Here is a 64,118-nt window from a genome sequence, read left to right as displayed (position 1 = left end):
ATCTGTAATTTTTGGTATTGTCTTCTCATAATAATGTATTGTTTTTGCAACCTAAAGAAAAATATTATAAACAACCTAAGCAGTGCTTTGCAACATCATTCATTGTACAAGTAGAAAAAAAAGTATACAGGCACTTAAATAGATAAATTGAACATTGGAAAAATACTACAAAACGTTTTATTTGGGCAAGTGTACATTTATGTCTGTGATTATAAGAAACAATGAAAAACAATTTATGTAAATCCAATTGTTTTTTAATTTCACGCTGTCAAAATACTTAACCACCCCCCATAACGTGCAAATATATAGCTCAAATTTTATATTTCCTATCTATTCTGTCACTTGTCTTTGTCTTGTCTCATGCTAAATACCATGTACCAAACATTCACTTGGCTCCATTTTACTTGTTGTAATGAAATAACGGAATTGAACTGCCATTGAAATGCTATACATTGAGACAAAAAGGAAGAATGCAGGAGCAAAAGTAACTGGGTTACTGCAAATTTCTTGCAAATATTCAAGAAAAAATAAGCCTCACAAGTAATGAAATTTTAAATAGCATGTACCAAATATTCACCTGACTACATTATTTATTGTAATGAAGTGACAGAATTGAACTGCCAATATTTGGCTCATAGAAATGCTATATTTAGGACAAAAGGAAAGTTTCAACAAAGGCAAGTGTCATTGTTGACTTTTTGGTAAAAGTTATTACAGTGCTTTTGTCAATCTCCTAGGAAAAAGTAGAAAATCATAAGTGCTATTTGACAAACATAACAAAGGAGTAGATCTTTATCATGATAAAGAAAACAGAACCAGTTTTTCCAACTGAAAGTAAGGAACAAATTTAAAACTCAAAACAAACAGAAATTATTCCAAATGAGAAATGGGCCTCCCCTTCCTCAACTCTTGTTCTTTTTTGCTTAATTCTTGATGTTTTTATGTTTTTTAATACTTCCCAATCAAATTCAACAGCTCTTGTGTTTGAACAGTCTTTCTCAAAGAATTGTGACAAAAGTCAAACTTTGGCATAAGGAGCAGTGGTTGAGGAAGGGGCACCCCTCAAATACAGAGTAATTTCTTTTCGATTTAAGTTTTAATGTTGCTCCTTATTTTCAGTTGATTTTTTTTTACCATTTTCCAAATCTTGCCAGGAAATCCCCTTCTACCTCCTGTTGTAAAACTTACATTGCAAATCACTTTCATTTATTTTCCACACTTTAGATTCATCAAAAAAAGATTTGGTTTAAATTTAACTGTCCACTTGAAATTTTACATTTTAAAATTTACAAAAAATATTTTGAAACTGATTCACTTCCATGACAGCAGACAAGCAAATTTAGTGACTGGCATATTCCAATTATGTCAGAAACAGCAAACGTAGCCTAAATATAGATTTTTCGAACCTTATTTCACAACTGTATCTATGCAAACAAAATATAATAGTCAGTGAGCCCATACCCCGCCTTATAATGTCAAAATGATGATAACAAACATGAAAATTTTTTTGTGTAAATCCCTTTCAAAATTTCTTTGTTACAAATGCAGAGTTGATCTATGGACTTTTTTCTTTTTTTTTTGAAATTTATGTCCAAAAATTTTTCAAAGAGTGAAAAAACAAAATTGAGTAAAATGAGTAAAACTAGTTATGCAATAAACTAAACTTAAAACAAACAGAATTTATTCAAAATTATTTAATTAAGCTTAAATAAAACAGAGAAAAAAACTACTGAAAAAAGGAAAAAAATCATCACACAGACAGTGTGACTGTTGTCTTCTTAAACCCCCCAAGCGGGGGGGGGGGTTGCAGTTGCTTTCCTAAACCATGGTAAATTGGGGTATTGGAGCCTGCCATAGGACCACTTTGATCATGGTTCAACCATTATCCTACAAAGCTGACTGTGGATGGGAGGAATTGGGGATGTTGGCAGTGGTCATGATACCACTTTGGTTGTCCAATCATACAAATGAAAAATCCAAGAAGGATTCTGGTTTAATGAGACATAAATTGTCTACCTTTGCCCTAAAAATTGGTGGTAGGGGAAAGGGGTTTGCCTCGTGAAGGTGCGTGAGACATGACCTTGTTTGGAGGCAATGGGCCTTTGCAGCATGAGCTTTGACTCAATTTGGGTGTAACAGGCACATGTGGTATTGAATAAATATCAGGTGGCCCTCCAGTGTATTCTTTTTATTAACCAGGATACTCAAACTCTATTTTGAAATAGATTGAGCCTAAGCCAAGTTTCAGCAACCTTCCCTTCTATATGACTGTGTTGAAAAAATAAAAGAACAGTAAATTGTTTCAACAACCTTCCCTTCTACACATCAGGATACATAAGTTTCCTGGAAAGTAAGATTAATATTAGGCACATAGCCCCCTCTACCAGGGAACACCCATGACATTTTTTTATTCAAGCTTGTTTTTTTTAGGGACTTAACTGTTATAGCGCCAACACTCAAGTTCTGCACCCTTTGAGGCACTGTAGGACTGGTTTCTTTTGCTAGTTTCTTTTAGCTTAGCATGAGACAAGACAAAGATAAGTGACAGAACAGATGGGAAATAAATCATTTGGACAACATATTTACACATTATGGGGAGCAGTAAAGTATTTGGACAGTGTTAAGTTAGAAACAAATTCTTACTTCATGCATAATATGCAGAATAATTGTGCCTAATACATTTTGGATGCAGACCTGCTATACTTTACCTCCATCTCCCCCCCTAACATGCAATTATATAGTCCAAATTTGTTTCTAAAGTATCATATTTTTATCATACTTAGGTATATTTCATTAGGATTAACCTAACTTCAATTCTTCAGTGTTGGCATTACAACAAATTAATATGTTTTTTTAAATGTCAAGGCTGAGCAAAAGTCCCATGTTGGAATAGTTTATTGATATTTACCTGGACATATTTGACCATGGGTTCCAATTGGGGGGAATGGAGGTCAAAATATATTATCTTGTATTTCTATTGAAAAATCCCCCCCCATAGATTATGCAAAATTTTGCCACCCAAAATTTTTCTAAATTGGCATTGTTTATAAACCCTGCATCAATTTATGCAGATTCAAAATATGTAAAATTGTTATATTCAAATGTACACATTAAAGTATTTAGTAAATTTGCATTATTTCAGAAATAATGGGGAAACTCCTAAAAGTGATTTGATTTTGATGAAAATAATGCCATCAAATTATGGATACTCAAAAATATTGCAATAAAATATCATAGTGACTAACCAGGAAAATGCCAAATTTTTTACTCTTGCACCATGGAAGCATGTTTCTAGGTTTGTTATAAGGGTTAAAATATTTAACCAGAGGCTGTAGGATTTATGGGAAAATCTCAGTCAAAATGATATTCATTATATCATGAAAAAAAATACAACAATGATCATTAATGATATAAAAAGCGAATGGAAGTCAAATATAAAGATGTAGTAAAAAGAATATTCAAGCTTAAAACAAAGGAAATATATCTAATATTTGAGTGGAGTCCCTGTTCCTGACCTACTGTTCAGTCCTTAAGCTAAAGGTTACATTTCACTTTATTAAGAGCACATATAATACTCATAGTAGGCTATATTGAAGGTATAGGATATGTACAATATTTTGAAATAAAAAAAGAAGTTATTTAGAAGGGGGTAAAAGTAGCCATCATATATTGAATAATTTAAGTTATTCTGTTGTTTTAAGTCTGAACATTGGATTTTACTTTCATTTGAATCAAATTAGGTGTTTCTACCTTAAACAAAAACATAGCCAAGCCATGTTCTTTCTAAGAGGTGTTGGGAGAAGAAAAAAAATATTTAGCTGATATTTTATTCTTTTTCTCTTTGCAAAGGTTCTACAGACCATCCTAAGGTGGGGGAGCATTTTGTGAAATTTCAGTTGCTGCAAGATTCCTATTGCCTCCTTCAACAGGGTATACCTTCTTTAGTATACTGGCACTTGCAATAAAGATCCCTAACAGGATAGATGAGGGATGCTGCAGTCAATTGCCCCCCCCCAAAAAAAAAAATTATGCTAGTGAAGCAGGGGGAATATTGTATGTCTCTTGCAAAGGATCATTGTCATGCCTTTGGCCATACAAGTAAAACTGTTGCTGCACTTAAGTTTACAAAATCCTAAGGGCAGAAAAAATTACCTCTTGTGGTGTATTATGACTGACAATACTATGTAGTACTATACCAAAATCTAGGTCACTAATTTAGTCACTTTCTATCTGTTTAAATATTCCAGAGTAGGTGAGATCATGTCTCAATTTATTCTGACCTCAAACTAGACTAATACAAATTACCGTAAACTGAGTAGACTTTGTACCACTTTTTGGGGTTTTTAGCTCACAAATTTTTTAATTTTGGACAGAAACAGCTAAAAATTTCAGGAAAGGTGCAACTAAGTCTCTAAAAAACATGAAGTAATGAAAAAAATTTTTTGATTTTTTTTCCTATTTTTTTTTCAATTGTTTATGGTCCAATCTCACCCCACCGGTTGGGGTGGCATTGCACCAGCGTATCTTGCTAATGAGAAACCAAAGACGTGTGTAAACAGGGTTTACTTTGGTCCACAAACTTTATTTTTAAAAAATTAGCTTAAATTTGGCATTGATTCAGGATCTTTGGGATTAAAGTAACTTCTCATCTTCACATATAAAAACGCAAACTAAGCTAAATAAAATTTGCCTGAAGAACAGAAACAATCTCAGAAGTCCACAAATATAAATCTGGTCAGCCTAGTTGAAGAAACACCAGGAGCTGGCTCTGGCTCTTAGAGTATTTTCAGAATGTCGGTCACCGGGTAGTCTTCAATATCGTCACGGTCAGGCCATTTCCAAATATTGGGTCTGACCATTTGCATTAACTTGATTTTTAAAGTTCTCTTCTTTTTTTTGATGATCATGCCAGGGAATTTCTCCCCTTCGTAGACAAACTGAACATAATTTCCCACTTTCAGTTGCAGATTCTGGTTCAGACTATTAGTTGTATCACTGGTGCTCTTCCTCTTTTTTGCACAACTTTCCTTGCCCTGTTTTTCTAATATTCTGATAAGCTCTTCTTCATCAGAGCTATCACCAGACTTTTCATTGGACATCCCGCCTGTACTGGTAATATCTTCAACCAAATAGCTTCTTCCAGCAGGGACGTTTACCTTTTTTCGTTTCATAGTCTTTGCTGACTCATTTCCGTGCCTTAGCTCCTTCAGATAGTCTATCATAGTATCGTTCAACACTTGAGTCGTGTTGGTTGTATCTGCATTAAAGCATGAGGGAAGGCGCTGAAGAACTTCGTTTCTGTTCAAAGGATATATTCCACACTTTTTAAAACGACTTTTAATATTTTCTGGTTCATTTCCTTCTTCGAGACACTGTAGCACTTCTTTCAGCAATTTTGGAAAATCAGCCTTTGGTATGCCAATTGACAATCCCTTCTTTTTGGTTTTATACCTCAGATTATTTGTTGCCGTTTTATTTTCATTGGTCGAAAATATGCAACATCTAAGGGTTGCGTCAAATGCGTTGAATTAGGCAGGAGTGAGATAAATGCAATGTTGTTCTCTTTGCAAGCCTTGAGAACATCAACGCTGATGTGGGATGAAAGGTTGTCAGAGATGACAACTTTTCTGCCTGGCTTTTTCTTTAAGACTGGCATGAGCAACCAAAGAAAGTAGTCTTCAAAGCAAGTCAGGTCGATCCAACTAGCCTTGGTGTGATTATATTGAGAACCAGAACTTTTGTAAATCACATAAGGTGGCAGCAATTCACCAGCAGCTGTCCCTGTTATCATGATCGTCGTTGAGGCTTTTGACGAATTTAGCACTCGCTCTGGGTACTTTGAACCTCTTTTTGTCAGAATTTTTTTTGAGCCTGGGTCATCGGTTAAGTTTGTTTCGTCAAAATTGATTATTTTACGTAGCGGAATGCCATCTAATTCCTTTTCAAGGTGGTCAAAGTAATTATTGAGCACTTCAGGTCCGATCTGCGCTCTTTTGCGCTTTATATTGCTTGCAAATCGTTCAGTTAACTCATCATGTCTGAAGATGAAACTCTTGGTCCACTCTTCTCCCGGCAGATTGTCTTTAAATCGCCTCACTTTCTTCCCAGTCCTGTCCAAATATGCCTTCACTAGATAGCAGAGGTCACTGCGGTCAAGAGGAAAGCCTGCCTCTGACAAGGTGATCACAGTATGGACAAAATAACTTTCTTCTTGGGCAGACAGCTCGGTTGGGCCACCAATTTTACCAGTATGCTGCTTATGAAGTTTGTTCATCAGGGTGCTTCGGGGTGTTTTATACTTTTTAGCTGCATCGCGTGTCGTCATACAGTTGTGCTGTATATCGCGTAATGCTTTTTCAAGTGTTTCTGTACTATAGTCAACATACCTCCGACTTACCTCCTGGCTGTCTTATGTGCTTGCGTGGCATCTTCAGCTCTTAACATACAAAGAAAAGGCAAATGTTAGCTAAAGTTTGTGTTGGTACAAAGTTACCCCATTTTGACTTCTGGAAATGACTATTTCCAGATTTTCTTGTCTCACTGGTCCTCATTCAGTGATAGGATTGATTTCTTTGAGTTTTTTTTTTTTGCTGACAGCATGTCCAGGAACACGCTGACCTGAAAAAAAATAACACCAGTCAATTGATAAGTCCAGAGCTGATGCAATTTGTAAAAGGAAGTAAAATTTGCCAAAACTTCACTTGTAACACAAATTTATTTTTAAGCCAAACAACTTAAGCAAATTCAAAGGTAACTGGTGTAAGACTTTACTGTATGAACCTTCTTGATTTAGAAAAAAAACTGGAACTCCAACTTATCAGATTTTGTAGCCCAAGCCATTCATATCTTTTTTTTTCAGCTTTGGTCCAAAGTTACCTCCTTGGTCCAAAGTCTACTCAGTTTACGGTATGTCAAATCTTGAGGAATCTAAGCTACTACTAAACATCAATTAGGACTAGTTTGCTGGTAATTTGATGAATTATAGGAGAATGAGACTTCTTAACACTTTTGCAAGTATATTACCTTTGAAATATTGGTCAACATATACCAAATCATATTATTGAGTTTCAAATAAAGTGAATACACCATTCGATGCCTTTTTTTATGCTGATTACAAATATAATAAGCATTTCTATCGGAAATTAATTTCAGCCCCCCCCCCCTATATAGGCTATACCTAACCTAACCCTGAATTGGCATATATAGGGGGGGTTGGGTCAATATATACCAAATCATATTATTGAGTTTCAAATAAAGTAAATACACCATTCGATGCTTTTTTTTATGCTGATTACGAATATAATAAGTATTTCTATCGTAAATTAATTTCAGCCCCCCCTCCCGTATGTAGGCTATACCTAAGCCTGAATTGGCATATATAGGGGGGGGGGCTGAAATTCATTTCCGATAGAAATGCTTATTATATTCGTAATAAGCATAAAAAAAGGCATCGAATGGTGTATTCACTTTAGTCCTAACTCAATAATAGGATTTGGTATATATTGACTGAAATATTTAACCTAGCCTAGGCTATTAGGCCTATGACAAGTAAAAAAGTATCTTTATGAAACAGCTTTGTTTGAGGTGAAACATTATCAATTTTTGCATTAAATTCCAAGCAAAATTGAAATAATTGTGTCACTGGTTGAACCAACTGGTTGATGCAAAAAAGGCCTTAACTTTACCTATGCTAACTTCTTCTTTCCAGGATAAGCCTAACAAAGAACTCTGCATTTAAAATGTTACAAATGAGCATCCCAAAGAATTTTATATTTACCCTCATGAATGAAATTTTGTTAGATCTGTAAAACTTTAAAGGCTGGCTAATAGGCCAATCAGAGTTTGATGGGGTAGGCTAAGAAACTAATTTCAGTGGTAGCCTATGGTTTGAACTACAATTATTCCTATAAAATATGAGTTACTTTCAAAATAAGAATTGTCACAGAAAATATATAAGAATAAATATTCTTACAAATTAATCTGAAATCTCTATGGGCCGTCCCAGCTTTGACAAAGTTACTAATAAGTAGATCAGTCTATCAATTGCAATATTCTATGCACAGAAATTTATCGACTTTCTTTTTGGCTAAGAGTAATTATGTCCCGCCCATTTGTAATTCACCTCCCGACTAGAATTAAAAATAATTAATTATTTTATGGAACGAGGAACAGAAATAAGCAGTGGGCGGGGCCTATTATTTTTAATATTGGTGATGTGGAACAGATTTCAGTGAAAAAATTAATCATCATTAATTATAATCACAACGTGGAATACACTCTACGGGTGTATTCCACGTCGTGATTATAATTAATCTGTATAATTAAAATTATCTGTAATAAGTAAAAAGAACGGCACTAATAGATGTCCCAATAGTGGCAGATATTTGAAAAGCGTTACGCAGGAAGCACCTCCTGAGGTCATCAGATCAGACCAGAGAGAACAGAGAATCAGCCATCATTATCACCGTATAATTACAAAAATAAACTAGGTAATGTTATATTTTGGAGACTGATTTTTGTTGCCTTAATTGTAAGACAGTTAGATTTTCAGAATAGCCCTAGTTCATCTAATTCCCTGATTATTGCTGAATGTACTTGGGGAGAGTTTCTATATAGCTTAGGATAAGTGGAATTCAACCTAATTTTTAATCTAAACTAATGGTAAGTTTTGATAAACCTTTTTTTTCTCATTTAGGTAACATTCTGGATAGAGAGGTACCATTTTCTCCTCACATTGTCTGCCCGGTTTGTGGTTTAGAAGGTTCACTCTAGGAAAATGCTTGCTCAGAAAAAAAAAACAGTATTAGCTGGCTAATACAATCACAACAGAATTACTGATTTCTGTGGATTTTTTTTTTCATTTGGTATAAAGAAGGAGAAACTACATTAGGCTTAATGGGAATGATGCAAAAGAGGTGAAAACTCAAAGTTGAAAGACAGGACAGGGTCTCTTTTCATGGACCTTTCTATAAATTCATAATTTAGTCATTGTTTACCAGAAGAACATTAGATTGCAGGGAAACTGAGCTAGAAAATACCATGAGTTACAAGACACTATAATTTACAGAAGGCAGGAGTGGTTTTTTGAATTGGAGACAGATTATTTCTAGCCTTTTTGTGGAAGAATAGAAATCTACATGCATTGGAATTTCCCAATGCATTCAAGAAAAGATGCTTGGGAATCATATTATCTTAATTTGCTTTTTGGAGCAAAATAAGGTGCAAAATTGGATATGTTTGGCTCTGTTGTTGAGATGGCAACTATTTAAACACTTCACACAAAATGTAAAAAAAGAGGGTTTTGACTGTATACAGTCTAGTGACAAACCTTCTGACTAGGAGTGCTAGGATTGGTGCAATTTATGCCCACTCAATTTATTGCATAAGCCTAGATGCAATTTACATGAATAGCTAACTGTTAAAAATGAGCTACATATATAAATTGGTTATTCCTTTAGGCCTAGACCCAACAAAATGGTGCTAGCATAACTAGTTTCAAAAACTGAATTGCAGGTTTCAAATTTGATCCATGAGTCTTGTGAAACATAGTCCTAGGCCTGGTTTTTCTTACTTTTTTTCTGTCTGTTCTTTCTATTTTATATCATTATTATTTCCAGTCATGTATTATCAATGCATATACATTTATTATTTCTTTCTGATTATTCTATTGGCTAGTAATTGCCTAGCAAGAAGCTCAGTTGTAATATGTAGCTTGAGCATCCACCTATCTGTAAGATAAGGTTAGGGTAGACCTAGCCTAGTTGCAATTTTTTCACATTGTGCCTGTACTTTTCCAAGTATACCACACTTATATTTTTTTCTCTAAATTCAATTTGTAGTTTAGCCTAGTTCAAATTGTGTTTTTCTATAAATTCCAGCATGTGAGAAGTAAGGGATGGATTTACTTGAAAAATTCTAAAAGATATTTAATTTAGAGCACAGGGAAGTATGCTTTTTCATAAACCATAACATAAATTTCAAAGGCATTCAAGAATTAATGGGAATGTCTAGCCTATTCATGTTTTATCATTTATGTGCTGAAACCTGAAAACTTTTGGTCACCTAGGCTAGCCTAACTTAAGCTTTGAATTGAAACATAAATTTCAAAGGCATTCAAGAATTAATGGGAATGTCTAGCCTATTCATGTTTTATCATTTATATGCTGAAACCTGAAAACTTTTGGTAGCCTAACTTAAGCTTTGAATTGAATAGCATTAACTTAAGCTTTGAATTGAATAGCATTTTTTTTCCTTCCTTATTTTCTTACGTTTTTTTGTAACTTAAGCTTTTTAATCCTAATATTAATAGTCCTAATAACTTGATGTAAATTATTCATGAGCCAGCTAGTAAAGTAAGCTTAGATTCCATGTGATATTCACAACAAGCTGAAGGTTGCCAGATTATAATCTTAATGGCAAAAAAGACGAAAATTGGCTTGACTTGGAAGGGAAATCCACAACAATAGTCCCAAGTTCAAAGTATGTTTTTTATTTAGTAGTTTTTAGTGCTAAATTCAAATTATTAGGCGCATTACTTAAATAAAAGTAAAAAAAAACTAGTCTATAGCACTGCAAAATTTAACACCCACTGAAAGGTCCTTTTCACAAATTCTGGAATAGGTTAGGCTTCCTTGGATAATTATCTTAATCATAAAGAAAAAATATCCTGTGCTGTGAAAATTGAATTTGAAATTAGAGTACATGTAATTTAATATTCAGACTGGGATTTCTGAAAAACTAGCTATACTTTCAATAAAATATAATCACAATTAGACATCATTTGGAATTTTTAAGGGACGTCCTTGCTTAATTAAGGTATTTGAACTGACTATCAGGCCATAGATTAAAAAACGCAAGGCATTGTTGCCTCAAGAATGAACAATGCTAACTAGAAATGGATGGTTTTACCCTAGTCTATGGATCATTTTAAGCAGACACTGTAGTAACAAAAGAGTAATACCATTTATTTTTCTAATTCAGTACTCTTTCCATATATAAAATTTTCTCTCATGACAATATACCTCACCCCCCTCCCCTTATGGGGCTAGATATAACCCTAGGGTATTTGCAGAACTTATATGACAACAGTGATAAAATTCTTACTTTATTTGCAAGAAGTTCTATTATCAGATTTTTGGGTTTCCTTTAATTTCCATGCATGTTTTGAAAATCCTTTTAAATAATATGCCACTCAAATTCTTTGCATTTTTTTGGCAGCTAAATGTTGCATGTCACAAAGTTTGTTCATGCTAGCAGTATCTGTTTTGTCCTTTCAATCTAATTTTCTGCTTTATTGCTGGAAATATGCTTGAGTAACAAAAGCTGTAGGCTACTGATTTTATAGTTTAGAAATCAAGGCTGCTTATTCCTTTCATGGATGGTATGTAGTGGGTTGAAAGCCTCAAACTCCTGTCCAAGAAAACTGTATAATCTAAGATAGCTGTTTAATATTTACTTGAGATAGGCAAAACTGTCTTGTTTTTTTGTTTAAAAATTAATCTTGTTTTGCTTTTCCTAGATGCTATTGAATGTGTTAAAACTTGACTTAAGTAAACTCATGCTTCTTCCTAATCAAAATTTTTAAATGTAAGATAGCTGTTTGGACTAATAATATCTGTTTTGTCCATTCAATCTTATCTTCTGCTTTACTGATGGAAATATGCTTGAGGAAGAAAAACCTGTGCTGATTTTTTCAGTTTAAAATTAATCTTATCCTATACATCATTGAACACATTAAAACTTGGCTTGAACAGCCTTATACTTTTTTCTAATCAAACTGTTTAAATACAAGATAGATGTTTGGACTAACAACATCCGTTTGTCCATTCAATCTTATCTTCTGCTTTACTGCTGGGAATATGCTTGAGGAAAAATGACCTATGCTGATTTTTCCGTTCAAAATTAATCTTGTTTTGCTTTCCCCAGATGTTATTGAATGGATTAAAGCTTGGCTTCAACATTCTTGTGCTTCTTCCTAATCAAACTTTTTAAATTTAAGATAGCTTTCTAAACTAAGAACGTCCATTTGGTCCATTCAATCTAATCTTCTGCTTTACTGCTGGGAATGTGCTTGAGGAATACAAAGCTGTGTTCTATGCTTGAGGAATACAAAGCTGTGTTGATTTTTCAGTTTAAAATTAAGTCCGTTTTTCTTTTCCTAGATGCTATTGAATGGGCTAAAACTCCACTTGAAAAGCCTCACACTTCTTCCTAAGAGAGCTATAATGTCATCAAACAATACAGTTGGTATCATTGTTGTCGGTGATGAAATCTTAAAGGGTCAAACCCAAGACACCAATTCTCACTTTTTGTGTCAAAGATTCTATAAACTTGGTGTAAAAGTTGGAAAGATATCCACGATAAGTGATGACATAGATGAGATTGCAAGTGAAGTTAAAGACTTTTCTCAACGATTTCAGTATGTAATAACTTCGGGTGGGATTGGACCAACGCATGACGATATCACTCTTGAAGGCATAGCAAAAGCTTTTAATGAGAAATTAATACTTTATCCAGAGTACTGTAAATTTTTCAAAGACTATGTTTTAGCTAACCGTAATAGTGATGGAAAATACGAATCTATTCGTAATAAAGATTTACTAACTATGAATGCAGAAGAAGTTAAGAATTTAGTGAGTGAATTCCCAGTTTTCAAAATGGCTTTACTCCCAGAAAGTACCCAGCCCCAATTTTTAAGAAACGAAAGTGGTGAGTTGATAACTAAATTCCCCATTGCTCAAGTGCATAATGTATTTGTTTTTCCGGGTATACCACAGTATTTGAAGAAAGGCTTTCTAAATATTGAGCATTTGTTTAAAAATGACAATGTTTTCCATGCTACTCAAATATTCTGCCAGTTGGATGAAGTATCTATTGCAGGAATATTGAACAGCGCAGTGGTACAGTTTTTTGGGAGAATTATTTTTGGATCATATCCTAAAATTGATCATAGTTATTACGCTACCAAAGTAACACTTGAGGCCAAAACAGAGAAAGATATGCAAGAAGGTCATGAGTATTTGATGAAGAATCTACCTGAAAATGCTGTTGTTCATTATGATACAAATCCTTTTGAAGATGCATGGGATAAGCTGCAGAAAGTCATTGAGCTACAAGATCCCGACTTTCAAAAACTTGTAAAGAATTCTATTCAAGTAAGTGACATTCTTAGATATTTACATATTTGTTTCTTGTTTCTAAATTTTGCAACTTTTCTAATTTTTATACCAAGATTGTGCAGGCTCTCTAAATATTAATTAAAAAAAAATTTCTTTAAAGAAGTTTTTCAAAGAAAAGTAAAGGCCATTTTAAACATAAGATGAGCAGATACAAATACATGTTAAAATTCAAACCCAAAACGACCAGAAATTACTATTAAAGAATAAATAAAACCCAAAACGAACAGAAATTAAATAAACAATCATAGCAAGCAAACATACAACAATTAATAATATAAGTGAATAAATTAATCTTTAAGCAAGTAATGCTTAAATTGAATATGCAAATCAAACTTTAAACAAAAAAAATTATTTTGCTATTGAAGTATAAATGAAACCCAAACAGAACAGAAATTAAATAAACAATCAGTGTAAACAAACATACAATAGATACTAATATAAATGAATAAATAAATCTTAGAACCAGTGAAACTTAAATTGAATATGAAAATCCAGCTTGAAAGGAACAAAAATAACTACAAACGAGAGTTTGGGTATCGCCTCCTTCTCTCACTGTAAAAGTCTAAAACCTACTGCATCATTGGCGCTTTACTGAAAACTACGTGTCTTGAACAGTCTTGGAATGTAAAAACAAAATCAAATTGAATATTTGATATGTAATGATATTAATTGTTGAAAGATCCATCAGTTCGAGATTTTTTTTTTTTTTTCATTTTATTTTTATTTTTATTTTCAAGCTATATAGTAGAATATTGAAGAAACCTTCGAATGGCAATCGAGGTATTTGTTAGTTATCGAAATGTTGTCAATAAGAACAAACGAGAAGCTCAGAAGAATTATTTTTTTAATGCCTTTGAACTTGCAAAGAATGATGTATCTTCAACGTGGAAAATTATTAATCGAATTTTGAGGCCAAATAAACATAAAAATAATGAGATCCCTAAGGAGATAGTAACACGAATGGGGAAAGAATAGGAAATTATCAATCTAGGCTGATATGTTTTGCAAATTTTTTTCCTGAAATTAGTCAGAATATTTCATCACTATTTGATAATGATATTGACATAGAAAACGGAAGTCAAATTTCTTCAAATTTTGATAATGATGGAAGCATTTTTGTTCTTGAACCGGTTTCCACAAATGATTTGGAGAAGATAGTGAATTCTTTGGGACCGTCAGAGGTTTCTGGAATTGATCACATACCGAAACGGGTTCTAAAACATGTTTAGCTGGTGATATCTCATATTTTGATTTTTTTAATCAATTTATCTTCTCAAAAGGGAATTGTTCCAAAAGGTCTACAGAAAAGCCGTATTATACCTTTATATAAGTATGGAAATAAGGAAGAGATAAATAATTACCGCCCTATTTCAATTTTACCAGTTATTTCGAAGATTTTTGAAAAAATGATGCATGATAAAATAAGTAAATTTGCGGAAGAAAATGAAATAATACCACCTAGCCAATATGGATTTCGGAAAGGGCATTCGACGGATCACGCGATTACCCATTTTATTTGTAAAGTGAAAGATTTTCTAGATACGGGTTTTTATGCCTCAGCTCTATTTATTGACTTGTCCAAAGCATTTGATACAGTAAACCCTAATTTTTTAGTTAGAAAGTTAAAGCATTATAAATTTCCACCGTGGATTATTAGTTGGGTTGAGTCATATCTATCAGAATGGTCTCAGGTCGTTATAGTTGGACCAAAAAGATCAAGAGAGCACCTAATAACTTGCGGAATTCCACAGGGGTCGATTTTAGGGCCGCTCCTTTACCTCATTTATACCGTAGATATAGGAAATTTGATGAAAGATTGTTTTGCAATATCATTCGCAGATGATACAGTTTTATTATTCCGAGCTTTAAGTGTTGAAACCCTTTTTAAGACCATGGAGAGCGCGTAGAATGATCTGATAAGATATACGAGGAGTAACCGCTTATTGATTAATACTAAAAAAAAAACAAATTACATGATTTTTTATACTATTAAAAAGGTAAACACTGAACTATCTTTAACAGCTGATGGGTATTTAATATGTAGTATCTCAAAATTTAAATATTTAGGTGTCATTGATGAATTATTGTCATGCAAAGAACATGTAAATTGAATATCTATAAAAATTGCAAGAGGAGCTGGGATTTTGTATAGACTTAGAAATTTCCTTCCGCAAAAACTTTTGCGAATTCTATATTGTACTCTTCTTTATCTTTATATGCATTATAGTTGTTACATTTGGGCTAATTCTTTTTGTTATAATTTAAAGAGAATTAAAATCTTACAAAATAGAGCTTTAAAGTCAATTTATTTTAATAAACTTAATACTAAAGAAATTTCTCTTAAATCTCAGTTGCTAACAGTAAGACAAATTTGCCAGCTCCAAACTGCTGTTTTCATGTATAAATACTTGAATAGTCTAGCACCCCTAGGACTAACACAACTTGTCCTCTTTCAATTATCGTCATATTATCATGCTTATACAATGTCGTCATCTACATATTTTTTTCTCTTATCTTGGATATTTGTCACACGCAAAGAGCAGTTTTTCTATCAAATACGTTGGAGTGAAATTAGGAAACAGTATTTCGCTTGAAATAAAAGATTCCGTTTCAGTTCCGTCATTTCGATAGAATTACAGGAAACATCTTCTTTCTACTAGTACAAATGAATAGTTTTTAGGAGGATTCTCTCTTTTTTATGTAGTGCATAGTGATTTTTTTCAGTTTTTTTTTTCAAAGTTTGTTTGTCAATTTGTTGTTTGTCAATAATTAGTGATAGTATTTGTATGAATATTCAAGTTCTCCAGGGACTACGTTTAGCCCCTAGGGATTATTGATCAGTCCCTGGAGTTGTGTTTTATTTGTGTGTTTATATTGAATAAAGTGAAAGTCAAAGTCACGGCACTAAGAAACCTTTCGACGACAACGTTGCAGAAAGGAAGATTAAGCACATATATCATTGCCAATTTTAGATTTTCCGTATATCTCGGTTCTGGAAGCGTTTTTTTTTTTCTCGAAAACAACAAACGCCAGTAGGTAACCGTATCCAAATTTTCAATATTTTAAACATTTATGAGATTGCTTCCTCCACTCCTGTTTGATTTTGTTTCCATTCCATGATACTTTCCAATGCTTTCGAACAAAGGGTTGGAGGGAATCATGCCGTAGTGACTGAGCTGATACAGGGTCAACTATTTCTGTATATTTGTAAATGTCATCATCGAAACAAATCGAGTTTGGATCTGCTGCACAGCTTCAATGTAAAAAGATTTTGCAGCTCTGAGGATCTTTTCAACTGCGTAATGGGGCACACCTGGATCTGATTTTAGCGTCAAGAGAGAGTTCTGCCCATTTGGACCTAAATAAATACTTTCTAGAGGAAGGTAAACGCTTGGATCATTCACATTAAGTTGAAATGCATTCGTTGACTTCACATAGTCCTTCTTCATGAAGCTCATAGACAGTTCCTTGATAAGAGATTCAGTCTCTAGTTTCAGGCGATAAAACAGTGGGTTTTCATATTGAAAAGCTACATTAAATTCAGTAAGCAATCCCAATGCAAAGGCAACAAATTCAAGCATGTACTTCATGACTGGGTTCAGATTTGCGTATACAAGCTCATTAAGCTTTGTTAGATCATCTACTAGTAGAAGTCTGTAGTAGGCATTAAGAACATCCTATTGTTCCAAAATTCGGTCCACAGCGGCTGTGACTGAAAGCCATCGATTCTGCCCAGCCTGCAGAATCTTGTGCATGTCAACTTGGTAGAACTTTTGAAAGTCAAGGAAAGCATTTTGCCTCTTGTGACTATGTGTGAAGTGACTGTATATGGAGCGACGGATGTCCTCCATGGATTTTGGCAATTTCTTGCATATATGCAAAGCAACAAGATGAGCCATGTGGCAAGAGCATTTCACTATGACTGCTACCCACGGGAACGCTCGTTTTATCATGGACGAAACGTATTGGTGAGCTCCCATCATAAAATTTGTAGTTTCAGAGCAAAACCCTATGAAATTAGCAGGGCGAAGCTTGTGGGTTTCTATTAAGCACTTCTTCAACTCCTCAAATATTTCCCTGACTGAAGGGTCAGGACACTCGATAACGTCGAGTACATCAACTTGAGCTGAGAGGTTATCATTGCAAAATATTACTTCAACTGCTGGAAGCTTTTTAGAAGATATATCAGTGGACTTATCGGTAATAACAGAGATGAGCGATTTAGTAAGACTTTAATCAAACGATCTTCATAAAAACCGCTTTATCCTGTTCGTGTAACATTGGTAGCTTTCTTTTTCTTGAGCTGCACATTCTCCACTACTTTCTTTGAAGGTAATTATTTTTAAAAAAGCTACGAAAGGCTCGACCTTAGAAATAGCCAAGTAATTTTCAACCAGAAAACTGCAGATTCTCGCCTCAAGAACCTTTGTCTGGTCAGTGAATCACCCTTGAAAAAAGTGATCAAGAGTATTCAAAAGTGGATCTTTCTGTCTCAATGTTTGACATATGCTTCTTAGGAGTTGGTGCTTTATAAGTTCTGATTTTCCTAGCTTGAGATCAGTATCACATACTTCACAATATCCAAGATATCAGTTCTTTTTTTTAACCATCCCTTCAATTTTGGGTGACTCATCCATGAGTCAACAAACTTTTAGGAGTATTGAATCTGAGTGGTAGAACTTTGTGAAGGTTCACATTTCGTCTGTTTTTCTTTGGAGGAGTTGTATGATCTAAGGAGGGTAAAACGCTAGAGTTGGATTCTTCACTATTGCTATCTCCCATGCTAACCTGAAAAATATCAGGCATCTGGGATACAATTTTTGAAAATAAATAAAACATATCTTTCATGCAGTGTTAACGTCGGTGTTAATAGCTGTGTGACCCTACTACACCTGAATACGCCAAAACTGACATATAAAGCTAATATTTTATTTATTTTTACCATCATATCCTTGATGACTAATCCCCCTTTGATTAAAAGTTGAGAAGGAATCAAAAGTCACCATAAATAGAACATATGCTGATTTTTTTTCAGCAGATCATTTGTTTGCTCATTTATGTTCATCAAGAGCGGGAGAAACATATTGAAATGTATTTTAAACATATTGGTAATCATGCAGATCATGTTATGTGAAGAAATAAATTTGTTGACACAAAATAATCGTTTTTTCTATTTATGGGGAGTTATGATTATGGGCCACCCGGAAAATACCGTCTGAAACACCCCCACCCCATCTCGTGGAAAATACCACCCCTATTTGGCTGGTAGGTCTCTAATCACTTTGGAATCATAGGCAGCGCAATCGCGCTGCCTAAGTAAAGAACGATGTTGGCACAATGTATTATATTTTTTTTTCCATACCAGGGCACTTCGTATCGAAGGAGTTGTCGTAGAAACTTGGAAAAGGGCTCATTCGATTGGAAATTGGAACGGCTAATGCCCTTTTTAATAGTCGAAAGTGATTGGAAGGTAACTAACACCCCTTCCACGTGCACCATTTCCCCAAACACATCCAATCAAAACTTTGAGATAGCCATTTTGTTCAGCATACTTGATTTCCAGATAGAAATTATATTTTTGAGGAGGACACTCCCCCACAGCCTTCAGGGCAAGGGTTGTAAGTTACGCCGTGGGGGCATATAAGAACGATGTTGGCACAATGTATTATTTTTTTTTTTTTTTCCTTTAGACCAGGGCACTTTGTATCGAAGAAGTTGTCGTAGAAACTTCGAAAAGGGCTCATTCAATTGGAAATTGGAGTGGATTTTGCCATTTTTAATAGACGAAAAGGATTGGAAGGCAATTAACACCACTTCCACAACTAGCGGTATCCCGATTACAGCCAACCAAAATTCTTAACTATGTATTTAATTCAGTGTAGTAAAATTCAAGAGATAAAGTATGCTTTTGAAAAGGACACTCCCCCACAGCCCTCAGGGCAAGGGTTGTAAGTTATGCCCTATGGGTATCTAATGTTTTAATAGAAAGCGTTGTCGTAGAAACTTCAAAAAGGCCTCATTCTATTGGAAATTCAAAGGGCTAGTCCCTTTTTGATAGTCAAAAGTAATTGGAGGGCAACTAACCCCCCTCTCACGCCCACCTTTTCCCCAAACACATCCAATGAAAATTTGTTCGATCGAGATAGCTATTTTGTTCAACGTAGTTGAAAGTTCTGGAAATTAGGTCCTTGAGGATGACAAACCCCCCCCCCCCACATTCCTCAGGGCAAGGGTCGCGAGTTATGCCGTGGTGGCATATAAGGTTTTTATAGAAAGCATTGTCGTAGAAACTTCAAAAAGGGCTCATTCGATTGGAAATTTAAATGGCTAGTGCCCTTTTTAATAGTCGAAAGTGATTGGAAGGCAACCAACCCCCCTTCCACGCCCACCATTTCCCCAAAAACATCCAATCAACATTTTGAGACAGCCATTTTATTCAACGTAGTTGAAAGTTCTGGAAATTATACCTTTGAGCAGGACACGTCCCCCACAGTCTTCAGGGCAAGGATTATAAGTTATGCCCTGGGGCATATAAGGTTTTCATTGAAAGCTTTGTCGTAGAAACTTGAAAAAGGGCTCATTCGATTGGAAATTGAAAGGGCTAGAGCCAATTTTAATAGTCGGAAGCGATTGGAGGGTAACTAACCCCCTCTCACGCCCACCACTTATCCAAACGCATCCAATCAAAATTTTGATATAGCCATTTTGTTGAATGTAGTTGAAAGTTCGTGAAATTAGGTCTATAAGGATGACAGCCCCCCCCCCTCAAAGCCCTTAGGGCAAGGGTTACAAGTTATTCCCTTGGGGCATACAAGGTTTTTATTGAAAGCTTTGTCATAGAAACTTGAAAAAGGGTGCATTTGATTGGAAATTCAAAGGGCTAGTTTCCCTTTTTAATAGTCGAAAGTAATTGGAGGACAACTAACCCCCCTCATACGCCCACATTTTCCCCAAACACATCCAATCAAAATTTTTAGATAGCCATTTTGTTCAACGTAGTTGAAAGTTTTGGAAATTAGGTCTTTAAGGATGACCATCCCACCCCCCCAGAGCCCTCAGGGCAAGGTTTGTAATCTATGCCCTTGAGGCTTATAACGTATTTGTAGAAAGCGTTGCCGTAGAAACTTCAGAAAGGCCTTACTGGATTGGATATTGAAATGGCTAATGCCCTTTTTAATAGTCGAAAGTAGTTTGAGGGCAACTAATCCCTCTCTCACGCCCACCATTTCCCCAAACACATAAAATCAAAATTTAGAGATGGCTATTTTTTTCTACGTAGTTGAAAGTTCTGGAAATTATGTCTTTGTGGATGACATCTCCCCCCCCCCCACACAGTCCTCAGGACAAGGGTAGTAAGTTATGCCCTGGGGGCATATGAGGTTCTTATAGAAAGAGTTGTCGTAGAAACTTCAAAAAGGGCTCATCCGATTTGAAATTGAAACGGGTAAAGCTCTTTTTAATAGTCGAAAGTGATTGAAGAGCAACTAACCCCCCTCTCACGCCCACCATTTTCCCAAACACATCCAATCAAAATTTTGAGATATTCATTTTGTTCAACGTTGTTGAAAGTTTTGGAAATTAGGTCTTTGAGGACAACAACCCTTCCCCCCCCCCACAATCCCCAGGTGAAAGCCTGTCCATTGTGTTCTGGGGGCAAGTATGGCTCCTATAGAACGTTCTTTCGTAGGAAATTCAAAAGGGCCCGTGTAAATGAAAACTGAAATATTAAGTACTCTTATTACTAATTAAATTTTATTTTATTCGAGGAAGATTTGAAAAAAAAACAGATAAAGATAAGACGGAGTGATCGCAGTAGATCAAGTGCAGCTTCACTAGTGCATTACGGCTATATTTACTCCTGTTAGCAACGATTTTCGAATACCCAATTGGGAGCCTAAACTTAGCACCGGAAACTGTACGCGAATGAAAAGACCGTACAAGTGACCTAGTAAATTACTTGTAATGGAGATTCCCAACCATTTAATAGATTGAACAAAAGGTATAGCAAAATTTTGACAGCTAAGTAGTGATCTAGAAGAAGCCTTAACATTAAAAGAGACTCAAGAAGCAACAAAATTAACAAAATCAGAAAGCCCCTTCTGTGTACCACTAATGAGAGTATCATCCGCGTAAGCTAGGTATGAGGCATTAGAATTTTATGAAAAGCAGGTAGTCGAAAGACTATTCAATACATTAGAAACACAGTTCAAAAAAAGAGGGAGATGAAACCCCACCTTGTCTCATGCTTTGCCTTACGTGAATTACATAATTTGAATAAAGACCATCACGGGTGGGTTTTTAGCCGGAGAAAAAAATCTCATACCAATACTTGAATAGATAAATAATAGAAAAACTTATAGCATTTGAAACCAGAGAATAAAGAGCTTAAGCGTGCACGACAGAGTCAAAAGCTTTTGACAAATCAGAAGTACATTTTTACAGACCACCACCTCTTTTCCAAGCTGGAACTAGAAGAAAATAACCCTGTGTGCTCGCTGACAAACGATTTATGGCAAGGTAAATTTTATGGCAGCAATACTAGCCTGAGAAATGAATAAAAAATGTATGTCAAACAAACCAAAATAAAAGAAAAGGTCATCCGAACTCTAGGTATCCCCCCTGCCTTTTTTTTCAGAACCCCGGATTCTCCTCTGGTTACGTGACTTCTAAACACTATCTTTTGCCCTAAATGGTCCCTAGCAGCCATACACTGAACTTTTTGATTGGTGAATGATAAGGATTAAAGGTACTAGAAGTGAACCTTCAACATTCCAAGGAGTATTGCTGAATATATACGAATATTAGCATACGTTTCCGTAGTTCTGATCCCTGGACAAGGTGATCACAGGATTTTTCTCAGATCGGAAATATGACAGCATATTTTGAGTTTTCCTGTGGGAGGGTGGCGTTTGGTCGTTCGGATCTCTCCTTCCCATGGTGTTTAAAGCCATGTGCGTGTGCGAGATGTTGTGATGAAAGTTTTCTGTTGATGAAAGTCTGTCAAAGAATCACTTCCGTAAATTTTCTAGATTTTTTCGGAACTGAGAAATTTTCTCATTTTCTGGAAATTCAGGCCTAACATGCAGTTTTGAAAAATTAGACCCCCCCCCCATTCAAAAATGATGTTAACCTTAGACATATGCCTGTCTATGTTTGCATACCGTATGTGCACATTTTTGTAGAACATGGAGGTATAGGAATAAAAGTAGTTTCAGGTAATGTCATTAAAGAGTGAAGTCAAAAGCTCTAACAAGCAGAAATGGTCCCTTATAAGATGGGACCAACGCTGTTTTTCAACTGGTGTAGATGCTATTCATATTTTGCCTGCTACTTGAAACAAAACGTGGATCCTATCCTAAATTTTAACAAAATTTCCGATCTATTTCAAGCACCTATTCAAGCTGGGGGCTAGAGGAATATCCCAGAAGATCAATCCAGAAATCCTAAGAAAATGATGGGAAAAAATACAAGTCTTTTGACTTCATCCAAAGAAACCTGTGATAATCTCTCCCCACTAAGGGGGCTCATACAGAATCGTTTGTGGGCATATGTGCCTATTGGATTTAAGTAAAAAACTTAATAAAAATGAAGTATTCGCAGTCAAAGGGTTTTTCTGTGGACTTCGACCTTAGAGTGAAAATATGCTTTTGACTCCTAATAAGCCTTGTCGATACTGCTGAAATTTTTCTATTCAGGATTTTTGGAATTTCCTTGGAACAACGGAGCTGCGAGTTTAGATCTCACAATATGTCAATATGCACGCAATCTCAGGGTAATGAGCCTAATTTTGCTTTTTGGAAGGCGGCTGGGGGCTGATTATTTTTAATTTAATCTGATTTGACTATTCCAAAATTAAATATGCATGAATCCTGTAAAACCCTTTCAAGCTAATTCATCCTTTTTCCTGTGTGTGTGTGTGGGGGGGGGGGGAGACGTAAAAATAATGTTTTTGGGCAGCTCCAGTCCTTTGAAGTTGAAGCTCAATATCAGGTTCAGATTGTTTGTATACCCTCAAAAAGTTATGTAACATTCCTTTCCGTTCCTTATAAACTTAAATCAGTGAAAGCTGAATAACTACTTTGCATTAAATCGAGCCACTTTACATTGTGGGTCATTTTAGGTGAATGCCAGCCCACTAGTGCTTCGAGAATAGTACATATATGCTTACCTATTATTGAAAAATAGTATTGCTGTAATACAATAGCAAACAATAGTATTTATAAATGATAGAAATGATGTAATAAAATTAAATAAAAAATATTAAAAAAAAATTCTTCTTGAACTATTTAAAAAACGATATATTTGTCAACACTCAAGTTTCAAGGTAAATCATATATTATTTTGATAATATATTTCTCTTTTTTTTTTAGATTATGGAAGATTGTTTTTCTCAATACAAGCCAGAGGAAGTCTGTATCAGTTTTAACGGAGGAAAAGATTGTACAGCCCTGTTGCATCTAGCATATGTTGTATACCATCACCATTATAACAATTCTCCAGAGCTGCAAGCAATATATATTAGAAATAAAGAGCCCTTCAAGGAAATGGAGAATTTTATACAAGAATCTGTTCCGAGGTAAAATTGAGAAACAATGCAGAAATACCGGCTTAATTTTTGTATTTGTTTTATTATAAGGTTAATTTGGACAAACATGACACATGCTCATTGGAAACCTTTCCAACCCCAAAACGCCGTGGTATAGTAATGTTTTAAAACATTAATATACCATATCATAGGCAGCGCAATAGCGCTGCCTAAGGAAAGAACGATGTTGGCACAATTTATTATTATTTTTTTTTTTCATACCAGGGCACTTCGTATCGAAGGAGTTGTCGTAGAAACTTCGAAAAGGGCTCATTCGATTGGAAATTGGAGTGGCTAGTGCCCTTTTTAATAGTTTAAAGTGATAGGAGGGCAACTAGCCCCCCCCCCCCCCCCACGCCCATCATTACCCCAAAGACATCCAATTAAAATTTTGAGATAGCCATTTTGTTCAGCGTAGTTGATTTCCAGATAGGAAATATGTTTTTGAGGAGGACACTTCCCCACAACCCTCAGGGCAAGGGTTTTAAGTTCTGCCCTGTGGGGATATAAGAACGATGTTGGCACAGTGTATTATTTATTATTTTTTTTTCTTTAGAGCAGGGCACTTCGTATTTAAGAAGTTGTCGTAGAAACTTCGAAAAGGGCTCATTCAATTTGAAATTGGAGTGGCTTGTGCCCTTTTTAATAGTCGAAAATGATTGGAAGGCAACTAACACCCCTTCCACAAATGAATGTGCATTGTCAGTTTAATATACATATACTGATATTTAGTGATCAAAACGTTAATATTATTTGATTTATTAAAGTTATAAAAGTAAAAGTATTTATATTTTTTTCATAAAGTGCAAATTTTTTTCTGGCCTTGGGAAGGAATAGGGGTTTTGAGCCCAACTTATGTTAATCTCTGCTCGTTTTGAGTTTGACTCGGTTATTTATTGTAATTTCTGTTCGTTTTGGGTTTCATTTATTTATCGATGCTGATTTGCGGTAGTTTCACGCTTGGTAGATTATTTGATTTTATTTTTGCTCATTTTTTGTTTAATGGAATTCTTTACTTTTCTTTGAAAGAATAATTTTGTGGAAAAAGTTTTTTCAATTAATAGGTTATAAATAAACAACCCTTCTATGATTTGGAGGGTTTCCTACAAGAATCTGTTCCTAGGTAAGCTTGTGAAGCAATAAAAGGCGTAAATGTTGGCTTAATTTTGGCAATTGTTTTACTAAAAGGGTGACTTAGAAAACATTAACAAATGAAAAATCTGAAGCGTTCTTACACTGCTCGCCCAGAAACACGAAGGTTTTACAATGTAATAATGTACTAAATTTTCAACTATACCGTTTTTTTTATGTCGATTTCATATTTCGGAGTTTCTTGAACTTCGGCCATGTGCCGCTGCTTTGACTTGCAAAATCTGTGTTTCAATATATAATATTCACATATATACTACTGCTACTACTACTGTTGGTAACTTGCTCTAGCATCAAGTCGCCTGAGGCCAACAGAGCTTCGCACGTTCCTCCTTCAACCCAATCTATTCAAAGCTTCACTTCTTACCATCTTCCAGGAAGTTCCAATTTCCTTTAAATCTTTCTCAACTCATTCGGATGCCCATGGCACCGGATTTTTTCGTTTGGCACCAGATGGATGCCCCAAAAGACCAATTTCTCATTCTTCATCGGCAAAACCTGCCCTACCTATCCCAACCTTTCTCTCATTATAGCCCTTCAAAGTAGGATAGAGCCAGATTTTTATACAGCTTTGTGTTATACGGTCGGTCATGCGGGTGCCCAAAATTATCCTTACATTTTTTCTGGAAAAAAACTTAACAAAACTTCCTCTGAAGCGCCCACGTTTCAGAACCGTACTTGACCAATGTCAAACAGTAACTTCCAATATTCTAGTCTTGGTCCGCAGATCATGTTCTTCCAAAATTTTTTTACTCTAAAAAAAAAACAAGAAACAAACAAACAAATGACCGTGGATTGGCAGTTTAATTGACATATACTTCGTTAAGGTTTCGATAATTTTTCATTTATGAAAGGAAGAAAGGTGAAAACATTTCAAAGGTATTTTGTTTTCAGTAAAGCGCAAATTGTGTTCTGGTCTTGAGAAGGCATAGGGGTTATCAGCCCTGCGTATCTTAAGTTTTGCTTGTTTTGATTTTGATTCAGTCATTTTTTGTTGTAGCTGTTCGTTTTGAGTTTCATTTTTTTTTCGATAGTGATTTGTGGTAGTTTTGCGCTTGGAAGATTATTTGACTTTATTTTTTCTCATTCTTGGCTTAATGGAGCTCTTTACTTTTCTTTGAAAAATTTGTCTTGTGGAAAAAGTCTTATAAATTAATTTCTATTCGTTTTTTATTGACATTAGTCTTTTTCATGAAACAAAACAAAATTGTTTATCTTTCCAGTTTTCTTATATATAATAATCCATTGTATGGGTTGCTATTTGTATGTTGGAGGAACTTTTTCAACAATTTTTAATCCTGACACAAACAGTATTATTTAATTTAGGTTTTATACCTTCTGAAGTTGATCTGAAAAATAGAACTTGACATTATTCACAAGTAAATCTGTCTATGCTCTTTGACAACCTGGATACACTTACACTCTTTTGATTTATTTAAATTGTAAGAGCAGAAGTAGTAATAGTAGTATCCCCAAAAGTTTCAGCTTAACACCCCCAGTCGTTCTTGATATATTGCTAAGGTGTCTTATTGGCAACCATTTAACACAATGCCTTTTGATCTATTTAAAAGGCAACATTTAGTTTTAAAGCATAATAGGCCAGTTGCATAATTGTGTGGGGTTGACTTGCCAAATATCTCTAAAGACATATTTGCTGGACCGTTCTACTATGCTTGACAAAATGGCTATCTCAAAATTTTGACTGGATGCGTTTGAAAATGAATGGACTTGAGAGAAGAGCTGATTGCCCTCCAATCTCTTGTTGCTCTTAAAAAGGGCACGAGGCACTCGCGCTGTAACTGGAGTGCAAAGAGGAGGACTTGCCCCTTCATATATTTAGTAAAAACGTTTAAAACAATTAAAAACAAAGTGAAAATATTTTAAATATATTTTGTTTTCAGTAAAGTGCAAATTATGTTCTGGTCTTGAGAAGGCATGGGGGTTATCAGCCCTACTCATGCTAATTTTGGTCGTTTTGTGTTTGACTCGGTTATTTATGCTATGATTTAAATAAACAAATTACGTTTAAAATGTTTTAACGTTTTTAACTTTGATAAATTAAAATTATTAAAACTTTGAGGAATATATATCAGTATATGCATGCTAAACTGAAAATTCACAGCCATTTCTTTTCAGTAAAGTGCAAATTATGTTCTGGTCTTGGGAAAATATGGGGGTTGTTCAAGACATAATTACCAGACCTTTCAGCTACACTGAACAAAATGGCTATCTTAAAATTTTGGTTAGATGTGTTTTGGGAATTGATGGGCATGGGGGGGTCTTGCTGCCCTCCAATCACTTTGGACTAATAAAAGGGGCACTGGCTCTATCAATTTCCAATCGAATAAGTCTTTTTCGAAGTTTCTACGACAACAAATGGCCATCTCAAAATTTCCTTCAGATGGATTTTGGGTAAATACAAGGTTAAGGGAGGCGAATATACACCCTCCGATCACTTTGAATCTTAAAAATGGAATAGAACTTCTGATTACCAATCCAACGACCCACCTCCGAAGTTTATGCGACCACACTTTCTAAATAAACCTTCTATGGCCCCAGGGCATAACTTACAACTATTGTCCTGAGGGCTGTGGGGGGGGGGGGGGTGCCATCCTCAATTACATGATTTCTGGTGCCATCCAAATGTTCCCTATATGTAGATCACCCTTTCTATATATACCTTATATGCCCCCAGGGCATAACCCTTGCCCTGAGGGCTTTGGGGGATTGTCATTCTCAAAGACATAATTTCCAGACCTTTCAATTACGTTGAACCAAATGGCTATCTCAAAATTTTTAAAGGATGTTTTTGGGGAAATGGTGGGCAGGCGAGGGGGTTAGTTATCCTCCAATCACTTTTGACTATTAAAAAGGACACTGGTTCTTTCAATTTCCAATCAAATGAGCTGTTTTCAAAGTTTTTTTCGACAACAATAATGGCCAACTCAAAATTTCTGTCAGATACATTTTGGGAAAATACGAGGTGTGGGGGGATATCCACCCTCTGATCACTTTGAATCTTAAAAAGGGCACTAGAACTTCTGATTACCAATCGAATTAGCCCCCTCCAAAGTTTATACGATCGTCCTTTCTGTATATACCTTATATGCCCAGGGCATAACTTACAACCTTTACCATGAGGGCTCTTGGGGGGGGGGGTGTCATCCTCGAAGACATAATCTCCGGACCTTTCAATTACGTTGAACAAAATAGCTATCTACAAATTTGGATTGGGTGGTTTTGGGGAAATGGTGGGCGTGGGAGGGAGGTTAGTTGCCCTCCAATCGCTTTTGACTATTAAAAAGGGCACCAGCCCTTTCGATTTCCAATCGAATGAGCTCTCTTCGAGGTTTCTACGACAACAAATGGCCATCTCAAAATGTCTATCAGACGCATTTCGGGAAAATATGAGGCATAGGGGGGGGGGTATCCACCCTCCGATCACTCTGAATCTTAAAAAGGGATCTAGAACTTTTGATTACCAATCCAATGAGCTCCCTCCGAAGTTTATGCGAGTCACCCATTCTATATATACCTTATATACCCTCAGGGCATAATTTATAATCCTTGCCCTGAGGGCTGTAGGAGGGTTGTCAACATCAAAGGCATAATTTCCGGACCATTCAACTACGCTGAACAAAATGGCCTTCTCAAAATTTTGATTGGATGAGTTTGAGGAAATGGTGGGCATGCGAAGGGGGTTAGTTCCCGTCCGATCACTTTCCACTATTAAAAAGAGCACTAGCACTTTCAATTTCCAATCGAATGAGCTCTTTTCGAAGTTTTTAAGACAGCAAATGGCCATCTCAAAATTTCTATCAGATGTATTTAGGGAAAAAACGAGTTGGGGGGGGGTATCCACCTTCTGATCACTCTGGATCTTAAAAAGGACATTAGAACATCTGATTTCCAATCAAATGAGCCCATTCTTGAGTTTTCACGATCACTCTTTCTATATATACCCTATAAGCCCCAGCGCGTAACTTATAACCCTTGCCCTGAGGGCATTGGGGAGTGGTCATCCTCAAAGACATAATTTCTGGACCTTTCAATTACGTTGAACAAAATGGCTATTGAAAAATTTTAATTGGATGTGTTTGGGGTAAAAGGTGGGCGTGGGAGGGGGCTAGTTGCCCTCTAATTACTTTTGACTATTAAAAAGGGCACTAGCCCTTTCAGTTTTTAATCGAATGAGCTCTTTTTGAAGTTTTTACGACAAAAATGGCCATCTCAAAATTTCTGTCAGATGTATTTTGGGAAAATACGAGGTTTATGTGGGGAGGGGAGGGGATCCTCCCTCCGATCACTCTGAACCTAAAAAAGAGCACTAAAACTTCTGATTACCAATCCAATGAGCCCCCACCGAAGTTTATACGATCACCCTTTCTATATAAAACTTAAATGCCCCCAGAGTATAACTTATATCCCTTGCTCTGAGAGCTGTGGGGAAGTTGTCATCTTCAACGACACAATTTCCGGATCATTCGCATACGTTGAACAAAATGGCTCTCTCTAAACTTTGGTTGATTGTGTTTGGGGAAATGTTGGGCGTGGGAGGGGGGTTAGCTGCCCTCCAATCACTTTCTACTATTAAAAAGGGCACTAGCCCTTTCAATTTCCAATCAAATGAATTTCAAATTTGCAATTTCCCTTTTCGAAGTTTCCATAGGCACCCGTTCATCATAGGCAGCGCGCCAGCGCTGCCTAAGTAAAGAACGATGTGGGCACAATGTGTTTTTTTTCTCTCCATACCCGGGCACTTTGTATCGAAGTTGTCGTAGAAACTTCAAAAAGGGCTCATTCGATTGGAAATTGGGAGTGGCTAGTGCCCTTTTTAAGTTATGCCCTAGGGGCAAGTAAGGTTTTTATAGAAGGCGTTGTCGTAGAAACTTCTAAAAAGATTCATTCGATTGGAAATTCAAAGGTCTAGTGCCCTTTTTAATAGTCGAAAATGATAGGAGGACAACTCGCCCCGCCCCCCTCCATGCCCATCATTCCCCCAAACACATCAAATCAAACTTTTGAGATAGTCTTTTGGTTCAGCGTAGTGGATTTCCAGATAGAAAATATGTTTTTGAGGAGGACACTCCCCCATAACCCTCGGGGAAAGGGTTTTAAGATATGCCTTGAGGGCATATAAGAACGCTGTTCGCACAATTTACTATGTATTATTTTTTTTTTCTTTAGAGACGGGTACTTCACATGGAAGGGATCGTCGTAGAAACTTCAAAAGGGGCTCATTCGATTGGAAATGGAGAGTTGTAGTGCCCTTTTTAATTTTCGAAAGTGATTGGAGGGTACCTAGCCCCCCCCCCCACGCCTATTAGTCCCCCAAACACATTCAATGAAAATTTTGAGATAGCCATTTTGTTCAGTGTACTTTATTTCCCGATAGAAAATATGTTTCTTAGGAGGACACTCCCCCAAATTCCTTAGGGCAAGGGTTTTAAGTTATGCCCTTGGGGCATATAAGGTTTTTATAGAAGGCATAGTCGTAGAAACTTCAAAACAGGCTCATTCGATTGGAAATTCGAAGGGCTAGTACCCTTTTTAATAGTCAAAAGTGACTGGAGGCCAACTAGCCCCCCCCCCACGCCCATTATTCCCCCAAACACATCCAATCAAAACTTTGAGAAAGCCATTTTGTTCAGCTTAGTATATTTTTGAGGAGGACACTCCTTCACTACCCTATGGACAAGGGTTTTAAGTTATGGCCTGGGGGCATATAAGGTTTTTATATAAGGCGTTGTGGTAGAAACTTCAAAAAGGCTCATTCCATTGGAAATTAAAAGGGCTAGTGCCCTTTTTAATAGTCGAAAGTGATTGGAGGGCAACTTGCCCCCCTCCCCACGCCCATCATTCCCCCAAACACATCCAATCAAAATTTTGAGACAGAACAAAATTTTCAATTGACGGAAAAAATACAAATGAATGCGTATTGACTTGCTAACAGATGTATACCTATATTCTTCAGTCGAAAGACTTATGTTATTTGATTTGTGAAAATTATAAAAGTGAGAACATTATATTTTTTCAGCAAGGTATAAATTTAGTTCTGGCTTTGGAAGGCCTAGGGGATTTACAATCAGCTTATGTTAATTTCTGCTCGTTTTGAGTTTGATTCGGTTAATTATTGTAATTTCTGTTCGTTTTGGGATTCATTTATTTATCGATGCTGATTTGTGGTAGTTTCACGCTTGGTAGATTATTTGATTTGATTTTTGGTAATTTTTTGTTTAATGGAGTTCTTTGCTTTTCTTTGAAAAACATATTTTGTGGAAAAAGTTTTTTAAATTAATATTCTGTAAAAACTGAGTACTAAAGGGGTCTAGTTGTTCAGACAGCTTCTCAATTATTGATCTAAGAGAGAAAATTTGGTCGACGCATCCTTCCTAAAACCACGCTGTTCTTTTCTTAAAACTCTATATATAGCATCTCTAAGTCTTAAAAGCATCGTCATACTAAGCAATTTGATTCATAGAGAAACAACCAAGCTAGTTGTTATATAATTACCGCACTCTCTCTTATCATCTTTCTTAGAAATGGGTTTCAGTTAAAGTTTCTCTAAAATCGTTAGCTACTTCCCCTTTACAAGAATCATATTCAGTAATTTATATCTAACCTCGCTACCACCATGTGTCTAAATCGCTTTTGCCACGCTATCAGCACCTGAAGTATTATTATTTGTTTATTTATTTATAAATAATAAATGTCTCTAACTCCTCGTTGTAAATAAATCTTCAAATTGTCACAAAAATTTATTCAGTCTTTTCTATATTATTTTTTATAGCTTTATTACGGTTTCACAGTCATGCTGTTTTAACCCTCTTTCTACTAATTTTACTTCTATTAGCAATGCTTTTAGTTCAATTTGTGTGACTATTACGGGAAATATTGAAGAACTGCACTATCAGCACTGCGCTATCAGAACTGCACTCTCAGCATTATTGAAGACTCAGCATCTCCCTCTCCGTCATCGTAGTCGCAGTATAGGGAAATTTTAACATATTTTCCAACTAGTAATGAGACAAGGAAAAGAGGCATTATGCAAAAAGTAGTCAAAACACTGAAAATTTTATTTTATACGTGATTATTTTTTGACTTGTGCAGGGGGAGGGGCTGGATTATTTTTAATTTGACTGATCTTACTGCTTGTATATGAATGTGATATCTTGTTGTTGACTTCTTATTTTATGTTTTGTTCCACTGTATATTAAAGGAAGATTAACATATTTTTTTGATCAGTATTTTTTTCAAGGTATAATCTAAAACTATGGACAGTTTCTGGGCCAATAAAAGTAGGCCTTGCGTCAATATTGGAGTCTCATCCACATATAAAAGCTGTTTTAATGGGCACAAGGAAAACGGACCATTTTTCTCAGCATTTAAAATTTTTCCAGGTATTTCAAAAAGTTATTTTAACTCATTTGGCTGTTAATCATGTATGTTAAAAATTTATGTTAAAATTAATGTTAATAATTGAGTAAGATGGCAGTAGAGTCTTCAAAATTTGAAATTATAATTTAAAATGTGCTAGTTTGAGGCTATATTTAAGTATAAAGATGGATCACGTTGCTGATCTTACCTTAAAATGTATTCAAAACGGGGGTAATTACGTTTTATAGCCATCACGCCCAAGAAATGAAGTTAGGTTAATCCTAATGAAATATACCAAAATATGGTGAAAATGTAATTTAGTAACAAAATTATGGAAACTACAACAGAGAATTATAGGAAGCAGGCCGACAAGAATGCATTGTATTAAATTCCTAACCTAAACAACTCTATGCATTTAATATTTAATTAAAATATGCCTGCATTGTAGTTTATCTTACTGAGACTAAGCTAATTATCTCCAAATGGATACAGAGAAACCGTTTCTCAGATCATGAAATTGAACCAAATGATTGAATTCAGCAGAACCCAAACAATAACCAAAAATTTGTATTTTTATGTAATTTTCCTTATTTTGTTTCGGGGGGTGGGGGATTCAGTACTTACTTTGAAATTCTTTCTATAAAGATATTAAAAATAAAGCTCAATAAGAAAGCAAGTACAGTTCTTATTTTGGAATATCAACTAGTAAATTGAATCGCGATTTTGTTTGCCGAACTTGATTTATTCATGTCCCATTTCAGATCGTAGCAGTCTTGGGGTTTGAAACAAAAGTTTCCAACTGCCTTTTTTTATAAGTCAGGTGCGAAATTTTGGTAGTATAAATAGTGAGGAGGGGATTCCTCTTAAATGTGGAGTTATTTTTGATCGTTTCGACCTCTGATCTTTACTCGTTTTTAGTTACTTTCAAATTTATCAGTCATTCGGTCCTATTTCAATGGTCGTTTTGTTTCTATATTTTTATAATCTTTTTGGAGGTAAAATACACGGGAGTAATTGCCCCCATAGTCCCCCCTCCAGATTTTGAAAAAAAGGCTTTTTGGTATTTTCATTGAAGAATACTTTTTCTTTAGCATTTTCCTTGAAAAATAAATTTGATCCCCCTCTGTACTTCGTAAATTGGTGCCCCTGCTTGTATCAAGCACATAAGGCAACTCTTATCAGGGAAAAAAAATTGTAAAATTTGTCCCAAATCAAGTTGATAGTTTTGGTCGTGAATTTCACAAGGTAAACACGGTTTGTAGTCGCACTGTTTGCGTGTAATATCCAAACTAACAAAATTGGAACCTCTGATTTTTCTTTATTTTTTTGTTCCTATTTTTATTTCTTTGAATTCATGTTACTTTTATATTCAATTTTATCTTTTTTCTCTGCGTTTGTTTTTTTTCTAAGATTTGGCATTTTGAATTTTCCACATTTTCGGCATTTTGTAATCCTTTTTCTTACGTTGAACACTTCAACCAAAACATCTACAACTTTCATGTGTCGTTCATTTGTTCAATTTTTTCCTTTTTTTCGTTTATTTATTTATTTTTTTATTTTTTTCGCTTGTCGGCTTTCACTAGGTTAGCATACGGTTAGCTTTCACTAGGTTTCACTAGGTTAAGCGCTTTACCCGAACCTTTAAGGGTTTGCACACCTCTGCTGGTTTTACTTTAACAGGGTTTATACAAGCCCGTCGTAGCGTTAAGCTGCCGAAATTTGATAAATTGTTCTACACACCTACACCTCCTCAATCCCGTCCTGCGTAAAGCTTTTGTATTCTTTTGTGAAATCTCTGATAATTTTAGGTGAATTTTTATAGCCACATTGGTTGCTTTCATTTCCTGTTATTCATTTCCTGTTCATTAATTCTATTTAATTCATGGTAGTGTCGATCACGATAACATGTTACGTGTAACAAGAGAGCTAAAGCGAAAACCCATGGAAAGAAGTCAATTGTTTGATATTAAATAAAGCTAATTAGAATTTCTTTGGGTTGGACAAACCGCTGCTGTGATAAGGGGTATATGTGGTCGTAACGCCCCGTAAGTAGTCTTAAGTCAATAGGAAGTTGGGGTCTTACTTATGCAAATAATTGTGGCGGAGAGAGGGAAAGCAACGGTAGTTATCTCACTTCTTTTCGACGTAATACCTTTAATTAGATATATTTTACAAAATCACTTTGCCTTTCTATGACGAACAAATAAACGTTCAAATGGGGACAAGTCCATTTATTAGACAGTGATATTTCGACCACATATGCTGACGACGATACGGTGATCGTCGTCAGCAGATACACTAAAGCTTTAAAATTAGTGAGTGAGCCGGAAGTAATTATTTTGAACTATATAAATATGTTAGTTTATATGGTCGGAATATCCAGACTTTTGTATCTGTTTTCACTGTCTAATAAATGGATTTATCCTCATTTGAACGTTTATTTGCTCTATCTCCCTTCGGTTATCGAACTTTTATTATCAACGTCTTCTATGATTTAGGGGTTCTTGTAATTTAAAAATTGCCATGTGCTGTTGGTCAATCGAATTAAAATTAAACTTATTTTCCTATACTTCATGTAGTTAAAGTAAGTTAAATCTGGAGTTAAAGTGAATAGCTCCTCGTTAGGCGGAGCTTGCATTTCTGAGTTTGAACCGACAATTCACGAAGAATTATTGCTACCAGGCGCATTCAGCTATATGCTGGCTGACCATTTTAGCCGTTACAGAATAGTATTGGTAATTACCTATTTTAAATAATCTTAGTAAGCTGTTACAGTATACTTGAGTAGTTCTGTACTTAGTAACAGTATATAGTTATAGCCTACAGTATACTTTTACTACAGATACAGTATAAATTGATACCGCATACAGTACATAGTATGTAAGAGGTTTAGTAATATCATTTAAGGGACTGGTATGAGGATATTTCTAAGCCGTTTTCTTAGATACGCATGCTAGGTCTGGTCGAACCAATTTATTCGTAAGAAATTGGGTTTTGTCTGTCATTAAGTCTTGCGTCTAAAGTTTTAATCCATTAGTTCCGTATTTAAGAGACTGCCATGAGGACATTTCTAAGTCGTTTTTTATTATATTAATTAAAAAAAAAAATTCCGAAAAATAAGTTTTTCAAAGAAAAGTAAAGGCCATTTTAAACTTAAGCTCATTAAATATAGATACCTGTTAAAATTCAAACTCAAAACGACCAGAAATTATTATTAAATAATAAATGAAACCCAGAACGAACAGAAATTAAATAACCAATCATAGCAAAAAACATACAACAAGTAATAATATGAATGAATAAATAGATCTTAAAGCGAGTAATGCTTAGACCGAATATGAAAATCAAGGCTAAAACGAAAAAAAATATTTTGCTATTGAAGTATAAATGCAACTTAAAATGAACAGAAATTAAATAAACAATCAATGAAAACAAACATACAATAGATATTAATGTAAACTAATAAATAAATCTTAAAACGAGTGAAGCTTAATTGAATATGCAAATCGAGGTTGAAAAGAAACAAAAATCACTACAAACACGAGTTTGGGTATCGCCTCCTTCTCACACTGTAAAAGTCTAAAACCTACTGGGTCATTGGCGCTTTACTGAAAACCAATTTTATTACAAATATTGTCTTTTGTTCTTAATATTGAAAATAAACATTAAAATTATAGTAAAATTTTGAACTGATGACCTTTCAGCAATTAATATCATTATACATCAAATTTTCAGTTTAATTTGTTAGTTCTTTCTAAAGTTGTTCAAGACGCATATAATTTCGCTACAAACGAGAGTTTGGGTACTGCCCCCTTCCTTAACTGTAAATAAAAACCAAAAGCCAAAAACCAAATATATATTGAAGAGAACTGGGAGGAAGTATCCGTTAACGTGCTACCTACAACCCCCTCCTCCTTTCCCGAGAAACAAAAAAGTCATAAGAATAAAAATTTGGTTTGCTACAAAGTATCCATGGTTGCTATGGCCCATGGAAAATAGAGAACAAAATTTCACAGAGACCCTACACGTCATAATCAAATTAAAACTATTGTCAGAACACACAAACTATTTAATTGATACAATTTATAAAGAGCTCAAGAAACTCCTTAAATAAAAGGAGATAATATCATGGTATATACTTACAGTGTTGGATTTCCTCAGGTACCAGAATTAGCAAGCTGCTATCCCAACTCCAGATGTTTGGGTCCCGAAATTAGCAAACTACTACCCTCATTTTAGATCCCACAGAGCGGCCTAGGTACCGAAGACGCAAATATAATTAAAACCATTCTTTTTTATCGTATTATTTAAAAAAAAACATCCTTACTTTTCGAACGATTTCAAATTTCTCATAGCTCCTTTGGTGCGTGTAAGTTTTCAATCCAGGGAAAATCCCACATAAATGAGGAATCCGATACAAATCCACAGGGGAATAGACCCTGTCAGGATTGCAAAAATCGCTGCATCATAATCAACAGTAGCAACAGCAATACCTTTCCTGTGACTATAATAGCACGGAAAAGGGTCTTCATTGTCCTCATTGTAAGCATGAATAAATGCAAAACAGTCCACGTCAGGCGGATAGCCACACCCAGCAACGTTGATGAAAAACTTGACAAGATTCGAATTGACTAGATAGGGTATCTGTCACACAAGTGTTTTTCCGATATGAAAAATTCAATTGTAAAGTCTGACTTGAGATCACCCCCCCCCCCTTCTCAGAATTAAGCTAATCTAGTTTTGTTTTGCAATTTTCAGCTTATGGCAAATTTCCTTGCTTCTTAAAAATTGCAGTTACATTTTTTCAAAAACTCAACTTTAAATTTCAATTCCCTGGGGGCATATATCGCACTTTACTAGGTTGCAGGCAGCTACTTCTGCTGCAACGAGTAAAGGAACGAACCGAAAGCTGAAATACTTTTGAATAAACAAGAATGGGACGTGAAGTTTGAAATTTACACCTATGCGAAGGCTATTGTTAACCGGTAATTTAGGAAACCAAACAAATTATTATGGCTTAATTATTCTAACAAGTGTAACGTCCTACAAACTATATTCTAAAAAAAATCAGGGGCACAGTGGTGAAGGGGATTTGGGGCTTCGGCCCTATGTCGTTCCTTGATCGTCTTCTAAATCCTAATGATAGAAGAATCCCAATTATTAAGGTTGACATGCAGTCGTACAACAAAATATCAAATTGAAATACAACTACATAATGTTAACATGGGTCTTGTGAAAAGGACATAAAGCATCGTATTAAATCATAAGATACTGTTTGTATTGAAATTCAAAACTACATTTTGGTGATAAAGGTCAACTACAGAGTGAATACATCATAGACTTGAAAACAGACATTAGCTGTACATCCTGCCATATGCAAACTATTTACACTCCACGATAAGCTAAGAAGTGGAAATGCATGAGCTGGAAAAGCAAGACATTATTAGGAGTTACAACTAGTATGGATTGGGTAAACTGGACTGTAACTGTGGAGAAACAAGACGGCATCCTAGTATTTCCACACAAAAAACTAAAATAACGCCATACAACAACTGAATTTCCCAATGTCAGCTTTGAAACCTGCGCATCTTCATGGTCATAACAGAGTAAGAAGCTAGATATTATGTTCAAGTTTGTCCTCTTGTTCAAGGTATTTAAATTGTCTTAAAAGCGTTGTCTCAGAGCGACATAGAAGGGCATAGAAAAGAACGAAAATTTGGCCTAAAATAAGCCATAACATAGAAGAGTTTGTGAAAAGCTACAAATCTTGGAGAAGACACACAATTAAGAACCCTAAGGAACCACTGTTCCTCACCCCGCTGCCTTAAGTCCCGTAGAAAGTCATTGGAGCTACTCTATCACCTGTGAGTCAGAAACTGTCTTATTACCAGCTATTACTACAGCCAGTTCATAAGGTGAAAAGCACAATTCCATAAAAAACAATTAACAACCATTTTGCTAGATATGGCGTACCCCAAAGATACTTTCAGACAATAGACTACCACTTTCATCTTGAGAGTTTTGTTAATTCTCACAATCATGTGAGATACAGTCAAAACTTTTCGCAATTAAACAGCCCTACAGAAAAGACGGTTGACTTTCCAAATGAAATCCCACAGAAAGCAGTTGAGTCAATACCAGATCCTTATCTTGTGCCTTTTAAAACGTCGAAAGTACAGCATCTCCTGTTCAACTCTCGCAGAGCAAGACTCCCAGGTCAATTTTACCAACCATTTAGTTCCTTCTCCAGTGGTACCTGGAAAGGGAATTATCACAACTTACTAAAGAAATCAGTTTAGGCAGAAATAAGGGTTGGCCAACTTAGATGATTTGTATTCAGGCGTGCACTGAGGATGTGAGATGAAGATGCAATTTAAAAAGAATACGAGAGTCAATTGAGATCATCTCATATTGAAAGCCAAGGTCCTGCCTAGCTGAGAACTGAAGTACTTACAGAGCGAATCTTACACCTTTAAAACTCATAATTTATTACTAAAAAAAATAAACATGTAGCTCACAGTCAGTTTTGAATCTATAGACCAAGGCAAAAGAAGAGTTATGGAGTCGAGGATACAATTGCTCAAGCCACACTATTTCTATATACAGTCCATTTCTAAAGCCTAAAGACCATCTGGCATTTTCGGGCTTTTAAGGTAATTGTAAAACCCGTTCGTTAAGCTGTTCTCAAAGAGCAGATCAGCAGGATAATGTATGGTCGATCAAACCGTTTCAGGGGTGGCAGCGTTCCTTATATACAGTCCCTTTCAAAGGCCTAAAGGCATTATCTGACGTTTTCGGGCTTTAAAGATTATTCCAAAACCCGTTTTTTAAACTATTTTCAAAGACAAGATCAGCAGGGTAATGTATGTTCGACCAAACGGTTTGAGGGGTGGCAGCTCTAATCACATACCGTCCATTTCTAAGGCATAACATCCATATCTGACGTTTTCGGGGTCTTAAGATAATTGCCAAATCCGTTCGTTAAGCTGTTCTGAAAGGGAAGACCAGCAGGGCTTTGGTCCTCCTAATATACATTGTCCAGGGAATCCTCGCTTTAAAAACTGCTTAACAAACTGTTTCTGCAATTACCCCAAAAAACGTGAAATTTTCAGATACGAACTTTAGGTATGAAAGCGACGAGACATGAGGAACGCTGCCACCCCTCGACCCTTCTTTAATGGGCGTTATGAATCGTTAATAAATTTCTAAATATGACGTAGCACACCTGAAAACTAATATTAAAACCCATCAAGCTATCTTAACATTTGACCTGGGCGATTACCTGCCACTCTTTGCTCACCTCAATCATTACCCGTTAAAACAGAAACTACACGTCATAACAATTTAAAAAAAAAACAATAGAATTAAGACAGATATTCTATCCGACACCAACCGACATCACCATTCTGAAGATTATTGGCATCGGTGACCTTGACGTGGAAACACGAAGTATATTCACTAATGGTGCATCCTACCGAACATGAACTCCAATTTTGGCACTGTGCCAAACCAATTTTTGCACGACTCTACACTTATGCAGTCAGCTTTTTCAAATTTTAAAAAGAAAGTTTGAAGAGCAGGGTCAATAGTCAAAGGTAAATAGATAAAAAATACAAAGAGGGCAACACTAGCTGCTAATAAAGACACTGATGTATGCTCTTTTATATCTAAAGGCCATGCATTTTCGTTATATGTAACTGAACATGATACTTTTGCGTCGTCTTGAATGATCTTAGGTTCGATGTGACTTGAGTCCTTTTGCTTTTCCTTACGTTCCACAGTGGAGAAAAACCTTGTGTTTTTGTAACCCACTCTCATAGCACCTATGGTAATATTTCTGTAGTAATTAGTGTTTTTTTGTATTCGCCAGAGTAGCAATTGCCTTAGAAGAGCTCAGTACTGCTAGTGGATTAGATTGGATTAGTACTCCCACTTCTTCACATTATTAAATAAAAAAAAACAGGTTTTTTAACTGAAAGTAAGGAGCGAAGTTAAAACTTAAGACGAACAGAAATTATTCCGTATATGAAAGGGGCTGTCCCCTCCTCAACGCCTCGATCTTTACGCTAAAGTTTTTTATTGTTTAAAAAAATAGAGTTGTGAGAAAGTCAAGCTTCAGCGTAAAGAGCGCGGCGTTGAGGGGGACACATCCCCTTTCATATACGGAATAATTTCTGTTCGATTTAAGTTTTAACGTCGTTCCTTACTTTCAGTTAAAAAAAACTTGTTTTTTTTTTAATTTAACGTTTTTGAATTAATGCAGGTTTTGATTTTGGCTCACCGTACATGAATAATAACAAAAAAAATTTGCATATTAATTTACTTTTATTTGGTTAAATGGCTTTCTCGAAACTTGTTTAATTTTATTTAAGAACGTTTTTTATTAGTAATAAATATACGTAACGTACGAATTAACAAACGTAACGAACTTCTATATTCATAAATTTTTAATACGTATATTAGGGGGTTCGCCCCCTAGTCAATACCTTGCTCTTTAAGCTAAAGTTCGAATTTTGTTCCAATTCTTTAAAAATGACCCCTTAATCACAAATACCTTTCATTAGAATAAATAGCTCTTATGAAAGTACTAAAAAAAATCTTTGGCTTAAAGAGTGAGGTATTGACTAGGGGGTGAACCCAAACTGTAATATTTTCTGTTCGTTTTAAGTTTTGATGTTGCTCCTTACTTTCAGTTGAATTTTTTTTTTTTTTATTTAATTTCTGATGTTTTTCTTTAATAATGCTGGGAAATCCGGCGCCCCCTTCATAGCAATGTCCCTTCCCCCATGAAAACTTCCTTCATGGAAAGATCCTCCCATATAACCCCCCACCCACCCACCCACCCCCACCTACCAGAAAAAAATCCCCCCTGAAAACGTCTGTATACTTCCCAATAACCAATACTATACGTTAACATTGGGTAAAGTTCACAACTTTCAGCCCTCCCCTTGGGGACTTCGGGGGATTTAGTCATCCTGAAAGACATAGTTATCATATTTTCGACCATGCTGAACAAAATGGCTATCCAAAAATTTTGATCGGATGACTTTGGGAAAAAATGAGCGTGGGAGGGGGCCTAGTTGCCCTCCATTATTTCGGTCACTTAAAAAGGGCACTAGAACTTTTAATTTCCGTTCTAATGAGCCCTCTTACGATATTCTAGGACCACTGGATCGATACGATCACCCCTGGGAAAAAAAAATAAATGAACACGCATCCGTGATCTTTCTTCTGGCAAAAAATGCAAAATTCCACATTTTTGTCGATAGGTGCTTGAAAACTTTACAGTAGGGTTCTCTGATACGCTGAATATGATGGTGTGATTTTCATTAAGGTTCTATAACTTTTAAGGGGGTCTCTCCCCTTTTTTTTCTAAAATCAGCCAAATTTTCTCAGGCGCATTACTTTTGATGGAAAAAAATAAACTTAATGAAACTTATATATTTAAAAGCATTAAAATCCGATTCTTTTGATTTATCTATTAGTATAATTATTTCGTTTTTTTAGATTTTCGGTTAATATTGAGCCTGGTCGCTCCTGCATTAAGTCCTCCTTACTTACAGTTCGTTACTACGAACTGTTTGATCAGTAATTACCCAATCATTTCAACACAATTATACAATTCAATGATAAGCAAAAGATAACTTTTTTAAAGAAAGATTAATATGTTTTAGTTGTTTAATTTATAGCTGGCCACTAACTTAATTATAAAAGTCGTGCTACCGTTGATGATGGTAAGGGAAAGAGTGAATAATAGAAATTGATCCACATAGTGGCGCTGAACCGAAATACGGTCAATATCGTATGTACACATGAAACCTTTTCCATAGTACCTCCTAACCAATCGATTCCTCTGGCTTTGAATTAATAATATTGAAACTCTATGCAACTAGCATATGCAACCTTTGTCATAGTACCACCTAGCCAACCGATTCCTCTGGCTTAGAATTAATAATATTGAAACTATATGCGATTAGGCCGTGTAGAACAGTCAAAGCAAGAAAAGGAAACTATTGAATAGTCCTACTCGTATTACTTTTTCATTTTCTTCTTTATTTTTAGATGACGGACTCGGATTGGCCACAAGTAATGAGAGTCAATCCAATTCTTGACTGGAATTATAATATAATATGGACATTTTTAAGGAAATTGTCCCTGCCCTATTGCGGACTATATGATAAAGGGTGAGCTTTGTTTTACTTTCAGCAAGTGGAATATACTACTTGAAATTAGTAATTCTGTTTTCAGGTTTAGCTGGACCTCTTTTAAATGCAGTCAAGGCTCTCTTATTATGTCTTCTTATTTTAATGTCTTCTTATTTTACTTTTAAGTTTGTTGTATTGAAATGGCGGGATGGGAGGAGGTGGTAGGTCCAAAACACTTGATAAATACTGAGTTTATAATGACATACAGTTGCGGCTCTTTGGATTGCCTTTTTGTCATATCGGACTATATAAAAAATGTAATAGCTGTTTTAAAGGCCAAAACCTGTTAGAGGGTAACTCAACACCCATTCAACATCCCGTGGGCCTATGGGTGGCTTGACATGGTGTCAGATCAATATTTTAAGATAACCATTTTAATTAGAACAGTTGAAGAACAATCTCGTTAAAAGGTTAGATATGGCCATATTTTTCAAATGAGCCAGCCTCCAACATTCTACAACCACTGGTTTGAAACGATTAACCCTTGAAAAAAAAAAAAAGAAAGAAGACGGATCAGGGCTTCCCACGAAAAAAGTAAGGTTCCTTGTTGTTGAAGGCGAGGGACTGTAATTCTCCTGTTCAAGGCTTTTGGACGATGGTGATTCCAATGGAGCGCTTTTTACTTCGATTGGGTCCCATTTTCGATGGGTTTTAGGATTTCTTTTCCGAAATTTCCATAAATTTTCACAGTAAACTTTTATTGTTAATATCAAAATAATAGTTACCGGTCCTGAATCATCTTTAAATGATAATCTTTAGTTGCTAGACATTTTTGGTCAACAAGCTTTTTTAAAATTTCCTTTACTATGGGCTGTGGTTCGCTCTCTTCTAGATTAAATAAAAAAAAAAAAGTTTTTAACTGAAAGTAAGGAGCGACATTAAAACTAAAAACGAACAGAAATTATTCCGTATATGAAAGGGGTGGTCCCCTCCTCAACGCCTCGCTCTTTACGCTTATTTTTTTTTATTGTTTTAAAAAATAAACTTGTGAGACAGAGTCAAACTTCAGCGTAAAGAGTGAGGCGTTGAGGAGGGGACCGCCTGTTTCATATACGGAATAATTTCTGCTGGTTTTAAGTTCTAATGTTGCTCCTTACTTTCAGTTGAAAAAACTTGTTTGTTTTTTTATTTAATTTCTTATCGTTTTTTAAATAATGCTGGGAAATCCGGCGCTCCCTTCATAGAAATGTCCCTTCCCCCAAAGAAACATCCTCCATGGAAAGATCTTCCCCCGCAACCCCCTCCTAAGACCCCCCCCCCACCCACAAAAAAATCCCTCCTGAAATCGTCTGTGTACTTCCCATTAACCAATACTATATGTAAACAGAGGGCAAAGTTCATGGCTTGCAGCCCTTCCCCCGGGAACTGTGGGGCATTAAGTTATCCTCAAAGACATATTAATCAGCTTTTCGACTATGATGAACAAGATGGTTATCTCAAAATTTTGATTGTGTGACTTCGGAAGAAAAAAGAGCCTGGGAGGGGCCAAGTTACCCTCCAATTTTTAGGTTACTAAAAAAGGGCACTAGAACTTTTAATTTCCGTTCGAACGAGTCCTCTAGCGATATTCTAGGACTACTGGATCGATAAGATCACCCCTGGGAAAAAAAACAAATAAACACGCATCCGTGATCTTGCTTCTGGCAAAAATAGCAAAATGCCACATTTTTGCCGATAGGAGCTTGAAACTTCTACAGTAGGGTTATTTGGTACGCTGAATCTGACGATGTAATTTTCATTAAAATTCTACGACCTTTAGGGTCTGTTTCCCCCTTTTTTCGAAAATAAGGCAAATTTTTTCACGTAACTTTTCATAGGTAAGATTAAACTTAATGAAACATATATATTTACAATCAGTAAAAAAATTCGATTCTTGTGATGAATTGATTGGTGTCACGATTTTTAAAGTTTCGGTTACTTGGGAACCAGTTCGCTCCTTACTTACAATTTGTTACCACGAACTGTTTGATTCCAGCTATTGGTGTAAAAATTACATATTCTATAAAGTATTCTCTGCTCGTTTTAAGTTTTGAGTTCGCTGAACTTTTTATTTGTTGTCAGTTTAATAATAAACAAGGACCTTGCCAACAACATATTAAATCGATTACTCCATACAATGTAAATTTGCTGTATGATTGTGTTTGAGAAAATAATAATATTAATAATAATTTATTTGTGCCTGCTCACACACGCAAAAATACGAAACGCAGAGTGATGCAAAAAGAAGAAAGGAAAAAAGAAGAATACTTCCACATCAGAGAATGAAAATGAACATCAACCTCTTTATTCAAAGTCGCAGATAAGGTGTAAAGAGAAAAAGTCGCACAATGATTCAATTCCTTCAGAGGACGGCCCATTTGTCGGCACTTCTTTCAGAGGATGGCACAATATTAATCGGGTCCACAATATTTTGGGATCTTAGAACGAATATGTTCTTTCATGGAGTGGGTGTCTAAGTGACAAATTTAAATATTTGCAGTAAAGCGACCGGAGTTTTAGTTTCTCAGTTTGAGTTTCCCAACTCAAACTAATTCACTATTTATTCACTATTCAAACCTCTCCCCCCTCCAATCATTAGCCATGCTAAGTATTTATTCTTCGTAGTAGAGTAAATCTTATCTTTGCTAGCCAACTTTCTTTATGACAAATGTTTTTTGAATAGATTTAGAGTTTCTAGGAAAGGAATGAGAAGCCCCTAAGGATTGCATGCAGTCAACTTTTCGTTTTGCAGGGAATTGCCTCAAAGAATTCCAATTTCAGTTCAATATTCTATTTATTTTAGTTTCTGGTCTCAGAGTTAATTTTAGTGGAATCTTTGCAAATATGCTTCTTCGGTATTTTACCCGTGCTTGTAATTTCTATACAAACAATGAGTTCAAATTGTGTTTATTAGCAGCCAGTGTTGCCCTCTTTGTATTTTTTATCTATTTACCTTTGACTATTGACCCTGCTCTTCAGACTTTCTTTTTAAAATTTGAAAAGGCTGACTGTCTAAGTGTAGAAAGTCGTGCGAAAATTGGTTTGGCAATGTGCCAAAATTGGAGTTCGTGTTCGGTAGGATGCACCATTAGTGAATATACCTCGTGTTTCCACGTCAAGGTCACCGTTGCCAATAATCTTCAGAATGGTGATGTCGGTTGGTGTCGGATAGAATATCTGTCTTAATTCTATTGTTTTTTTTTAAATTGTGATGACGTGTTGTTTCTGTTTTAACGGGTAATGATTGAGGTGAGCAAAGAGTGGCAGGTAATCGCCCCTGTCAAATGTTAAGATAGCTTGATGGGTTTTAATATTAGTTTTCAGGTGTCCTACGTCATATGTAGAAATTCATTAACGATTCATAACGCCCATTAGCGAAGGGTCGAGGGATGGCAGCATTCCTCATGTCTCGTCGCTTTCATAACTAAAGTTCGTATCTGAAAATTTCACGTTTTTTGAGGTAATTGCAGAAACAGTTTGTTAAGCAGTTTTTAAAGCGAGGATTCCCTGGACAATGTATATCAGGAGGCTCAAAGCCCTGCTGATCTTCACTTTCAGAACAGCTCAACGAACGGGTCCTCAAACTATTTGATCGAATATAGATTGCCGTGCTGATCTTGTCTTTGAAAATAGATTAAAAAATGGGTTTTGGAATAATCTTTAAAGCCCGAAAACGTCAGATATGGCCTTTAGGCCTTAGAAAGGGACTGCATATAAGGAACGCTGCCACCCCTGAAACCGTTTGATCGAACATACATTATCCTGCTGATCTTCTCTTTGAGAACAGCTTAACGAACGGGTTTTACAATTACCTTAAAAGCCCGAAAACGCCAGATGGCCTTTAGGCTTTAGAAATGGACTGTATATAGAAAGTGTGGCTTGAGCAATTGTATCCTCGTTTCCATAACTCTTCTTTTGCCTTGGTCTATAAATTCAAAAATGACTGTGAGCTCTGAGTTTTAAAGATAAAAGATTCGTTCTGTAAGTACTTCAGTTCTCAGCTAGGCAGGACCTTGGCTTTCAATATGAAATTATCTAAATTGATTCTCGTATTCTTTTTACATTGTAGCTTCATCTGACATCCTCAGTGCACACCTGGACCCTTATTTCTGCCTAAACTGATTTCTTTAGTAGGTTGTGGTAATTTCCTTTCCATGTACCACTGGAGAGGGAACTAAATAGTTGGTAGAATTGACCTGAGAGTCTTGCTCTGCGAGAGTTGAACAGGAGATGCTGTACCATCGACGTTTTAGAAGGCCAAGATAAGGATCCGGTATTGACTCAACTGCTTTCTGTGGGATTTCATTTGGAAAGTCAACCGTCTTTTCTGTATGGCTGTTTAATTGCGAAAAGTTTTGACTGTATTGCACATGATTGTGAGAATTTACAAAACTCTCAAGATGAAAGTGGTAGTCTATTGTCTGAAAGTATCTTTGGGGTACGCCATATCTAGGAAAATGGTTGTTAATTGTTTTTTATGGAATTGCGCTTTTCACCTTATCAGCACCTTATGAACTGGCTGTAGTAATAGCTGGTAATAAGACAGTTTCTGACTCCCAGGTGATAGAGTAGCTCCAATGACTTTCTACGGGCCTTAAGGCAGTGGGGTGAGGAACAGTGGTTCCTTAGGGTTCTTAATTGTGTGTCTTCTCCAAGATTTGTAGCTTTTCCCACACTCTTCTATGTTATGGCTCATTTTAGGCCAAAAAACTTCCGTTTTCGTTCTTTTCTTGCCCTTCTATTTCGCTCTGGGATGCATGCAACTACTGGAGAATTCTTTTAAGACAATTAAAACAGCTTGAACAAGGGGACAAACTTGAATATAATAACTAGTTTCTTACTCTATTATGATCATGAAGATGCGCAGGTTTCAAAGCTGACATTGGAAAATTCGGTTGTTGTATGGCGTTATTTTAGTGTTTTGTGTGGAAATACTAGGATACCGTCTTGTTTCTCCTCAGTTACAGTCCAGTTTACCCAATCCATGCTAGTTGTAGCTCCTAATAATGTCTTGCTTTTCCAGCTCATGCATTTCCACTTCTTCGCTTATCGTGGAGTGTAAATAGTTTACAGATGGCAGGATGTACAGCTAATGTCTGTTTTCAAGTCTATGATGTATTCACTGTGTAGTTGACCTTTATCACCAAAATGTAGTTTTGAATTTCAATACAAACACTATCTTATGATTTAATACGATGCTTTATGTCCTTTTCACAAGACCCATGTTAACATTATGGAGTTGTATTTCAATTTGATCGTTTTGTTGTACGACTGCATGTCAACCTTAATAATTGGGATTCTTCTATCTTTAGGATTTAGAAGACGATCAAGGTACGACACAGGGTCGAAGCCCCCAATCCCCCCTCCCCACTGTGTCCCTGAATTTTTTTAGAATACAGCTTGTAGGACGTAAGACTTGTTAGAATAATTAAGCCATGATAATTTGTTTGGTTCCTAAATTTCTGGTAAAAAAAAAATTGTTTTGCAATAGTTCTATTGGAATAACAATAGCCTTGGCATAGGAGTAATTTCAAACTCCCCTCCCATTCTTTTTTATTTCAGCTTTCGGTTGGTTCCTTTACTCGTTACAGCAGAAGTAGCTGCCTGCAACTTAGTAAAGTGCGATATATGCCCCGAGGGAATTGAAATTTAAAGTATAGTTTTTAAGAAAATGTAACAATGCAATTTTTATTCAGAAGAAGCAATGAAAATTGCCATAAGCTGTAAATTGCAAAACAAAACTAGATTAGCTTAACTCTGAGAGGGGGGGGGGGGTGACCTCAAGTCAGACATTACAATTTAATTTTTAATATCGGAAAAAACATTTGTGTCTTGATGAATAAATAAGACAGATACCCTATCTAGTCAATTCGAATCTTGTCAAGTTTTTCATCAACGTTGCTGGATGTGGCTATCCGCCTGACGTGGACTGTTTTGCATTTATTCATGCTTACAATGAGGACAATGAAGACCCTTTTCCGTGCTATTATAGTCACAGGAAAGGTATTGCTGTTGCTACTGTTGATTATGATGCAGCGATTTTTGCAATCCTGACAGGGTCTATTCCCCTGTGGATTTGTATCGGACTCCTCATTTATGTGAGATTTTTCCCTGGAATGAAAACTTGCAAATTTTCATCTAGAGTGAAAAGGTTTTCAGCGAAAACTGGACGTGCCCTATCCACTGAAGTGTTAATTCCTGTGACGCACCAAAGGAGGTATGAGAAATTTGAAATCGTTCGAAAAGTAAGGATTTTTTTTTAAAATAATATGATAAAAAAGAATGGTTTTAATTATAATTGCGTCCTCGGTACCTGGGCCGCTCTGTGGGATTTAAAATGGGGGTAGTATTTTGCTAATTTCGGGACCCAAAAACATCTGAAGTAGGGATAGCAGCTTGCTAGTTCTGGTACCTTAGGAAATCCAACACAGTAAGTATATACCATGATATTATCCCCTTTTATTTAAGGAGTTTCTTGAGCTCTTTATAAATTGTATCAATTAAATAGTTTTTGTCTGTTCTGACAATAGTCTTAGTTTGGTTATGACGTGTAGGGTCTCTGTGAATTTTTTTTTTCTCTATTTTCCAAGGGTCATAGCAACCATGGATACTTTGTAGCAAACCAAATTTTTATTCTTATGACTTCTTTGTTTATCGGGAAAGGAGGAGGGGGTTGTAGGTAGCACGTTAGCGGATACTTCCTCCCAGTTCTCTTCAATATATGACACTGATTTATGTTTCCACAAGAAATTTTTTTTTTCATGCAATGACCCCATTGGTGCCCAACAGATGTACCATCATGTTGTTAACATTATTTTACTGGTTTTCCAACACTGAATTGAGCAATCGGCTTTCTCATCTTAGATACCTTTAAATGTTCTTGGATAGTAAAATTAGCAAGCTGTTGCCCCGACTTAAGATTTGTAGAGGCCCAACCTGGGTATCGAAAAACGACTTTTGTTTGACTGAAAATGAATGAGCAATCAAATGTCTAATACATATTACCATGCTTCCTTATGACATCTTCCAACACCAATCTATCCATGTGTTTTTGAAGCTCTTCAATAGCACAAGTGCTTCTCTTCCACGAAGCTCCAGTTCCCTTTAAATCCTTTCTTATGACCTCTTTTCACCCCATTCAAGGACGGCCTGCTTTTCGTTTAGCACCAGAAAGGTGACCAGAAAGCACGACTTTTGACAATCTACCATCCTTCATTTGTATAACATGGCCTAGCCATCTTAAGCTTTCCTTCATATTAGCTATTGGAAGTGGGATTAACTCTTTATTTCTTGTATATTGTGGTTGTAGAAGTTTAAACTGAATAAAATGTAATATTGTTCTCATATTTATCCCGATATTGCACTTCCGTGCAAATGCAAAAGCCTTATTTGTTTTTCAATACCAGTGCTTTTTATTTTCACATTGCAATGACAGTAGGTCGATTAGAAATTTCCAATCAAAACTCATATCCATTTTAAATACAGAAACTTTAAAATAAAATGGGTATCAACCCTTTCAGTGTCTTTTCAACAGTCAAAAGTTTCTACGATCTTCTCTGGCTTCATTAACAAGAAAAGTTTACTGATGAAATTAAACTAACTGACTACTGATACTTTCCTATGATTGTGGGATAACGGAAAACAAATGCCTAAGTGAAAACTTAAAACCCTAGCGGAACAAACAAATAATCTTGTTTCAGGAACTGAAAAGCCATTAAGCAGCCAGCAGAAAATAATATAGATTTGTCTTAGATTTATTCATTCTTTATTACTTGTATATTGTGGTCGTAGAAGTCTAAACTAAATAAAATGTAATATTGTTCTCATATTTATCCCAATACTTGTATCTTTATTACTTGTATATTGCGGTTGTAGAAGTTTAAACTGAATGAAATGTAATATTGTTCTCATATTTATCCCAATACTTGTATCTCTTTGCTTGTATATTGTGGTTGTAGAAGTTTAAACTGAATGAAATGTAATATTGTTCTCATATTTATCCCAATACTTGTATCTTTATTACTTGTATATTGTGGTTGTAGAAGTTTAAACTGAATGAAATGTAATATTCTCAAATTTATCCCAATACTTGTATCTTTATTATTTGTATATTGTGGCTATAGAAGTTTAAACTGAATGAAATGTAATATTGATCTCATATTTATCCCAATATTGCACTTCCTTGCAAAAGCCTGCATATGCCGCAATGTTAGTGACAACAAGCCGCCTGCGTCCAATGTGCCATATACTAGTGCTGCCGTGCAGATCAATAAGGTATAAATAAACAGTTAGAAATAATTTACAAAAGTCTGATTCCCAAGGAAACGTCAGCAGTGTCAAAACCTGATATCTCACTAAAAGAACTATAGAAAAATAACATGTTAAAAATGTAATAGATTACAAACACAGATTCTAAAAATAAAGAGTGGAAGAGATTCTCCCCCCCCCTTAAAGAATCTTATTTGTAGAAAATTTTAGCATTTCTGTAATGACTGAGTGAAAAATTCATCAAATGGGTTTAATAATGGCGAAGGCTACTATTGTAATTTTTATGCTCAGGTATATGTAGCCCCCTCCCCCCTCCAAAAAAAAACAAGAAATTGTTTTCCTTTCAGTTATTTTCCTCTTTCTTTTAGGTTCACGTCGATAGGAAACCGTAGCAATACTGAGCCCAATCCAGCGTTGAGTTATTATGACCCTGTGACTTCAGAATTAAAGTTTAAGCCTGCCTATGCTTTAACCAATGGAGATGAAGAAAGAAGAGGAAGACTTTAACCACTGCCCTTCGACCATGTAGCAACTACATTCGGGACGGTAATTCAAAAGGCAGTATGTTGTACAGCGTAAATTCTATTGGAAATTAGAAATACTTGAGAGTGTCTGGTTATTTTTATAGTTATTGATAAGCGTTTGTTTTCAAGAGTCTTGTTATTCAACTTTGATTTTAAAAGTTCCGACTTCCAACTATTCCCGGGAGTGACGAAAGGGAACAAAAAAAACGAATGCTTTAAGAACCAAATCAAATAGGAGAAATCGATTGGGACCGATCCGTATAACTTATTAATTTAAGAGTATGGGCTTTAAATCAAAGTTTTACAAATGTCACAAAACGCCTTTTGAATTACAGTAGCCGATTTGTATTGGAATGTTTTAGCGTTTGAGCACGAACGACATTATTTTTTTGTTGTTTCTCTTTGTTGTTTATTTGCAATTAAGATGTTTTTTAGAGAAATCTTTCAGGTGAATTTTCGGCCTAATGCTTAATACTAAAACTCATGATGTAAGTGGTATGATTTCACTCAAAAATGTATCATGAAATAGTGGCTTAGGGGGCTCGGGTGTGTATTCAGGATGGGGAAAGCCTGTGTCTCTAAACTACTAATGCTAGACGGCAGCTGAGTGGGTAATTGAAAGGTTGGACGGCCCAAATAAAGTTGGGATGAAATAATGTAAAATCACTTCAGCCTTTAGGGATTACTCGGAAAGTAATCTTCAAGGAAAACTGGATGGAATGGGGTAGGATTGCTTGTAACTGTTTTGGTGTCGGGTGCCTCAACGCTGCAACCAGTTCCACTTTCTTAGTCAAGATTTAGCCATATTAGAATTCAATCTTAGTAATGACGTGGCCGTTGCATGGTTCTCAGGCTTGAAAAGAAATAAATCGATGGATATAAACATTAAAAATTTCAAGTACCTACTCGTCAATTTTTTTCATTATTATTATTGTTATTATAAAAGTAGGCGTTGGCGGCAAAGAACTGTGTAAGGGTTCAAAAGACATGCGTATTCCCTATTCAAAAATAGCTCAACACTCAAAGGTTAAATCATTTTTTTTGCATCAAAGATTTATTAGCTTAGGCCAAATATGGCTTAAGGCCAAAATATGGATCATGGACAAACATCGCACATCCACTTAGAAGAAGCTCTTTTTTTATTGAAAAGTATCTATTCTGTAATTTGGCTTTTTATATTTTACCAATCAACTATCTTGACCATTGTCATTAGTTCAGACCCGTGATTTCTAACGTGTGGTGCAGGCCCTGCAGGATGGGCGTGGCATTATTTTGGTGGGTCGAGGGCAGGACATGCACCCTTTGGCTGACGATACTTCAAAGACTTAATTTAAAAAAAAAAAAAACATTTTTCGTTTGGAAAACCATACATGATAGTATTGCAATAACATCATGCATTGTATAAAAGGTGTTTTACACAGACAATATTTTACATGTAAATTTTTGAATAACAAAATTTTAATATTACAAGGGGGAGCATCAGAATTTTAGGAATGTCTAGGTTGGGCATGACCCGAGAACAGTTGGGAAACACTGGTTTAAAGGGTTTAGTTTTTTTTTTTTTAACGTAGAAGAAGTGCCTCTTTTCAGATTTTTGTTTTTCCTTGGCTACCAATTCTATTGCAAATAGTGATGGTTTTGCTGCCACGCCTAAAGGTCGTATCTGACGTTTTACAGTTCTGCGATAATGGTCAAAACCGTTTGCTAAGCTGGTATCAAAAAGAGATAAGCTGGGTAAGGTATGTTCGGTCAGACATCCTCGCTTTGAAAACAGCTTACAAACAGCTTTTACAATTATCTAAAAAACTTGTAATGTCAGATATGACCCTTAGATGTGGCAACGACGTTATAGGCCTTATTTAAAAAGCTGCCAGATGGGGTGCATTTATGCCATTTGGGCAATTTTTGAGGGGGTTGCGCATTGAATTTTTCAAATTGACACATTTTTCTGTAGGAAAATATTTCATTTGGGGCTTTTCCAATAGAAAAAGGGTGCTTTTACGGCGGTGCAATTGTAAACCAGATATCTGTTAACACTGCTCAGTTATAGCAAGCAATCAGTTATAGTTTTTGAAAATTTTGGACAATGTAATACGACCGTTGGGTTCAAGCAGTGACGAATTCGTACTTGGTTTTACACTGAGGCTGTAGAAAGTGTGTTTTGCCAAGTAAAGGTTCTTTTAGAAGTTTTATTTGTATTTTTTTGTATAAAAAAGTTAATGATTTTTTGGTTTTCAGATTTTTGAACACTTTATTTGACTATTTACTTATAATTTCGTTCTTTAGTTTTACTTCTTATTTGATTAAAAGCCGTGTGCTTGCTGCTAATGATACCTGAAAAATAGCAAATAAATTCAAATTTACTGCTTTTAATTTATTATATTTGGAATATCCTCATTTTCATCTTTTATAGATTTCATTTATTTTTTTTTTTTTTACATCTCATTCGAATATAAAATAACACGTTTCTTTTTTCCTGTTTATATGTCTCTTTATTTCTTTTAGTTTTCAGTTAATATTACCAGTGATCAAAGTCATTTTTTTCTTTTTAAGAGTTAATAGCGTACCTCCAATCATTGCGAATTGGAAAGAACATATTATCTTCAGAGTAGAAAAAAAATCGTCCTTGGAAACAAGCTTGGGACAATGGCACTTGAGTTTTGACATTTTATTTTCCAATCCTGACCTTCTGCACTTGTCTGGTTGCTATCTTTAAGCTTATAATTTCCAAGAGTAAATTATTGCACCAACCTTTTTTTTTTCTTGTTTATCGCCTAAATTACAATTTTTTTTAATGGAATTGTGACGAAAAACTGGCTAATACGTTGTAAAAAAAAAAAGTAAGAAAAGTAAACTATTTTCAAATTTGAAGAGACAATAGAAACTTTTTTTAATCGATCTGATAAGCCCGATCACTACACAAAGTAAACTTCTCATTTGCGAAAGGAATGTGTTCGATGTGTTTGTAAAGAGTAAAATTCTAACTTTGAACTGGCCAAAATTAATGCAGTAATTACAAAATGGGGAAATGCAATCCCCACCCCATTGTAGATCAAACATTAGGACTAATCCTTTATTTAAAAATTAATATTCCAAACTAAATTTCGAGAGAAAATCTGTAATCTATAAGAATTTTACCGTGTATGTACCTTGAGAGATCCAGGGGGTGGCATTTCCCAAAAAGTTTGCAGACATGCTAAGCGTTGTTTAGTATATCATATGGCATAAAGCAAGATTGTTGGGCCTTCTAGTTACCCAAAAATTGATAGTATCTGTAATAAAGGATTAGCTCTGCTATAACAATCAGGCTATAAAGGATCAGCTGTAACTTGATAACAAAAAGATACGAAAATTTGAAAACCGTTCATTATTGTGAACTACTACTACTACTACTAACAACTCACCGCAGCACCAAGCCGCCTGAGGCCAACACAGCTACGCACGATCCTTATCCATCCCAATCTATTCAAAGCCTCCCTTTTTACACCCTCCCAGGAAGTTCCCATTTCCTTTAAATCTTTCTTTATGACGTTCTCCCACCCCAGATGAGGACGACTGCTTTCCATTTATCCCTAAACGGTTGGCCGAAAGGGACAATCTTCGACAATCTGTCATCCGCACAACGTGCCCTAGCCACCTCGACCTTTCCTTCATTATAGCCCTAGGGAGCGGTATCGAACCACAGTTTTCGTGCAGCGTGTTGTTTGAAATACGGTCAGTCAGTCGGGTACACAGAACAATCCGTAAGCAATTTCTCTGGAAAACATCTAGCAAATATTCATCCGCTTTTCGGAGCGCCCATGCTTCAGAGCCATATTTGACCACTGTCATCAATGTAGCTTTTAATATTCTAATCTTGGTTTACAGACTTATCTTCCTATTCTTTCAAACTTTTTTTTAACTGTGAAAATACACCCTGAGCCTTGGCTATTCTACTTTTAACATCTTCACTGCTCCCACCATCTTTACTAATAATACAACTAAGGTAAATGAAGCTGCCTACCTGACCAATCTTTTCGTTACCCAAGGTCACCTTTTCGTCTTCACTTATTCCTAGCCTTAGTGACTTAGTTATGGTTAACCGTGAACCAAAAAGGAAAAGAAGCTTTTGAAAAACTTCTTTTAATTTTGCAGGAATGAAAATTAATTTCTTATTTTCAAGCCCACCAAATAAGAACCGAAACAAAACTGTCCTAACTCAGAAAGCAATGTCTTTAAGGATCAAACAACATCAGACTTTTATAGAAAATGGAAGCATAATTTTGAATCCCTAATATCGAAATTGTGTACCTCTTTTAGGTCTTCAGAAAACAATTCCGAAAATTTGGATCTCAAAATCCCGCATTCTGAGTTTTTGCTTTTTGACATTTTGTGTGCATAGAAAGCTTTAGCTTGGAACCATACTGAACAAATCTTGCTGTGGTCCGCTCTTAGGTGGGGGGGGGGGTTCTTTTTACAATCCTGTTACCATTATATATGCAAAAGGGGCTGTTGGTCTTAACCAAACATGGTAGGAGCTTTAGCTTTGTATCTTGGAGATTCGAATTTGAATTGGCCTTTGGGGAGGGGGGATTTGAGCGTTGTCCCTTTGTTCTTGTAATCAGCATATCTATCAGAAGGGATCGTCAGGTCTGATAAGATAAAATAAGATATTTATTTCAAGATATTACTATCACAAACCCCAATGGGCTGAATTTGATTTTGGCAGTCAATACGCAAACAAAATCAGCCGAAAATTAACGATAAGCTTTAAAACTGGCAAGCGAATACAAAGATTAAATGATCAGAATGAAGAATCAATACATTAGTCAGTATGTAAAGTAATAGTTAGTCAAATTTGTCAAAAAAACAATGTATGTATACATACAGACTGTAACATGTTAGAACATAAAGATAAACAAAACTCAACATAAAAAAAACATATATAAAAAATATTAAAATTACATTAAAGGCTTATAAAGGAAAAAGAAACAAGCGAACATATACAATACAGGGGCAACGCCTGAACAAAGAAAAAATGGGATGTTTTGTCGACTTTTTCTGTAATGTAGGTGATAAATTATTTTTCATATCTGGAGGCAAAGCAGCGAATGGGGGACAACATAGGAACCGGTTTAGAAACAACCGGTGGCGGGTGCAATCTGGATGGGGAGTGTCTTTTGGGGAAAAAAATTTTCCGTGCGAGAGTTTGTTATTGCCTGTTTTGAAAAACAGAGGCACAGCATACCCCTCCTGCCCTTAAGTATTTCGAACCTAGCCTTTTTTTAAGAAGATGAGAGTATGGAACCTTACTTTCTTTTAAAATTATTCGTGTTGCTCTATTTGGAACGAGTTATCTGACTATTTTATCTGACTCTTCCTCCGAAAGATCAGGGTGTCAAACCGGACATGCATATTCGAGATAAGGGTGGACAAAGGAAGTATAAATCCTTAAAGAATTGGGAAGGGGGTGCCGAATTTATTTAGAAGCTTAAGGAGGGACATAGATCCATTAGCTGTACGAATTATATTTTTAACATGAAAACCCCAATTTAAATTAGGAGAAATTAAGACGACAAGTAATTTAAAGGAGGACAAGGGAATTTCAGGAGGGGTAGGACTAAGAAAAACAGGGTGAGGATTTAAGGAACAAATTGGTATTATCATGGATTTAGAAGGGTTCATTCTCATGTCCAAGTTTGAGTAAGGTAAAAAAAAAGTAAAGAATACGGCACTGAACTTCACAGTTCCTACCGTCGGTGCTGATCTCCGTTTCGTGGCCCTTCAGGACAGACTAGTCTTTGTCTAACCATTTCGAGGCTAGCAAACCAATCGTAAATCACAAGCTGTTCACAGGTGAGGCTGGGATCCTAGATGAAGGCGGAAAACAGGTCTGAACCGATCCGGATTGACAGAAAGGTTAAGCGTCCCAACTGTGCCATGATGATGAGATTCTAGGTGCCCCTTCTCTTTACCCGCGAAAAAAAGATCAGATTCAGATCCCCAGAAATCATAGCTAAGACACTACCTCTAACTTCTTACAAAGTTGGTTGATGTCCAGCAACCTTTTACTCTAAATATCCTGATGACATAAATTTCTGGACCCCCCCCCTATTCCTATAGAGGACGGACTGTATGCAGATATATTATTTATTCCCACTAAGATGTACTCTAATTTCCTAATTTTTCAAATCAAGATCAAACTTGGTGGGCATTAATAGATTATATTTTGGTTATAGCTCCGGGAGTGGTGGTCTATATCAGCCATCTTTGTAAGGAAAGAGTTTTTTTTTCATCAAGGTAGCTACCCAAAGGCTTATCAAACAAATCAGATCTGAACCAAGCTTGGTAGGAATTTAGATTTAATGTCCTAGGTTTACTTTTTTTTTTTTTAGGGATTTGAGGGCTGTACACCTCAGACCTCTGTTGCGGTGGCAGTACCTAAGTTATTTTTTTGTCAATAAAAGGTTGTCGGATCTCAGTAAAACTTAGTTGGAAATTAGAGTACATTTTAGTGGGAATAAATAAGATATCTGCATACAGTCCGTCCTCTATAGGAATAGGGGGGTATCCATAGGAATAGGGGGGTTGCCATCTATATCCATCAAAACACTAGAGAGGGATATACAGAGTGATTTATATTTGTTTTAAGTTTTAAACTTGCTCCTTACTTTAGTTGAAAAACCTTTTCTATTTGTTAAATAACACTTCAAGAAAGTATGCGGCCTGTCTCAATGTTAATCAGAACTCTAAAAAACGGAATTTTCATACCAATAGTAACATCGAAAGAATTAGCTTATAATGCTGGTTCCAAATATATTAGTTTCATTTAGTTTAGTCTTACCCATCAAAAGCTCCGAGCCTGAGAAAATTTATCGGATTTTCGGATAAAGGGGGAAAGACCCCCTTGAAGTCATTTAATTTTAATGAAAATAACGCCATCAGATTGAGGGTATCAAACAACCCTACTTTAGATGTTTCAAGCTCATATCTGCAAAAGTGTGGAATTTCGTAATTTTTAGCAGAAAATAAATCACGGATGCTTGTTTATTTGTTGTTTTTTTTTTCAGGAGTGATCGTATCGGCCCAATAGGCCTAGAACGTTGGGATAGGGCTCATTTTCGTGGAAACGAAAAGTTCTTATGCCCTTTTTAAGTGACCAAAAAAATTTGAGGACAACTAGGCCCCCTTCAACATCCCTTTTTTCCCAAAATCATCCGATAAAAATTTTGAGATAAATTGTTTCTTCAGCATAGTTGAAAGGCCCGATAACTATGTCTTTGGAGATAATATGACCTCCTACAGTCCCTGGGGAAAGGTTTTAAGTTATAAAAATCGCTCTTTGTTTTATTTGTTATTAGGAACTATGCATACATTTTTCGGGTGGGGAGGGGAGGATGAATTTTCTGCTGGGAGAATTTTCAACAGTTTCCAGGGGGTGAAATTTTAAGAATAAATCCTACGCTGGGTGAATTTGCAAGAATTCATATACGAAAATTCTTTATATGTCTTGCTTTCTCTTTGCCGATTTAATTTTACGCGTGGATATGTTAAGGGTAATTGTCCGGAGTAAATCTTCGCCAGGATTGAATTGTCCAGAGGATATTTCTATGGGGAGGGGTATTTTTCCGTGGAGGTGGAGCCAGGTATCCTGGAGTTATTTAAAAACGATCAGAAATTAAAAATACAACAAGCTTTTTCAACTGAAAGCAAGGAGCAACTTTAAAACTTAAAACAAACATAAATTATTACGCATATGAGGGGGGTTAAATTAAAACAATAAGCAACTTTTTTTTAAAGTTCCAAAAAACTGTAGCTTGAAGAGCAAGGTGTCGAAGAGGGGGGCAACCTCCCTCATATAGTTAATAATTTCTTTTCGCTTTAAGTTTTAATGTTGCTCCTTACTTTTAGTTGAAAAAACTTGTTTTATTTTCTTTATTTAATGAAGAGCAGAGACACAATTTTCTAAAGGCAATGGAAGAATTATGTCAATTAAATCAAAAGTATTTAAAAATTAAAAAAAAGTAAGTAGCTACAGAAAATACAGAAAATAATAGCCTACTTACAAAAACTAAGATACAAACTCCCAGCATTAAGTTCTGTTGAGCAATGCCGAAGCGTTGGACGGATATTTTTTTAACAATATCGACAGTTTTGAACTTGGTTCTCAAACACCAAAATATTTAATGTCTTTAGACTCGGTGTTTATAAAAAGTAACGCATTATCAGAGTAGTTAGTTTAAAGTAAAACATCAAAACTAAGATTAAGAAAGTCAAAAAAAAATTTTTTATTCAATATTTTTAATTTAATTTTGAATGCCAAAAGCCAGTATATTTGACACCTTTATACTTCATAACTGTAAAAAATTAAATCTTTTTCAAGCTGAAAAATAGATAAAAACAATCACTCCTAGAAAAAATCATAATAAATCACAAAAAACGTATCCGTTCAGGGGGGTAAATACAGAAATTCTCAGCATTCCGTCCAGCTGAAACATTTCTGATTATAGTGGGTTCATATATCAACTCACGGGTACTCTTGCAATGCAAGCAAAAGTTGACGGCATATTCTTATTGCCTCTTATTAAGTTGTTTTCCTTGTGTTTTCTATAATTTTACGCACTTACTTGTGTTCTAATAACTGCACTAATTACTAATAAAAAAAGACATATTTAAGATCACCATAAAAAGCTGATTCATTGACTGAATGATATCAATAGTTAGGCTCTTAAACTTTCGTTATTGACAAGGATCGTTATTTACTTGCCATTCATTAATATGAAGAATTTGTTGTTTTTTTTTTGTTTTTTTTTTTGCTCCAACCAAATCATATAGAAAAAAATTTTGTGGAAAACTTGTCAGGGGTCACTTAGTCACAAATTAGAACTTATATTTTCCTTATTATGGGTCAAAATCTATTGGCAAGCAGCCAACAATGGGATAACAAACGTTTTTTCCATGGTTTTTCCCTATTCTGCTTTTTTTCCTTTGGTTTCCTTATAATTTTTATATAGTCCCAAATTTCCCGGGGGGGGGGCTTGCCCCCCCCTTGCCGGCGCCCATGGGCAAGTCCAGTCTGATGCAGAGCATTTGTTGCTAGAAGTAATTCGTATGGGAAGTTTAAGGTCTTGTTCTAGTTTTTGGGTAGGGGGTCTTCATATCTGCAAACCGTTAGTAGAGAGAGGGTAACTATTTCGAACTGTACAAGATTTGGGGTAACCATTTCTAACTATACCAGATGACAGCCAATCAGAGGGCTACAGTACTAACTATACAAGATCACATGCATCTTTCTAGACCAATCAGAGGGCTACAATACTAACTATACAAGATCAACGACCGGGACATGTGACAGCATCAGATAAGGAAATTTCACCTTATGAACATTCTTATCAGGGAGTTAGAAATACTGACGGGACAAGATATTTGTTTTACACAATGTCTCCACGAGACATGTTTATAAATTTGGAAGGCTTCATAGGAATTTAAAATGTATCTGTGCACAGGTGCCAGAACACAGGAATCGTCAGAGATTAATTGACATTTTAGGGGATTTGAAAGTAGAAACGAAAAAGGTAAGGCATCTCGGGGAATGCTAACTCTATTAAGAGATACATATTATTTTTTATTTTGGGGGTTCTCGACTGTGTTCTGTATAATACACAAGTACCATTTGGACAGTGTTGTCAATATAAAATATGCTCTGACATTATAGTATACTAAAAAGTTGATACTAATAGTGATGTAAATGCCAAGAAAGGAATTTTAATAACGAAATTCAGAACAATCCATAGAAATCCTTAGAAATCAACTAGTGAGATGATTATAGATTTGAAGCTTCAAGGACCGCAATCATCAATGACCATAGCCACCAAGGACCTCAACCTCCAAGAGACCCATCTTCCCAACCTCCAAGGGGTCCCTTCTCTCCAACTTTTTGGGCCCATCCCCCCATTTTTTATACTTATTTGAAGTTTATTTTTTAACATGGTAATTATATTTCATATTTTTCTACATGTCTTAGACTGACATAAAACATACTTAAAGCATAAGAAAATTGACATTTTGGGGGATTATTTGGGATGAAACAGTTTGAGACATGTAGAATTCGACTTGATAGGAATTCTGAAACAAGTTGGCAGTTGAAGTTTCTTGGTGACTAAAGATTTTTTTTTTCTAAAAGGCGTAATATAGGAATATTTTCAGGCTCTTAGCTTATGACGGATAACATTAAACCTAAGTAAATTTATGTATTTGGAATCAGCATACAAAGCCAATCATTTTTATGTATCTATTTTTATTAAAATTCCGTTTTTAGAGTTATGGCTACTTTCGGGTCGAGCTGCACCTTACTTTCAATTTGTTCCCAAGAACTGTTTGAAATTGGGTTGTTTTTTTTTTGTTGTAGTTTTTTTTTTTTTTTTTTTTTTTTTTTTTTTGACTTGATAGGAATTCTGAAAAAAGTTGGCAGCTGAAATTTCTTGATGACTAGACATTTTTTTTTCTTCTAAAGGGCGTAATATAGGAATATTTTCAGGCTTTTTGCTTATGACGGATAACATTAAACCTAAGGAAATTTATGTATTTGGGATCAGTATACGAATACAATCATTTTTATGTACATATTATTATTAAAATTCCATTTTTAGAGGTATGGTTACTTTCGGGCCGAGTTACGCTTTACTTTCACTTTGTTCCCAAGAACTGTTTAAAAATAGTTTTTTTTGTAGTTGTTTTTTGCTTTTTTTTGTTTTTGTTTTTTGTTCGACTTGATAGGAATTCTGAAACAAATTGGACTATTTAAAAAGGGTACAAGCCACTCCAATTTCCAATTGAATGAGCCCTTTTCGAAGTTTCTACGACAACTTCTTTGATACGAAGTGCCCTGTTCTAAAGGAAAACAATAATAAATAATACACTTTGATCGCATTGTTCTTTCATGCCCCAGAGAAACACTAAAAATCCTGGTCTTCTGTGTCTTGGAGGAGTGAACCTCGACAAAGCATATGGTCTAACTTTAAATCAACTACACTGAAAAAAAATGAATTATACCAGTTTAGTTGGGATATATTTGGTAAAGTGGATGTTTAGAGAGGGGGGCTAGTTTCCTTCCAATCAATTTTGACTATTAAAAAGGGCACTAGCAACTCCAATTTTCAATCGAATGAGCCCTTTTTGAAGTTTCTACAACATCTCCTTCGATACGAAGTGCCCTGGTCTAAGACCAAGAAAAAAATAAAAAAATAATACATTGTGCCAACGTCGTTCTTTACTTAGAACGACGAAAAGAACGACGTCGTTTTCTTTTTTTTTTGCTCAAAATGTATATTGCACTCTAAAATTTTAGATCTTAAAGAAAAATTTTAAAAAAACTCTACAAGTAGACCCCGGCGCCACGCCGGCGGATCGACCGAACGCCGCCGACGAGAGGCCCGGTCGAACGCCGCCGAAGTGTCGTAACGCCCCCGGTAGAGGCGGCGGCGTTCGGTCGACTTCAAATTATTTTTACGGCAATTCTTTATTGCGTCAACCGCAAAGTCAGAGCTTGCACTATCCCCGAATTTTCGGGTATTTCCCCAAAAATCTATGCGTCACCCCGAAAAAAAATTTGGTTCCCCGAATCCCCAAAAATCACGCAATCACGGTGCCACCCCTAGTGATTTAAAACCAGTGACTTTCCCTGCCAAATATTACTTTGCATACCATAATTCTTCACTGCTCTCTTGTTCATTAATTTTCGGCTCTTTTGTTACTTTGCATAAAAACCAGACAGACGCAATATGCAATTGCAAATATTGCAATATACACAGTTTTTCATATGTTGACAAAAAAAAGTATCGTCTTTATGAAATGAGTTTAAATCATTTTTAATGTAGTTTCCCAATCACTATTTCTTACATCCTTCATAGTCAAAAATTTTATTTTCAAGTTGAATAGACTTATAGAACACATTCACTACTATACAGCTTCAGGCTTTGGTTGGATTTTGAAATTGACAGCCTACAGATTGTTTCTACAGCTGAATTGTAAGTTTGAATATTTTTTTTTTGCTGTTTTTAGGTAATATTTTATTAATTTTTAATACTCAATTATTGAACGCCTTATATAAAATAAGATCTTTTTTCTGGAAAATTTTTATCCCCCCCCCCCCCCCAAAAAAACTAAAAAAAAACAGCCTTCGGTTGAGACAAAATTTAGCTATAGACTAAGCTATGTACAATGCTGGGGAATTAATGGTTGAACCGGAAGTTACCCCAAAAAAATGATTCATAGAAATTGTAAATTATTGCTTATAATGGGGGTGATAAGGGCCTATCATTTTTAAATGATAATACCTCACTTTTTTTTATTGAAAGCAGAGAGGCCAAAAAGATAATTATTTTTTTCATTTAAAGTGGAGACAAGAAAATAATATAAAATTCCCTGGCAAACCAGTGAAATATATTGATAGAACCAGGGCCCCCATTAGGACTTGTTCATTGTCTTGAGTATTTTGCGATTTTTCATAGGCTACTGGTCTTATTTGACTTTTGTTCGTGTTCCCTTTTAATTAGATTCTTTGGATCTTATGGAATGCCATGGCGAATCTATCACTCAGTTTTCCAATAATTTGAGGTATATCTGAATAATTTCGACATTTTTGTTGTTGTCTTTGTACCCCTTTACTCATACCCTCAATTTTTTTTTTTTTTCAATGAACACTAAGCTGTTTAACGTTATTTTGCGTATTTGTTTGAACCATATAGTGACCTTTTTAATTATTCAGTAAATTATTTTTCAAATGAAAGCTGAGACGGTATCCTATCAAGGTTGTATCCAGAGGGGGGATGGGGGGTAGGGAGCTATTATATTTAAATGATAATAGCTAGAAATT

At 35.5% G+C, this 64,118-nt stretch overlaps 2 protein-coding genes across 3 annotated transcripts; one reads left to right on the top strand and one right to left on the bottom strand.

Annotated features, from left to right (window-relative positions):
- Positions 1-5,452: 5,452 nt before the first annotated feature.
- LOC148955665 (uncharacterized) lies at positions 5,453-6,325 on the bottom strand. The gene has a single exon (XM_089107876.1). It carries the CDS (start codon positions 6,323-6,325, stop codon positions 5,453-5,455), a length of 873 nt encoding a protein of 290 aa, XP_088964002.1.
- A 1,972-nt stretch (positions 6,326-8,297) lies between these two features.
- Positions 8,298-53,490, top strand: LOC148955664 (bifunctional FAD diphosphatase/FAD synthase-like). Of its 2 annotated transcripts, none has more exons than XM_089103370.1 (6): positions 8,298-8,489; positions 12,162-13,154; positions 23,549-23,754; positions 32,171-32,312; positions 42,352-42,473; positions 51,110-53,490. In XM_089103370.1, exons 2-6 carry the CDS (start codon positions 12,162-12,164, stop codon positions 51,246-51,248), a joined length of 1,602 nt encoding a protein of 533 aa, XP_088959496.1. In that variant the 5' UTR covers positions 8,298-8,489; the 3' UTR covers positions 51,249-53,490. The 2 variants fall into 2 exon arrangements, with proteins under 2 accessions (XP_088959496.1, XP_088959487.1); XM_089103361.1 differs by lacking the exon at positions 8,298-8,489 and adding an exon at positions 8,536-8,661.
- Positions 53,491-64,118: the final 10,628 nt, after the last annotated feature.

This window comes from Artemia sp. Qi Xiang Cuo, chromosome 2, assembly GCF_049724085.1.
Source record: "Artemia sp. Qi Xiang Cuo chromosome 2, ASM4972408v1, whole genome shotgun sequence".
In the NCBI taxonomy this organism is placed as follows: Eukaryota; Metazoa; Arthropoda; class Branchiopoda; order Anostraca; family Artemiidae; genus Artemia; species Artemia sp. Qi Xiang Cuo.
This window is presented reverse-complemented; position numbering and strand designations above follow the sequence as displayed.

Coding starts and splice junctions, on each gene's coding strand:
- LOC148955664 (XM_089103361.1), top strand. Junction 13,155..23,548: donor TTGTAAAGAATTCTATTCAA/GTAAGTGACATT, acceptor TTTTTTTTTTAG/ATTATGGAAGATTGTTTTTC. Junction 23,755..32,170: donor ATACAAGAATCTGTTCCGAG/GTAAAATTGAGA, acceptor ATTTTTTTCAAG/GTATAATCTAAAACTATGGA.
- LOC148955665 (XM_089107876.1), bottom strand. CDS start 6,325: ATGACGACACGCGATGCAGCTAAAAAGTATAAAACACCCCGAAGCACC.